General features: G+C 41.5%; 1 protein-coding gene across 5 annotated transcripts; it reads right to left on the bottom strand.

The window, feature by feature from the left end:
- Positions 1-9,711: 9,711 nt before the first annotated feature.
- Positions 9,712-50,008, bottom strand: LOC148013100 (Myb domain protein). Of its 5 annotated transcripts, none has more exons than XM_087667669.1 (5): positions 49,441-50,008; positions 27,069-27,176; positions 11,011-11,075; positions 10,742-10,909; positions 9,712-10,523 (listed from the first exon to the last, which is right to left on the bottom strand). In XM_087667669.1, exons 1-4 carry the CDS (start codon positions 49,555-49,557, stop codon positions 10,762-10,764), a joined length of 438 nt encoding a protein of 145 aa, XP_087523795.1. In that variant the 5' UTR covers positions 49,558-50,008; the 3' UTR covers positions 9,712-10,523; positions 10,742-10,761. The 5 variants fall into 5 exon arrangements, with proteins under 5 accessions (XP_087523795.1, XP_087523794.1, XP_087523793.1 ...); XM_087667668.1 differs by having other exon boundaries at positions 9,712-10,533; XM_087667667.1 differs by having other exon boundaries at positions 9,712-10,558.
- Positions 50,009-72,089: the final 22,081 nt, after the last annotated feature.

Consider the following 72,089-nt stretch of genomic DNA (forward strand, 5'->3'; position numbering starts at 1 on the left):
TTTTTCTAATGTGGTATGGTGTTGAAGAGATGGGACCTGGCTAGTTAGCGCTTTTACTCCTTTAAATATTTGATGAAACCCCAAATGCCTTACTATAATGCACAAGCATTTGGTTCTTCACTGAAAATATGTAGAATTTCATTATTCATTTTATGTATGTGTCTTATATCGATCGATTTTTATATTTTATGTCGTTTTTCATACAAACTATCCTTATCTAGACACTTTCACACAAGAGCAAGTTATACCCCTTGCCCTAATGCTCACTACACATTCATCGACATTCTCTTAATTTTTTCTATTTTTAAAGGTCAAAATCTTTTTTTTTCTATTTTTCTCAATTATTTTTTTCATAATTATTGATAATTCTGTAATTTTTTATCATGAAATAGAGAAACATAGTCATGGCAACCAACATGCAGCATTTTGTCCCATATGCATTGTTACTTATACCAATTTTATCAATCACCATCATATTTCTCAATTTTACATGTTTTGCATAGATGAGATAATTAGTTTATGTATTATGACAACCACAAATTCTAAAATTTTAGGCTTGCAACCCTTAAACACAACATATATCTCTTTCATATCAAATTTCAGCCCATGTGCATCTCAATTTCATATAAGAAAAACAATAATAGAATCGAATTTCCTTTGAAACTGAGACTTACCGCAAGATATTCCATAAAACTGCTTAATTCTTTATGATTTTGGAGTCACTTAGGCAGCCCGTCGATACCCTGCATAGTTGCTAATAGCCACATTCATACTTCTTTACTCCATTTCTTGCATTATACCACATTCCGGTACCCATTCCCCCTCATCCTCTCACTCCACATGAACATCAATTATGGCAAGAGAGAAAGAGGATAGAGAAAGACTAAAAACTGAACTTTCAATAGAATGCATCAATTTGCACGATTTCTGTGGCAATTTGGAGTGAAAAAAGTCAACATCTCATGGCGAAGGCTACTCCTTACATCTCTGCCAATTGAAAAATCACATTTCATGGGGATTAAAGGGTGTGTTAAAAAATGCATCCCCCCCCCCCCCCCCCCCCCCCCCCCCCCCTCATGAAGATTTAATGGGTTTTTTAACCCCCTTAATCTTAATTACTCAAAAAATTAGTTCAACCCCTTATATTCACACTTTTGATAAGTAGTACGGCAAAAATCGAAGGTCCAAACGAACTCGGATTCGAGATTTGAAAACAAGGCCGCATTCCTGGTATCATTTTCTACTAACTTGGCCTCATGGATGCTATTTTTGGCTTCTGGATCAGGTAGCTGCTTTGTAACATGAAAGTTGTGCCTCTTTAAATGGGCTATCTAACAAACTCTGATTGACAAAGGGACACTTCCAATGCATTTTGGGCCATTGCTTTTGCTTAGAAAACTCCATTTTTACTACAAATGCTTCATTTTTTGCACCTACTCATACTAACGCTAAAGTTTCACCTCTTTAAATGGGCCATCTAATGAACTCCAATTGATGAACATACGTTTTCAACGTGTTTCCAACCACCTCCTTTGCTTACAAAACTCTAGCATCTCTTGATTTTAACTATAAATGCTCCACTTTTCGCTTTAGTTTTGGCACCTAAATACACCTCTCATTGGCGGCCACGGGATAGGGCGACTTAGCTCATGGAACCCACGAATGGATCTGCACACAAATAAAACATAGAGAGCATTATGCTGTTTCGAATAAAATACACAACATAACACACAAAACAGCTCTCACCCTACCACCTATTCCACGACAAATAGACTAAGCATAATCTGATAAAGAGATCAAAAGCTAGTTGCTGACCAATTGCTCCAACACACAAACCAACTATAAGATTTATAAAAGAGGTCATCCTAAGCCGTGGTTTGCTGACTCACCTACCTAATCTAGGACAACTATACCAAGAACTTCTACTAGGCAAGGATTCCTACAACTTGGTCCAATTTGAATTCATATACTTTTCTCATTTTCTATGCTTCATTACTTGATACTTGGACGTGTGAAAAGGAGAGAGTTGAGCATATTGTGACTGGAGAACAAGGCATCGGCCTCAAGTCTAGTCTCGATACCCAAGAACCTACCAAGCTCTTACAAGGTGATATTAAATCCTATTTTCTTGTCACTTTATTTTCACTCCAACCATCCTTATTTTCTATTGACTAGATGCTACCCCCCAAGAAGGCAAGGCATCATCTAACATCCTTGGGAACCTGCCAATCTTTCACAAGGCGATAAACATATGCTCTTTTAATTTTTTCTCTTTATGTCCTTATTTCAGGGGTTAGAACCCCTCTTTATACATCTCTATATAGTATGGATTTCAAACATATTTATCGCTTTCTTCCTTTATTCAATAGGCTTCCCTAACTGCCTCACAACTAATAGGAATTCCTAAAACAAGCTTCCTAGTAGGCTAGGAGGAAAAGTTCACTAGGGCTTCCTTTAAGATATATCTTTGCATGCTCAACAATGTCTTCACACAAGAGGTGGAAAACTGCTCAAACCCTCCCAGACATACCTCTAGTAGTGCAATAATACATACGAAGGATAGGATTGCGTACTACTATGTACATCCCATTTAGTTTATTCAATATCAACTGGGAGTCCCCCATTACTATTATTGATGATGGCAATGGATAATAATCCTTAACTGTTTCTTTGTTGAGCTCTCTAAAATCAACACAAAGCCATATTTGATTATTATTCTTCTTCCTAATAACCATCAATGAACACCACTATGTGTGTTGCACGGGAAATATCAGGCAAGTCTTACGTAATTCTTGTATTTCTTGTATTTCTTCTAATAGCATGTCCCTTAACTCAAAAGGCATGCACCTCACTTTCTATTGGACAAGTCGACTTGCCTCTTTCAAGGGAATAGTATGCATTGCTAAACTAGGGGGAATACCCCTCAATTCATCATAACTCCAGGTGAATATATCGTGAAATTCCTAGATTAAGGACTCATAATCCTTTCTTTTTTCCATGCTAAGTATAGACCCTAATTTGATTAGTTGCAAATCATTCAATAACCAAGATCTATCTCTATCACATTTGCATCTTTGATTCTATCCTAAGCTTCTATAGACTCATTTAGAGTTACCTGGTAAGCATCTTCCATAGTAGACTCCTCTCTGGATTCATCACTCAACGAATTCTCACTACCAAAAGGCCCCTCTAGTGCATCCAATTCCATTGAGGATATGGTGCTCTATCGCTTTGAGGTGATTCTGGGTAAGCATCAATTATAACTCATTTGGCACCCCTACCAAAGATCAAACAACCAACCAGTATGTCAACTTGATAGTCGGATTTCAAGATTGGTAGTTTTGCTAGCCTGCAAACCTAATGACCCTAAAGTCCAGGATACAGTCAACATTAGCAATGGTTACATGGACTTTGGTAATACAATCTTTTGGTTGTCTCAAACTATCATCAATCTCCTTAGAATTGTGGAGGCATATTTTTGTATCTCTAGTCCTAGCCTCTCCATCAATTCCGGACTCATAATATTGACGGAGGATCTTGTATCCTCAATGGCATGGTCCACCAATATACCATCAACTTAAGTTGGCACCCTTGGGCAATGTTTTTTGGCATGCTCACACCAATCATCATTAACATAGGCTACACCCAAGGAGAATATCTAGTGCGAAGGATCTTCTTAAACTCCTCACACACTCTTGATGATAATTTAATTAGTTGCAAGAGGTTAACATAAGGCGTGACCTCACAAAGAAAACTTGCTAGACCAAATTCATGAAAGCTTGCAATAGCTCTCTTCTTCTGCCAAACCATTTGCTCTCTTGGTTGCTTTATAGGCTTAGGCGCCTCTTTCTTGGCCTTCACTTTCTTTCTTGTCGGTCCTTATTTAGGTCTACTTTGCAATCAATAACCTTCAAAGGACCACCTTGTATGTCCGGCGGGCTAAGATTTTACTTGCCCTTATCATATTGTTTAGGGGTTTTCTCAACAGGTTTTGCATTGTCTTTATCTCCCTCTTTGTCCTTCTAACCTCTCATAATCATTCGTAAATTAGAAACATCAGTGTCATTAACACGCACCGCTTCAATCAAACTTATGCCATTGCCATTAGACAGTTCTTCCACAACAACCTTTCCTCTCTCCAAAATCTGCTTCAATTCCTCATCTTGTTGAAGGTTATTTCCTTGTCCTCAATGATTAATAGGACGTGATTATGTGCTTTCTTGCTAAAGGGAACTAATCTTGCTCCAATAGGTGTTGGCTAAGTAATTGTACTTCCTGCATATGTCACATTTAACATTGGGAAAATTTCGAGGAAAATGTTGACCACCACACCATTTAAAACTAACCCTTGATAGACCACCTTCTTCAAGGCATCAACTTCCTATTAGCTTCTTCAAGAAGTTTATGTCTATGGCTATTTTCCTATATTGTTCAGTTATCATATCAATATAATGCTTCATCATGTCCTTAAATTCCCCAAGAATATTTGGCACACTAGACTCATAATCATAATCATCCGCGCTTGGTGTCTTGATGGCCTAACTACCTAGTTAGGTATTGATTGCTAATTAGTTGGCATTACATTGGGATTCATCATTTTGGCTTCCACTATTTAATGAAGCTATTTGGCTAGCCATTTGCATAGCATCATTAAGAGGAGTTGGCAACATAGGCACATTTTAGATCATACCTCTTATATTAGGATTGGTCATGGGTGTACTTACCGCACCTTAACCTCCACGTGGCTGTAGTTTAATGCCAAATTATTACTAGGACCTAGTTGAATAGAGGTTTGTCGTAGATGCATAGGCCACTTATAATCACAACTCTATCTTCTCTCCTCATGTAATGGCAGTATCTATATCAGTGAGAGTAACACTACTCAACTGCACTTGGATGTTAAAATCTAATGTAGCTCTTCCTTTCAAAGTCATATTAAATAACATCATAAGATGTTCTTCATCCTAAATTTGGCAATTAAGCATTAGTTTTTGGAACTCACTAATATAGAGCTCTCTATCCTCTTTTGCTAAACCCTTCCCATATGTAGATGACTACTTCACATTGATTCATACATACGAAAGGCACTCCTAGTTGATTACTATGGCCCCTACGGTTCTCCTACACCCCAAGGATTGGCCCTAGGATGCGCTATCTTAGATATATAACACATTGAAACAAAGTCCTCTTTTAGTCGTTTTCGTTCTAGGAGTTTTTACTTTTTGTCCTCACACAATCCTTCCCCAAGGAACCCACTAACCTATGACTAGGGATTCTATTTCTCCTCTCAGCGCCGTGGGTCAATGGTTTTGCAAAAAAGGGCTATGTGTCCAGGAGGTATACCATGCTTTTATGCATATGCAACGTGTCATGCCACATGGTGCTCAAACAATTCTAACTCATAAAAAAAACCACATGACGTGTAAAACCATTCTTTGTATGATTTGTTTTCTGATGTGGTATGATGTTGAAGAGATGTAATTGGGCTAGCTTGTGCTTCCACTACTTTAAATATTTGATACAACCCTAAATACCTTACCATGATGCACAAACATTTGATTCTTCATTGAAAAGATGTAGAATTTCAGTATTCATTTTATGTTTGTGTCTTATTTGTATCGATTTTTACCTTTTATATCATTTTTCATTAAAACTACCCTTATCTAGCCACTTTAATATAAAAGTGAGTGTAGGCTGAGGCTAAACCCCATGCCCTAATGCTCACTACACATTCATTGATGTTTTCCTAAATTTTTCTATTTTTCTAGGATTTAAATCTTTTTTTAAATCAAATTTGTCTTATTTATCTCAATTATTTTGTCATAATTGATTATAATTGTGTCATTTTTTATCATGAAATAGAGGAACATAGTCATGGCAACCAACATGCATCATTTTGTCCCATATGCACCATCACTTTCACCAATTTTAGAAATGGCCATCATATTTCTCAATTTTTACATGCTTTGCATGGATAATATAATTAATTTCTACATTATGATAACCAAAATTTTTGAAATTTTGGACTTGCATCGCTTAAACACAACAAATATCTCTTTCATATCGAAAACTTGTTCCCCTACATTTGTCCCTGTTATTATCTCAGCATCTATCACATTTTTATTGAATGGACATATCAATCGTATACCATTACACAGACCTTTTGCTGGATTTAAGTTACTAAGCAGAATAATAGGTGCATCTATTATAAGATCCGAGATAACACGCTTGACCTTCTTATATACTTAAAAGATATATGGTGAATATTATGTTGGCGCAGAGAGAGAATGGATGAGAGAAAAGAAAGATGTAGAGTAATAATAGAATCAAATTTCCTTCAAAACCAAAACTTACTGCAAGATATTCCATAAAGCTACTTAATTCTTTAAGATTTTGGAGCTTAGGCAGCCCATTGACACCCCACACAACCACTAAGAGCCACCTTTATGCTCCTTCACTTCATTTCTCACATTGTACCACATTTCAGGACCCATTCCCCCTCATCCTCTCAGCCCACATGAACAACAATTATGGCGCGAGAGAGAAAGAGGAGAGAGAAAGAATAAAAATTAAATTTTCAATAGAATGCATCATTTTGCAAAGTTTCTGCAGTGATTTGGAGCGAAAAAATTTAGCATCTCATGGCCAAGGCTGCTCCTTACATCTTTGCTGGTTGAGAAATCACATTTCATGGGGATTGAAGGGTGTGCCAAAAAGTGCCCCCCCCCCCCCCCCCTCCCCCCCCTCTGGATGAAGATTTTATAGGTTTTTAATCCACTTAAGCTTAATTACTAAAAAAATTGGTTCAGTCCTTTGTGTTCACACTACTAGTAATAAGTGGTTTGACTAAAATCAGAAATCCAAACAAACTCAAATTTGAGATCTGAAAACACAACCGCATTTCTGATGTCGTTTTCTACAGACTTAGTCTCCTAGACGTTATTTTCAATTTTTGGATCAGATAGCTACTTTGTAACACAAAGTTGCACCTCTTTAAATGGGTCGTTTGACGAACTTAGACTAACAAACAAACGCTTCCAACGTGTTTCAAACCACCCACTTTTGCTTAGAAAACTCCAATGCCTTTATTTTTATTGCAAATGCTTAACACTAAAGTTGTGCCTCTTTAAATGGGCCATCTAATGGACTTTGATTGAAAAATGGATGCTTCCAACACATTCTAGGCCACCCGCCTTTGCTTAGAAAACTCAATGCCTCTTGATTTTTACTATAAATGCTCCACTTCTGCTTCAATGTTGGCACCTAAACACACATCTCAGGCTTCATGAGTGTGTTTTACAATGCTCTAATGTGCTACCCTACTAGTGCTTAAGCTTATGTCTATTTCTAAACTCGAACATGTGCGTGCACATACTCCTATGTCTAATGTATGAGAGTGTATATCCGATCTCACACCTAGTACCTAAGTGTATATGGTACTTGAGTGACGTAGATGGTTTTATGTGCATACCAACAGGGTGCTAACGTATTCGAATCTTGTGACTAGGTGGGTATGTGTGCTTTTATCCTAGCTATCAAGTGTATTGTATTCTTGTATATAGTGTGAGTGTTGTGTCTTATGTGACTACACAAGTGGCCAAGTGCTCTATGCCTCATGTAGTAAAGCTAAGTGTGTAGTGCAATGTATTGTGCTTGTAAGATGGGCATGCAATGTGTGCAATGCCCTATGTGTGTATCGTGTGATGCATTTGCTGTGTGCAATGGCTATTGTCATGTGTTACTAGGATAGTGTGGTGTGTGTGTGTGTGTGTGTTGTGAGCGCAAGCATAGTGTATGGGTGGTGTGTCAAGGAATACCTAATGTGACTAAGCATGTGGTGTATGTGGTGAAGGGTAATGCCCTACGTACCTAGGGAGTGTACATTTTAAGTGCACTTATAGCAAGGTGATGAGTGTACATATCACATGTGTTAGTGTCTAACATAGTGAGATAGTGAGCATGTGATGGCACGGTGTGTGTGTGTGGGCGCGCGCACGGTTGGGTAAAAATCATGTATATGACTCATCTCAATCAATTATGATTTTGATAGATTTCATTATTTGTACAAATGTTGGAATACCAACTTTCTTTCCTTTTCTTTTTTTTTCAATCCAAAAGAGATTGGTCGTTTAGATTAAAACTCAAGACTTGGCGTTGATTCATTCTCCCTCTAAATTCTATTTTTTACCTTCAAAATAGAATTTTATCATATATTTTACTAATGACTTTCTACGAACCTACAAAGTTGCTCGATGTATTATCTTTGTCTAAATTCATTGGATTGTTATTTTATCAAAGGAAACAAAAAAAAAAGTTTAAAAAATACAAATCTTTGAATTGTCACATGATTAGTACTTCTACCCATGTTCAAAATAATGGGATAAGAAAAGTCAAAGAAGAGGTTTAGACGTAGAAGAGGCAAAACGAGAAACACAAGCAAGCTATGAAGTGTGTATTGTGTTGTGTTGCATAAATAACAAGTGTGTGCATTATGTGACTAGTGTAACTAATTGATGTGTGTATAACTTGTGTTATGTGACCCATCTATGATACAAGGCATAAGTCATGACTAATGTGCGACTTGTGCTATGTGACCCAACTATGAAACATGGCATGAGTTACAACTAATGTGTGACTTGCATCTCGATTGTGGCTTAGTGGAGCAATTATGGCCAAATGCAACCACCTAAAGTTCGACCGCATGTGGTTTATTAGGACCATGAGGCCAAGTGCCTCCACGCGATAAGTGATGGCAGTTGCCAACTCTGCAACAATAATAGCTTGGTAGCATGATGTGACAAAAAAGCAAAGCTATATATGTGCTCAACAAGAGGCCATGGTGCGTCATGCTCGATCTGATCATGAGCACAATTGACCATAAAAAGCAACAAGAAAGTAACAATACTTATAAAATATGTGCTCGAATGCATGATTCACCAACTTAAGCAAGTACTCAATTGAAGAAACAATGCACAAAACAAATATGCTAACTATGCTTGTGATGAAAATTTAATACTAATTCACGCATGGAATGGATATCATCTGCCTTAATATCGAGAAAAGGGCCATCTCGACATGTTAATTTTGTTCATGATATTAATTATGCTTGTGATGATAAAACCTATGTGTGATGTGTGCTTGACTTGAAACGTGATGACACACACATGTTGACAACCATGCATGTGATAAGTCATGTGCTCAATTGATTAGGAGTACACTTGTGTCCTCTAGATACATGCACACATGCACACACACATGTATATTTGGCATATATGGTTGTAGGAACAATTAGCGAAATGCCCCAAGTTAAAGAAATTCTAAAAATGACCCTCAAATGTCACTTATATATTTTTTCAAAATCCTCGGTACCTAGTCCCTTATTTTGTGTACCAAGGATTTATCTGTTAGTGTGTTAAACCATAATCACCATCAAATGAACACACTAATTGTTTCAACTTGTTTGTGTAGAAAGCCACAAAAAAACGGCACTCTATAATTTAGTATTCAAACCGCAATCATCCTCATAAAAAACTCAAAACATATTTAGTGTCAAACACTACCTAAAATCATGATAGCTTTTTTGCAAATTGTAGTAAAATTTGGGGGGCATCTTGAAAACTTAAATCAAATTGAAGAGTACATAAAAAATGTTGATTGACTAAATACAAGGGATGTTTGATGATTCTGAAACTTGAGAGGTATTTTATCAAATTTGTCAAAAAGTGAGGCATTTTGGTAAATTTCCCTCAACGCCAAGCGGGCATGCGCATGGACATACTACATACACACATGCATGCACACTCAAACATGTATCTGTCCACACATCTCCATGCAGATGCACATTCAAACACACTACATATGCACTCTAAAATATCTTGGGCCAACCATAACATGTACCTATTCAAAACAGACGAAAATAGTTACATCCAATCTCATATATCCGACCTTCACACCTGTGACACCTTGAGATTGGCAAGTTTGAAAACTGATTCATCTTCAAGATCTTAAATATACAATGTCAATTGGTTGTTTGGAACTTCTGGTATTGTCCTCACACAGGGAGGGGACTTCATTTTTCAAGAATCTCCATGCAGGAAGCTCTAGTTCTTTGGTAGAAACTTCTCCCAACATTTCCTAACGTCATAATCATGTTCCCAAGCATACATCCCCATTTCTCTGTCATTTCATCACAGTGGTCCTCACATGCATTTTGTCTCCAAATAATATGAAAACCCAGTCCCAGAAGCCTGGATGTGATTAGCAATGCTTGGCTTCTATGTAACAATGACGTGCTCATCTGAAATCACAGCTTTTCCCCATCTTCTCTGAGCATCTTGCAAATGGTTCTTATCTAAATGGGATATTTCCTGCCTTCAATAAGGTAAGGCACCTCCTCTCTTTTCTTGCATCGCATTGAATCACATTGAACCATCTTTCTTTAGGGAGTGTCCAGACACTCATCCAATTTATATCTGACATGAGAGTTCCGTGCTCATAATCGCTGCAACATATCCACTTTCCACCTGTTTGGCACTGTTTCTTGGGTTATTGATTATTCCTTTCAACACGAAATCAACAGTGTCATGTGCCCTTTTTCAGCTCATAGCAAATGCAACACATCAATTAAGAGCTTCTTTAGATTTCTTTGGATGGAACCCCAACTTCAACTGTTGGATATCAGAAGTCCTTGCTTTATATATTATTGCTTTACAGGGCGTCAAAAGAGAATATATGACCATACCAGTGGCTGAGTCTGCCAGATCACTTTTTGCCTGGAGGTGAGCGGCTCAAGTTGTGTTTCTTCAGGGTGTTCAGATACTCTCTCATTAGGGTGAATTTTTTCTCTCCCAAGAAGTATAAATAATCCCAAGAGTAGATGCCTGTATTGTGTAAGTCGTCGAAAGAAATCCTGTAAAACCCCACCAAAATAGCACAAGAAGACCTTCAGCACGTGAAGTTCTTATAATGAGCATGACGTAAAAACTCCCAATCCAATTTGATTTGAAGTACCTCAACCCATAGTTACCCACTTTCTCCACAGACATGATGCCCACATTTCTTCTTCCAGCAATCACCTGGATGGCATAGATTTCGTAAACTGTGTGAAAGGGAAAATTTAAAAGTTCCATACCTCACCTCAAATGACATCCCTGAGCATGCCATAAATTATCTCAGTAATGAATGCAAGCGTGCAGGAATAATGCAAGATGAATCTGCCATAAAATACCCAACCAAGGTAGAGAGGCAACCAGTATCCAGTTTGAAAGGGCTGATGTGGCATCGATTACCAGCTCTAATGTGGAGAATAGATGTATGTGTTGATTCCAAACTTTGATCTTACAAAACTTCAAAAGTGAGTGCATTGCATCTCATTCTTTGAGGACATATTAACTATTGACACCCGCCAAGACAGGAATATTCATCTGTAAAAGAGATGCAAACAGAACCTTACCTAGGAGGGGTGCAGCAAATGTGGAAGCGTATGACCAAAACTGAAAGAAAATGAACATGAGAGAAATGGAAGAGAGAGAAGAGACAGTAGAACACAGAAATCTGCAGTAGATGAATTGTATGTATCTCCACAAGCTGATCTCTCTCTCCACCTAAAATGACATGTGAAGAATGATGTCAAGAGGATGTGAAATTTCATTGCTTAGCTAAGCATTTGATTAAAAGCTGTTGGGTGTAAAGCCCCTTTGGTGTAAACTCCCATTCATCCCATGTGCATAAACTTACAAGTGTGAACACACCCTTTGCTTGTACCCTAACATATAAATACATTTTTATTATTTGTGTACCGTGCAACACACTGGTACACTCACATTTGATTCCCTCAAATCTTCAGCTCAATCCCTGCTCATTCCAATCTCACATCACATAGCACTCTCGCTCAACAAACTGGTATCAGAGCATTGGTTACAGTGTTCATGCTTCCCAAGAGTGTGCCAGGTCGCGGGACAGGTAGAAGTCGACAAGTGTGTCAGGTCGCAAGACAGGTAGAAGTCGACAAGTGTGTCAAGTCGCAAGACTGACAGCAGTCAACAGGCAGCATTCGACATGGAGGACGGGGCAGGTCAAGGTTGTGTGCAGCGTGACCAAAAACCAGTAGGCAACTACTCTTTATGACTGTTGCAGGTCGTGGGTAACAACGGGCGACCAGGTTCTGACAGGAATAAGGTCAAACGGGAGCTGACCAACACAGCGGCCAAGTAGGCTTTGCGAGACAGGTCGACAAGGCAAATCAGAGGCAGACGGCAGTATCATCCGCGATCTGACGAACATCATGTGCCATGTCAATGGTGACAGGACTGACTGGCAGACACCATACGTTAGCAACTGTGAGCAGACAGCGGGCAACCAGTCTTTTCTTTCTTTTCTGAAGTGGCTTATTTTTTAAGCCTTGGTTCACGTGTGCAATGACGGTCTTTAGACTAGTGCATTATTATGCCCGAAAATTTGGGGGTTTTCCCAAATCTGATGCTGGTCATACATAAACAGGACAATTTGACCAGGAATTTTTTCTCATATCAGTGAAATTTTGCTTAGCTGAGTCGAACTTGTTGACATTAGTGCAAATTTTGACCTGAGCATTTTGGGGCTTTTGCAAGATTTTAGCAAATTTTGCCCGTTTTATGGTCTCAGGTTCATATATTAATGCAATCGGTGCAGATTAGTCAATAAAATTTTGGGGTTTCGCTGAAATTTGAGAATTTTGGCAAAAATGATGTCTGAAATGTACATTGGGAACATTGTTGGTGCAATCTTGGTGTTGTAAGTAGTGAGATTTATATCCACTTGTGAGATTTTGAAGAAATTACAAAGAATCTTGCTTTCTTTTGTGTATTAGAAGTACTTGGTCACACATGTATGCAGTACATGTGTTGGGCAGCTCCCATTGAGTTGATGTATTGCTAAATAGTCATGTTGCAACAGTCTTAGTAACCACTTGCAGATCTGGGATTTTTGCAAATGTACTTTTGGTGATACTGCTTTGAGTATTTCTGGGATTGTACTCACCTGGCAGTGATGTATGCTTTGAGTATATGCTGAAATTTCAGTTATACTGCTGAAAGTCATCCATTCTACTGGTGTACATGTACTTGGACTGAACCTTGCTCTCATTGACTGAAAATTTGGGCTGATAGTAGCCGAATATTCAGCTCATTGTTTGCTGTCATAAATTGCAATATTGATCTTTGAGTGGGTGCATTGCTGAAAAATGACTGCAAATGCTTCAAGCAGCAATGACACTAAATCCCTTCTTGAAATCAAGAGGTTTGATGGCACTGGTTTCAACTTGCGGAAGGACAAGATGCAAGGCATTTTGTTTCTCAAGGATTGTGATGATGCTCTTTTGGAAGTCAAGCCTACAGCTATGACAAATGAGGATTGGGCTAGACTCAACAAGAAAACCATTGCATACATTGAAATGGCTATATCTGAAAATGTACTTACAGACAATAAGCATCTTGATACAGCTTATTCCATATGGAAAAAGTTGATGGACACTTATGAAAATCCAACTCTTGTAAATCAAGTGCACCTCATGCGCAAACTTGTAAATATGGAGTTGGATGAGTCTAAGCCAACATCGGAGCATTTGAGTGCTTTTACAGGGACTTTGAGCTAGTTGCAAGACTTTGGTTTGCAACCCTTCAATGATAAATTGAAGGCCATTTTCTTGTTGATGACTTTGCCTGATAGTTGGGAGTTTTTGGTTGTTTCATTGAGCACCAACCCTACTAAGGTGTTAGGGGCTCTATTCTCAATGAGGAGATTAGAAGAAAGTCTAGTGGAGAAAGCAATGGTTCAACCTATCATCTTAGAGACAGGTTAGAAAAAGGGGTAATGCGAAACAAAGCCAAAAGCAAGAGTGACAGCAGAATGTCACTTACTATCAATGTGGATGTAAAGGACATAAAAAGCCCAATTGTCACTACTACAAGAAAGAGCAAGAAAGAAAGAAATTGCAAGGAAAGAAAAAGAAGAATGACAAGAAAGATGATGAAAGCTCTCCCTCAAAAAAAGTTGCGAAGGCAAATGTTACATCTAGTGTGGTCATTGAAGAGATCTTTGACATTCGAGAGATACTTGTTGCAGCCTTATGTAATGATGTAGAGGTTATAGCAACAACAAGTGATATGCACATCACTAAAAAGGAAGTGATTGATGCCTTACTTTCAGCTCATGATGGGCTGTCTCAATCATGGATAGTGGACAATGGTACCTCTTTTCATGTTACTCCCTCTTTGGAGTCATTTTTTGAATACACTGCAGATTACCTAGGTACGGTTTACTTGGGTAACAATTATGCTTGTGAAATAGAGGGTGTAGGTACCATTCATTTGGTCCTTGAAAATGGCCAAGAGTTGATTTTGCATAATGTCAGATATGTACCTGGCATAAAGAAGAGTCTACTATCAATTGGGCAACTTAATGCAAGAGGGTATTTTGCTACTTTTGGTGGTGGATCATGGAAGGTCCACAAAGGATCTATGCCGATTGTTAAAGGCAACAAAAAGGAGACTTTGTATTATTTGCATTGTAAAGCATTAACTAGCAAGTTTTTGGTTGTGGCTGAAGTTCGTTCACAGATGGAACTTTGGCACAAAAGACTTGGCCATATAAGCTAGAAAGGCCTTCAGGTTCTCTCCTCTTTAGCAAGATTTAATGTAAAAGGCTGTGGTCTCAACTTTTATAATGATTGTATATATGAAAAACATGTGAAGTCTCCTTATTACTCCAGTGTCGTTAAGAAGTTCAATCCTCTTGACTTAGTACATTCTAATGTGTGCACTATGCCTATTAATTCACATGGAAATGCACGATACTTTGTCACTTTTATTGATGATTTCAATAGAAAATCATGTGTGTATGTATTAAAGAGCAAAAAGAAAGTATTAGATGCTTTTAAAAAGTTTTATGCTTTTGTTACCACACAGAAAGGGCTTAAGTTAAAAGCTATAAGAATGGATAATGGGGGTGAGTATGTTTCTAATGAGTTCAAAAAGTTTTGTGAGATGCATGGCATTAAGAGGGAGTTGACAACCCCTTACAATCTTACATTTTGTGTGGCTGAAAGATACAATCGCACACTTTGTGGGAGAGCCAGATGCATGCTGTCCACAGTTGATCTCCCACAGCAATTTTGGGGAGAGGTTCTTAAAATTGCAGTTCATGTGTGCAATTGCTCTCCCAATCGTGCATTGAAAAATGGCATTCTTGAAGAGGTTTGGTCGAGCAAACCTACTTCATATAACCATTTGCGTATCTTTGGTTGTGATGCTTTTCTGCATATTTCTATAAATCAAAGGACTAAACTAGACATGAAATCCATCAAGGGCATCTTCATGGGATATGGAGATGAGGAAGAGATGGGATATAGAGTTTGGCTTCATGAGGATAGGAAGATAGTACGCAGCCAAGACATAGTATTTAATGAGGTAAAGTTGCTGAAAAATGCTACACATGGTGACCTTGACAAGAAGAAGGTCAAATTTCAGCATGAACAGCCAGCCATTCAACAACCATTAGCTGAAGATCATGTCCCTTTTGATCCTGAAAATGAGCAACAACCTATTGTGCTACAACCAGAAGATAATGGGCAGCAAATTGATGCACATGATAGAATAGGACAGCAAGAAGAACATGCTGAAAACAGGTTACAGCAACAAGAAAATGCTGAAAATCAGCCACCAAGTGATGGTGTGCACATACCTAAGGATGTAGGCCCATTGCCTATCAATACAGATCATTGGGTAAGAAGGTCTACACATGTCAGAAGGCAGCCACAAAGGTTTCAGCCATCTTTGGATTGCATTTTATTGACTAATAAAGGTGAGCCTTTGACATTTAAAGAGGCACAATCATGTGAAAAGTAGAGAAACTGGGAGCTTGCTATGCATGAAGAGATGAAGTCTTTGTATGCGAATAACACATGGGAGCTTGTACCTTTGCCCAAGGATAGGAAAACTATTCCTAATAAATGGGTTTATAAGGTGAAAGCACGTTTGGTTGCTAAGGGCTATACACAGAAGGAAGGCATAGACTTCCAAGAGGGTTTTTCATTGGTGGTGAAGACGACTACGCTCCGTGTTTTGTTTGCTCTCACTACATCCTTGGATTTAGAGTTGGATCAGATGGATGTGAAGACCGTTTTTCTTCATGGTGACCTAGATGAAGAGTTGTACATGAAACAGCCCAAAGGTTTTGCTATTCCATGGAAATAGGATTTTGTTTGTAAGCTAAAACGCAGCTTATATGAGCTGAGACAAGCCCCTAGACAGTGGTATAAAAAGTTTGATACTTTTATGCTCAGCCATGGATTCAACCATGCATATCACTTCCTATACACTAAAAAGGCTGATGATGGAAGTCTTATAATGCTGGTTTTATATGTGGATAACATTCTGATTGCAAGAAAGCATAAGAGTACCTTACATACTCTTAAAAGGCAGCTGAGTTCAGCCTTCTCAATGAAAGATCTGGGAGCAACTAAACACATTTTGGGCATGCACATTAAAGGAGATAGAGGGAAGCACTCGTTGTTCCTCTCACAAGACAAGTACATCAACAAAGTACTTGACAAATTTAATATGGCTGATGCTAAGCCTCTTGGTGTGCCTTTACCACCATATACAAAGCTTAGCAAAGTTGATTGCCCAAAAGATGATGCAACTGCTACTGCTATGAAGAGCATACCTTATGCATCAGCTTGTGGTTCTTTGATGTATGCCATGGTTGCAACTCGTCCAGACATTGCTCATGCAGTGGGAGTTATTAGTAGATTCATGTCTAACCTTGGCAAACCACATTGGGAAGCAATGAAATGTATCTTTAGATACTTAAAAGATACACAAGACAAGTGTATACGCTATGGAAAGGGTAAACTAGAGTTGCAAGGATTTTGTGATTCGGACATGGTAGGAGATCTTGACACTAAAAAAACTACTAGTGGGTATGTCTTAACTTTGGCTGGTGGGGCTATTTCTTGGTGTTCAAGGTTGCAAAATATTGTAGCACTAAGTACTACAAAGGCTAAATATATATCAACCCACAAAAGCTTCTAAGGAAGTTATTTGGCTTGGCCATTTAGTCAAGGATTTTGATCTTTCTTCACGTACTCCAATGCTTGGTTGTGATAGCCAGAGTGCAGTATATCTAGCTAAAAATGCCATGTTTCATGCACATATCAAACACATAGATGTTCGATATCACTTCATTCGATAGGTCTTGGATGATGGCCTTATCACACTGACTAAGGTCAAAACCCAAGATAACCCTACAAATGTTCTCACTAAAAGCCTTGCAAAGGCTCAATATGAACATTGCATTCGACTAGTGGGAGTTGGATAGTTTAACGGCACCACTTCAAGTCTTTAAGTGAAAGATTAGCACTAGGTGTAATGCCCCTTTGGTATAAACTCCCATTCATCTTGTATGCATAAACTTACGAGTGTGAACACACCCTTTACTTGTACCCTAACATATAAATACATTTTTATTCTTTGTGTACAGTGCAGCACACCGGTACACTCACATTTGATTCCCTTAGATCTTCACCTCAATTTCTACTCATTCCAATCTCACATAGCATAGCACTCTCACTCAACAAAAGTTAATCAAATGTGCTAATGTGACTTGCAAATGTGAGGTGCAAGTTAATTATTTCACAGTGTGGGATCCAAGACCTTGAAAAATCAATTGATAAGGCAAAAGTTATAATAAGTTATGTCTAGCAGGTACTAGGTGGTACCCGGTGTCAAATTTTGGCCTAGACCCCTAGACCAATTTATTCGCCACTAATGTTAGTGGTAACATTAGAGACTAGGCATAAATTAATTAATTGATGGTGCTAGTCTAAGGGTCAATAGCTGCTCAAGGACACTTGGAAGAGAAATTGACTTAGCAAATTTAATTATTGGTTGGTGGAAAAAAAATTGGACACTATAATAAATTTTAAACTAATTTTTAAAATTAATATTCTGAAAATAAACTTAATAAACTAGATAACACTGAAAGCCATCAAGGTTGTATTCTCAACCACCTCCAAATGGAGGAAAGCAACTGATGAGGAAGCAACCACTGTTCCGAAATCCTTTGAGGATTTCTTCTTCTTCTCCTTCTCCTTCTCCTTCTTCTCCTTGTCAGGGCAATCCTTTTTCCAGTGACCAGTTTTGCCACAGATGTGACAAGTAGACTCCTTTTCTTTGTCCTTAGATTCGTCCTCCTTTTGGTTCTCCCCTTCTTCTGAGAGGACTGACCAACCAAGGCCTTAAATTTAGATGCATTGGTCCCTTTCAATTGCTCCTCTTGGTCCAAGACCATAGGAACCAACTCTTTCCATCGAAGAGTCTCAGACCGCCCTGAATCAATCAAGGCGAAATAGAAACCACTGAAGCGAGGCGGTAACTGTGAAAAAAGAGTTATCGTCATGTCTTCAAAAGTGATTACCTTCCCTGTGTTTTGAACTTGTATCTGAAGCTACCTCAGCTTATTGATATACTCCCGTATAGAATATGACTTGTTGACACTCATGGTCCGCATCTACACTTCCAAAGAAACTCGCTTCATAATGGTCATTCGATTATACATCTAATCAAGCTCCAACCATATCTCCCAAGTCACCGTCAAATGCTCGATATAAGAGATAACAGCTGCAATACATGAGAGAAATAAAAACAAGCAAATGCGAGTATTAAGCTTATCCCAATGTGCATAATCCTTTTGCCAACTCCACCTTATCACTGGAAGGAGTCTGGACTCATCTCGCGAAGAAAAACGATGAATAACCTCTGTAACAAGCTTCGCTAAATCATACGACTCCAGAATGGCAAGCATCATGACTCGCCAGATATAATAATTCTTGCCATGTGAAGATCACTCGTGTGCCAAGCCTCATAAGGCCATAAACTGAGAGGAGGGGAAGGCCCAAATCCGGAAGATGTAGGGCCTGGGAAAAGGAGCTCGAAGGTCGGTCGGCAAACAAAGGCAATGTGCCAACACCACTAATAGGCACCGATAAAATGCCACCAACAGTGATTGAACCCTCTGATGGACGGAGATCCTGTAACAAATCACCTCGGGGAGTCATATGACTCGAAGCACCACTATCCACTAACCAAGGCTGCGCAGAAGACACTGCAGCCACGGAAGAAGGATCCTCCTCCAAAGCATGGATATAAAGGAATACTGACTCATGGGTAACAACTGGTGTAGAGGTAGAAGAAGGCTCCGATGTAGATCCACCCGTCGCTCCCGGACGAAGGTGAGGGTACTTCTTCCAGCATTTCTCCTTGGGATGTGTCCCTTTCCCACAGTGTGGGCACTTCGGTCGCTCTGAATCTGAGTCAGAGCCTGAAGAACTGTCCTTCTTCGTAGCCTTTGACTTCTTCTTCTTCTGTCCTCTCGAACCTGCAACAAAGGCTCTAGTGGAGTCGGATCCACTAGCACTGACCTCTCTGAGTCGCTCGTCATGCTCCAAGACAAGCGGGAATAGCTCCTCCCATAGAAGCTTCTCACGGGTCCTCGATGTAAGAAGGCTGGTGTAGAAGACATCAAACCGAGGCGATGGCAGCTGAGTCAAAAGAATCATAGCCATGTCTTCAGAAGATATCGTCCGACCGAGGGATGCAAGCTCATCCCTCATATCCTGTAATCTGTTGATGTGGTCCGTTATGGAAGGACTATCATCAATAGCGAGCATCCGCAACTTCTTTTCAAGAGATATCCGGTGGGCAAACGTCTTCTATTGATAGAGAGACGCGAGCTTTCTCCACACGTCCGCTGCAGTCTTCAACCTGTGAACATGAACAAGGACAAAATCCTGCAAACTCAGAAAGAGGAAAGATCGGGCTCTAGAATTGAGCCGATCCCATAAGGCTGCACGATCCATAGATGTCCCATCTGCGGGATCCACCTGAGACCGGGGAATAGGAACAGAAACAAGCTCCCAAAGATCGAAGGAGTCCAAGATACACTCCACCTTGCAGGACCATAGAGAAAAGTTGGAGCCATCCAACCGGTCCTCTTTGGGCAGCTGAGGAAGTACGGGTACCTGTACAGGGGGTACCAAAGGCTGCATCTTCGGCCCACTGGAAGGGGCTCGCCGAGATACATGAATAGAAGGGGGACGGGAAAGAGGAATAGACTGCGGACGACGGTCCTCGTGATAGAAATCACGCCTCCGTTCAGATGAGTGTCGAGACAAAAGCTCGTCATCTGAGTCATCAAAGCCCGTAAATTGATGAGAAGACATCTTCGATATCTGCAAACACCAAAACACAAGGGAAGGTTGCCGGTGCCGAAACACAAACACCAGAAGCTCCTGAGCTGGCCGCCTTGCACAGAATGCAAGGATGATGTCAAACGCAAATGCTAACGATGCAATCACCACAGAAAAACAGTCTCCTGCCTCAAAACGCCAGGTAAGGAAGATGTCGCCCAGCTGTTGGGAAGGCTGCCTGGCTGAAAATGCAAGCAGGAAGGAGGTCGCCAGCTTGGAGGAGTGCCGCCAGAGGTTGAACGCAGCCACAAAAGCTGAAAACGCAGCTTGATGGAGTGTCGCCCAGCTAGAGGAGGACCGCCCAGGCTGAAAACGCAGATTTGGGGATGACGCTAGCAGCAAACGCAAATAGGTTGACACCAAAACAGGCCGCCTTAATCAAGGAGATGGTGCAGAAGGTGACGCCTCAGCTGTTGGAGACGTCTTGACCAGCAAACGCAAGGTTGTGGGTGTTCTCCCGCGTAAAACTCAGCTCCGTGTACTCTCCTTCGGCTCTGATACCATGTGAGAGTGCGCTGCGGAAGAGGAAATACGAACACGGAGGAAGAGAGAGAGAGAAAGCAGAAAATAAGGAAGAGAAATCTGCACTGACTGAAATGAATGCTGAATACACTAAAATGGACTGATCAGTCCCTGCATGCAGCCCGAAGCGTCAGTGAGGGCACCAGATCAGGCTGATGATGATGGCAGCACCACCACGGGGGAGAAGGAGTGTCGGAATCTGCAAGAAGACAAGTGATCAAGTGGGGAGGGGGGCTGCCTATAAATAGGCAAAGGACAAACCCTAACCCTAACCCTAAAATGGGCGCCCCACAACAGTGACCAAAAAGTGGCCGGGCAGCCAGTGGCTGCCCACTAAAAGAGGCCAAAAAGAAATACATATCCTAAGACAGCTAGTCGAGAGTGACTAGCCTCCCCCATCATAACACATGACAAACATGTCAGAGCTCCTAATGTCCTCATCTGACTCAGACTAAGGCTCACAGGCAGGAGATGACAAGGCATGACAAACATGACTGCTAACAAATCTCCCTCAGCCTTGAGAGTAATCTCCATGGTCTGTAGCCTAAAATCTATGAAAACCAACTAAAGAAGATTGCTAAAATCATGGCCTATAAATAGGCCAAGAAAAACATGGAAAATAATGCGGGTTGGCTGCACTAAATGCAGCTGATTGCGGTCTGACTATTGTCTGACTAACTACGCCACGTCAGCTACCACATGGCACTCCTACACCTGTCACCTGCTGCACCAGCTACTCCTGTTGCTCCAACATGTCCAAGAAATGTCCAACTCTAACACCAATCCCACTGATGTTTTGGGCTTCTTTCCCTTGGAATCTCCCTAATTTTTTGATTTTCCAACTTGCTGCCTATGGGAACAATCCCTTGCAACGTGACCCTCTTATTCACAAATAGAGAATTTATTAGCAGCCATCAATTCCCTATGTTGTGTCGATGTTTTCAAGCCCTTTCTCTATCGTTTTAGCCTGTTTTCAGGCTGATTTTCAGATCTTCCCCTTTTCTTAGCCTTAAGCAACTTTCTATTCGGCTTCTCCCCACTCTCTAAGAAGCCCAAATCCTTCCCATGCAACAAAGCATCAGCTATAGCAGCAGTCCCTATGGGCTAAGATATACTAGACACAATGGATTTTATGCAAAAATCCCTAATTCCTTTAGGCAACCCACAAACATATTTTTACACTTGCTCATAAAGGAGTACTGGACGATAAGAAGTAACGAGTAGCAATGCATCCCAGAACTTCTTATTATATTGCTCTAAATTCTTGCATTCCTTAGCATCCAACTTGTTCCAAGCTATCATGATGTCCACCTCAAATGTACTTGTCAACCAATTCGATGCAAACATTTGCTTGAATTGTACCCATGTTCATGGTGCTCTACCTTACATCAAAAGCATGGACCACCATTGCAATGCATGTCCCTTCAAGACAATGGCTTCCTTTTTAATCTGAGGATTCAGTGAAGTTTTCCCATGAATAGGCTACATCAAACTACTAAATGAAAGTTAGCTTTCAACCTATCTTGTGCATCATTGAAGGACTCAAACTTCATTGCTTTTCCACCCTCATCATAGTCTTTTGCTTCCCCTTTAGCTATCAAGTTGCCATACACTAGCTGCTACAAAAAGGGTGCATTTGTTGAATTTACATCAAAACCAATACCAAATGAAGCATTTCCATGACCTACACTCATTCCTTAAGCCCCATAAACATTCAGAGGTACAAATGCATTATCAAATATGCTACTTAATGCCCCAAGCATCAAGTCAATGCTACCATACATAGGGTTTTACACATTTTCAGCCATACGTGCATACATAGAGCCTTGCATGCCATGCATTGGCTGCTACATACCATAAGGATTTGTGCCATACATTCTTATATGAGGTCCCTAACCATCCATAGCACGAAACATTGTGCTACAACCAAAATATCCTAGTTGCTCCATCATAGCATGCATGCCCAACTGTCCAAAATCCATTGGATTGGCCCTTCCATGTTGGCCTCGCATTTGCATTTCTTGCCCCATAGATACCAACTGTTTTGCTTCATTGGCCTCTTTAGGAGCTTCAAGTGAACGCTTTGGCATTACCTTTGGTGCATCTTGCTATCTCAAAGGTATAGAAGACGACTTCTTCTTCTTGCCCTTGCTGCCCTTCTTCTAAACATTCAAAAATCAGAGAAACTCACGATGTTTTGCCAATTCGACAAAGAGATTTACTGTTGTCCTCATTCGATTCTTAAACTAATCGTCAAATTCCTCTTCACTTTGCTAGTCATCAGCTTCATTATGCCTTAAAGACCCTGCATCTTGCCCAACAACAACATTTTCAGCTTGCTGTCCATGGTCTGAACCTTGTCCAAGATCAAGCATTGCATTTCCTTCTTCCCCATGTGAATGTCCCGTATTGACAAGCATCATCACTACTTGATTCCATCTCACTGTATAAAGATCTTGCTGTAATTTCTCAGCTGAGCACAAAAATCAGTACTAACACAAAGATGTGGTTTGCAATCACGAGCCACAGGCCCACCAAATCAAAATGGAACCATGAAACCAGCCTTTGTTCTTGGATAGGGTGGTAATTTCCTGATCAAGCACCTGATTACAGCAATCAACATACAAATTGGGCCAATTGCCCCTTGAATTTCACCTAGGAGTTTGCTCTAATTGGACCCCAACTCGCCGAATGCTACCCCAAATTTACAATGAGTGGGTTGGCATCTGAATTCGGTGACAATTCCACAAATTTCAAGTGTTGAATTCAGTGTACAATGCCTTCTAATGTCGACGTGAGTCTCGAGGTGGCTGCAAAACTCTAATTCCTATAGAAATTTAGGGTTTACATTGGAATTCCCTTTGTTGTCCACCAAATTTAGATGAGATCTGCTCCACATGGCTGAGATAAGCTGAGATCTTCTGAGAATAGGTTGGAATAGGAGAGAGAAAATTCAAAGATTTCTCATAGGAAATGGCTGAATTCTACCTACAACCTATCAAATCTAACCCTGTAGTTGCTGCCTATTGCCAAAGAGGCCCAAAACTGTTGTCAACAACCTCAAGATGTTGTCGCTTGATCTTGATGATCCTTCTCCTACTGACGCCTAACGTCACATGGTTAAGTAAACGTTACACACATGAGATGTAACTCGGATTAGAGTAAATTTACGAGCCTGAGACCCGAGGAAATCACTGGATGTCAAAGGAAAAAGTTGCTATAAGTTATGTCACGCAAGTACTTAGTGGTATTTGGTGTCAATTGTTGGTCTAGGTCATTCATTTGGCCATAAGTGTCAATTGGTGACACTAGAGAAGTGGCATTTAATAGTACCTAACGCCAATTTGATAGTCAAAGATGGCACAAAGACATTCGGGAATGAAAGTTGCCTAGCTAATTTAATTTATTAGCCAGTCAAGTCATTTTTCAGGGCATCGAAAAAATTATTAGATTAATTTTCAGTATTTAAAAATTGAAATTTTAATATTTAATTATGGATAATGCTTGAAAAACCATTTGAGAAGGTTGCCACTTATCAAAAATGCCCATGCAAGTCTAAAAAATGTCTTTAGAGGCTAGAGAGAGGCATTTTAGTGGATTCAGCCTCCACAAGAGACGGGGAGGAGATGCTACTGATCTGATTTGCAACCATTGGAGAACCTCTTGAGGCAGCCAAGGGCAGGAGAAGACCAATCAACAACAAGTGACAACATCTATAGGCTGTTGAGATAGGGCAGTAACAATAAATAACTAATTTTCTTTGGTTCTTTGCATCTACAAGCTGTTAAGACAGGGCAGCAACAGTAAATGACAGATTTTCTTCAGTTCTCTATCGCAAAAAAAGTCTGAATTTTCTCTCCCCTCAGCATTCACTCTCATCTCCCAGCCTTTCTAAAGTCTTGCTTTGAAGATTATAGCATTGAAATCACCAGAGGCTAGGAGATTTCAGATTTCTCTACTGTAAACCCTAATCTCTAGAGCAAAAATTAGGGTTTAGCAATAGCCTTGGAAAGCATGCCAAAAAATGGAAGCTCCAAGACTTGGATTCAACTGCCCGAAACAAGATGGGTGAAGGCCAATTGACTATTCGAATCGAGGGGCAAATCAGATTGAAGACTTACTGGTCATTTTGGACAATAAGGGGAGTTAGAATACTGAAAGGGATTGGGAGAATCCAATTGTACATCAACTTCTTCTTCAATTAAGTTAAATAAATACCGGAAGGGGCGCCAACAGGGTGCCCAATGTCCAAGATTACATGGTAAAGTGTGCATTTCAATTTTGTGAATTTGTTGATTATTGTAAATAGTGCTTAATCAAGTTATTTACCATCCTACTCAAGAAATAAGGCTGGTTTCACCTCTTACTGTCATACATGACTAGCAAGCCTTCAAACCAATTTGCCCCTTAATTTGCTTGAGGATTGGCCTTCAATTGTGCTCCTTAGGTGAGAAATTAAACCCCATATATTTCTTAGCTAGATGGTCACTTGAATCTCTTGAAATTGCCACGGTTTCAGTGACTAAAATTCAAGTCTCTAGACTTTCAATTTCTAAGCATGCTTCCCAAGCTGGCTATCAAATCCTAAATTCCACTGTAAATGAAAGTTTACAGCTGAGATTCATCAAAATCTCCACCTCCAATGGCTAAATCTACTGGAATTACTGAGGAAGGAGAATAGCACATAGGATGAGAGAGAATGCTAAGGAAGGAGAATAGCACATAGGATGAGAGAGAATGCTAAGGGGAGGAAATTCAGACTTCCATCGCAAGACAATGAAAGAAGTCAATTGCTCCTCTGTTTAGACAACCATGAAAGCTATCTCCACTAATGGAATACACCAAAAATGCTGTTGCTTAGCCATAGCGGCCCTCAAATTGTTGTCTCTTGTCTCTTCTACGCAAGTTGCCAGCTCTTGGTGCATCGCCTGCTAGCTGGAAATGGCCTATCAACAGTTTTAACAGCAATGGGACAACCTCCTCTTTCACTCTCTTGGCTTGCACAAGGCTAGAATGACCCTCTCTCATCCTCCAACAACCTTTTCTCCATTTGCATGGGCAAGTTTTACCAAGTTCCAAATCCAATTTCCTACATTATTAAATTAATTTTTATAACATTAATTTTAAAAATTGATTTAATAATTATTTATGGCTCAAAAAAATAATCTAACTGACCAACAATTAAATTGGCTAGGCCAATTTATCACCTTGTTAATCCTTAGTACTAATTAGCCTCAGAACTAGCACTAATTAGTACCAATTCCCTAGTGTCACCATTGACACTTATGGCTGATTAAATGTTCAAAGTCAAATTTTGACACCAAGTACCACCTAGTACCTATCGAGTATAACTTGTTACAACTTTTGCCTTTGGTAATCAAATGCTAAGCAAAGCATCAAAATTTCACATCCTCATGACAGGCTGAGACATCACGGGTCAGTGTGCAGCTGCTTTGCTAAACCTAGCACTCACTTTAAGTCACGTCTCTTTAGGCACCTAGCTCTAATATTGTGGGAGGAAATGCTAGGGTTTATAGAGACAACACAATCTGTATGACAGTCCTTCAGATAAGAGAGGCTGGAAACAGCACATGCAACAACTCGAGCAGCCCACAAACTGGAGGAAAAGGCTGGACTGCAAAATGAAGATGTCTGAGGGCTGATGGAGAGGGCATGTTGTACAAGGCAACTGCTGGACTACTGATACACAGTAGTATTGGCTGTCACAAAAGCAGCTGAACAGTGTCGACCTGCTACAATGAAATTCCAAGCAGCAACCAGCCATTGAACGACTGTAAATGATGGCAATGGCAGTGTCGGAAAGGTGCTGAGTGTGCAGAGGCAACAACAGCACTGCTGTAATGGCGATCTGAAGGTAACAAACCTGCTGCAACTGATGGCAAATCATTCTGGGGTGACCCTAGCAATGAGAGAGCCTCCTATTCTACCACAATCTATATAGAGCAGGAGTTGCAAACCTTGATGTAGCTATGAAGCCTTCATAACATCTGCTTACCATATTTAAAAGGCATGCACTCCCCCTACATAAATAAAGTATAACAAATTGAAAAGGAAGTGCTTTAAAGAGAGTCATAGCCTGCTTCAAAAACTAAAAAATTAGAAAAATCAAATGCATTCCTAAATACATAGGGCATGATTTAGACAATAGTTACTTAAGCAAGTGTCCATGCAACGATGATATATTCATGACAAATTCAGCCCTAAAGAGAGATGATGATAAACTAAAATCTTGAGCTTTTACCTTCTCTCCAGATACACTCCTACGCTTACTGTCGGCAGCAGGAGATTGTACCCTCAGAAACTCTGCAGATAGCTGGAAATTTTTTCCATTATCAAATTCCAACAATGCCTGTAGACAAACAGAAGGTACACATCAAAACTGATTTTCCAATTCAAAGGTGAGTATTAAACAGCACCTATGCCAACCTTTATGTTTGGGGGTAAAACCACCTAGCACAATAACAAATGATGACAAGAATGTCTAAAATGAGGAAGCCTGCATTGGCTATGTGTCATGGAGCATTTTCCACTCATCCCTTGAGCTATAGGGCTTCAAAGAGAATAGCTTTCTCTCCACTTTTACTTATGGGAAAATTATCAAAATACACCTACTTTTTGAAAGGTTCCCAAAATATCCCTCAACTTTCAACAATTACCAAAATATCCCTCATATTTGGCCAAGTTCCAAGCTACCCTCCAATTTGAAAAAATTCCCAAAATGCCCCTCAAATTTTGCCAAAATTCACAAGATTGCTATTATAATTTTAGGAAAGGTTTTAATACTTCATTTTGCAAGGTTTTATGAGGATAATTGTGTTTCATACATATAAAATGATAAAATGACAATGTTTTGTGCTTATGACAATTTTTTGTGGAAGTTTATTGAAACTGGCCTGTATATCTGATCTATAGAGCAATGAACATCAACTTACAGCACACACTATATGCAATTCAGCAAAGAAAATAAACGACGCAAAGAACCTGAGGGCTAGAGCACCTTTGCCCAATAGCCAACACCAAATTCACCCACAAGGTGAGTGCCCCTTTTGGTATTTCTTTAATATTGAATACGAACCTTTACACAAACCATTTGAGGCCCACCCATGCGATCAACACAGCTATCATAGACCAGCACCTTAGAAAGTGTCTGTCCAGTCCTCATTCTTCATCCATTTGCATGGTGGAATGCTATCTTGGCGATTCTTGACTTGCATTAGAGCCATCTCCTGAGGTTGAGATTTGGGCTTGCCTACACCACTTGGTCAACACATGAGCTCTCTCCCAAGATTGAGAACACGGATGTTCCGCATACAAGATGGCTGATTCTCCTTTGGCTATTCTGGCTAAGGCGTATCACATCTACCTTCATCATCAGCTTCATCCTTCATCATGGTTCTTGGCACCTAATGAAGATCAACATCAGGTTCCTCTTCCTCCTCTGACATCAATATCCATGGTTAAGGGGTTTCCTACCCTTTACTCGGTATCTACAAGTTTCAGCGTTTGTCTTCAACATCAGTCTCCCTTTCCTATTGTATGGTGTACCTGCCCTTTACGTTGCATGATGATCATCATCTTTGTAAAAGGGTGCTTGAGCAAGTGAACAGATTCCCCATGGGGGACACTGTTCAAGTGGCACCTTTTTGCATGTGCATTCTCATCATGTAGCATTCATCTATGAATCTCATTGTGCAAAGCACCCTTGAGCAAATCCTAAGTTGTTTCCAACAACGGCTCTCTCACCACTACACTTAATACTTCCTCGCCATTTTCTTCACCATTTCCTTCATAACTGGCACCCTAGATGGGTGGTTGGGATAGTCTTCTATTTTGTGATGTTGGATTTGGCCATCCTTTACTTCCCCCCATGGGCACAATTACTCAACCAATAAAAAATCAAAAATCAAAAATCAAAAAAATCTGAGTGGTTTAATCATTTTTGCAAGTCCTAGTAAGCCACTAGCCAAATGGCGAGTACCCTTTATCCGATGCCTTGGCCTCTCTAGGATGACCCTTTGGGCTCCCAAGGTAAGATAACTATCACCTCTATAGTCTTGGTAGGTCCTTGGGCAGCCAATGCACAACCTTGGCCTGATGCATTGGCTACTTTGGGATGAGACGTCTCAAGGTATTGTGGACTAAGCTACGCTTGCAATCCCTTTCTAGTTCCAATTTTGGGCCTGAGAAGGGATGTTAAGCGAAAAAAGATGCATTACAAATTCGATCTTCATTAGCTAATTAAAGCAATCCCAAAACTCAAATTTTACGGAAGTTTGTGTGTCCCGTAAGCAAACAGCCAAACCTTGGAAGGATGATGAATCCACATCTATAAATAGGAGGGTGTTACACCACTCTCCTTATCTAGGTTACCCCAATTCTTCCCAGCCTCCATTCATCAGGCACCTCATTCAACCTATTATCATGGTCATCTCCAAATATTGCCCTTTGGCCTAGCGACTCCTACACGTTGCATTTTGCCCTAGCTTGCTAAAGCCATCATCGTCTACAATAGGTCAATTTTGCATTTTTTGCACTTTTCTTCATCAGCCTCTACTCCCACTAGTGGCTAGAGCACTCCAGACTTATCTCCAGTGGACGACACACATTAACACCTTCCTCGGCCTACTTCCATAAGAGCCAATGACTATTAGGCAACTCTCCCTTTGAGAATCTCGTATGCTCTTTCCTTCTTTTACAACATTCATTTTTTTAATTCAAAGTTCCCTTTCTTCTCTATTTGTATTTTGTGTCTTGCATTTTGCATTTTGTGATTTTATGTTTGTGTTTGAGTTCTCTATGTTCCAGCTGCAATCACACACTCAATGTTTTCTTTTGCAAAATCTAGCATATCTCCATGGGATGAAGTGATATTGTATCTTGATGTGCTTCATCCTTGCATGAAAGACAAGATTCCATGCCAAGGCTATGCACTCTCGATGTCACATAGTAGTGTGGTGACTCTAGACTGATCACCAAGCTCACCTAACAATCTTTAACACCAAACAGTCTCATAAGCAGTAGAACAAGCCGCTTGCTACTCAACCTTTGTCAAAGAAAGGATAACCATACAATGCTTCTTGCTACTTCAAGAAACCACACATGTACCTAGAAGAAAACAATAGCCTATAATCGGTCACCTATGATCAACATCACAAGCCCAACTGTCCAACCTCGAAGCACCAAGATTGAATCACCTGCACCTTCTAGATAAAAAAGGCCAAGGTCGAGGGTCCTCCGCAAGAACTATAGAATTCTCAAGGCAGCTAATGAACCTTCTTGGGTTCACTAATGAAGCCTATGAAGCCTACAAGCAGACCAACTAGAAGACACAAATGTTAAGAAGCCAAATCATTGACCCAATCAGCTATCAATATCTAGAAGCATTTGTCGATGGTGAATCAACATGAGCCAAAGCCTTTCAATTTGAATCCATGAGAGTAGAAATAGTCCGATACTTCATCATCTCAAAAGTAGTCAAGGGTAGTCAAGAGCTCTCAGAAGAAATGAAAAAGCCGCATATTTGTCATCTCAAACTTCGCACAGTGTGCTTCCTTAGCCTACTTGGGCATGGTTACCCATCAAAATGAGATCATCCACATAGAGCACAAACATTGCATGCCCTCCAGCTAAAGTGTGGACACACAAATTCTTTTGTGTGTATTTCTTTTTCAGTGAGTTTTGGGTGTGTTCACATTACCAAAGGTCAATTTCTAGCCCTTTCTATTTCTCCTTCAATGGCTCAAGGACCTATTCACACCTAACATAGCAATCAGCTTATTAAGCTGCAATCAGCATTTTTGTGGCCACCAGTAGCATTTTATTGTTGGACTTCATGTCAACCAATATTGTCACTCCCTGTTTAACCAAGTCGGCCAATTTTATGCCCTTTCTGCTATTCATAACAAGGCGACTAATTGTTGCTATCATTCACACGTTGTTCTTCTACAAACTACTTCAGCACACTCCAACTTCCAACCTCTCCTCTATCTCAAGTGGTGTTGCTTGTCATCAATGTTATCCATAGTTTCCAGAAACAGCATTTTTGACTGAAATGGGACAGTTGAGCAAGCCAGATGACGAGCAAGATAACACCTCCTTTTTGACTGCACTTTTTTTGTTGCTTGCTCATGTTGCCTATTCTTTGCATGTTTTGGACTGCTACACCTGCTCAAATTACTGCACACCAGCCCATGGTCACCTCAACAATGTTGAAAGCTCTCTTCTTGAAAGGTAAGCTTCAGCTGTGAACATTCTATTAGAGATTTATTTATCCCCTGCACAAGCATTGTTAGGCTACTGTTGTATAGTTAATTCTCTTGGGCATAGTTGCACATTTCTTTATAATGTTGCAGAGTTCTATGCCGTATACATGCATGTATCAACTTGAGCAAGTAATCAAGCAGGCTCAACATGTTGCACAAGTTGCCACGTGGAAATTAGCACATTTGCACAGCATCTTTCTTATTATTTTATTCAGCAATCGTATTTTTGCAACAGTTGGCCAATTGAAAACTGGCCGACCTAATTATGTTATTGTTTTTCTTTATGCCTATTTATAGGCAACCTACATAGGTCACCACACTTATCTGTTTTTCAGGTGGAGAGAGAGATCGAATCATGGAGATACTTTGACAGCCCGTTTGAATATTTGCCGCCTTCATTTCAGCATTCATTTACTGCAGATTTCTGTGTTCTACTATCTCATTTCTCTCTCCCTCTTCTCTCATGTTCATTGTCTTTCAATCTTGTCCATACACTTCCGCATTCGCTGCACTCTGACATGGTATCAAAGCAGTGTTGAAGGGCTGATTAAACATGGGCAGACCTGAATAGGAGATTGCACTGCGACAAAAGTTTGCATTTTCAGCATTTAGAGGTCGAGTCAAACAAGTGAACCACAAAAAAGGAGTGCAAAGTTGTTGTTTTTGGCAAGTTTTTGTTGTTCGTGAAGGAGAAAAGGCTGTGTTTCCAGCCGTTTGGAGCAGATTTTTAGATTTCATCACCTCCTCCAATAGTTGAAACACATTTGGGATGTGCAAAGGAAGCCCTAGTAGGTACCAGTTGCGGAGACAAAGGGGACTGCCCTCGTTTTTGTGCAAGTTATTCAAGTGACAATGTCTTCTAAGACCGACACAAGTTCTCAAGCTATTATGGCTGTAAGGTCCCCATCTTACCAGCTCCCTTTAGATCAAAAGCTCAATGGGGAGAATTATCCCATTTGGTGGGTAATGATGCTTGCCATTCTGAAGGCGGAGCTTGTAACCAAGGCTACAGGCCATCCTACATCTCATGATGCCGCCAAGCTTTCTACTGATGATAAAGCTAAGTTGCTCAAGGTACAAGCACATTGGAATAAATTGAATGCCCACATCCACTCTTTCCTCTTTCTCTCTTGCACTCCATGACTGTAATCGATTCAACCTTCCTACCTAGCTATATACGTTTTGGAGTGAGCATGTCATGGACAGCCTCCTATTCCCCTATATGGTGAGAATGTGAGAACCTTAGCAATTGATTCCATCCTTTGACTTAGCAATAGAATCAAAATGTTGGGCTACATACATAATAGTTGGGACATCCGACAGACTCTTATTATTTCAAGAGCTTCAACTACATTAGTTAATTACCTCTCACCTAGCTGCCTCATGTTCCTCTCAAACCAATGATTCACTCACTCTTCCAACCTCAAAAGCAATTAATGTAAGATCAATATAGTGAACTTACTAACTCATATTTTTCATCGTAGTCCACAACTCAAATGCATGTTATTGCTCACACCGAGCACTTGACTGTGGCTTGGGAGATATGGTTGGAGCTAGATCAAATGTACAATCGCATGACCATTATGAAGCAAGTGTCCTAGAGATTCAAATGTGCACTTTGAGTCCCAACAAGTCTTCTTCTCTACAAGAGCATATCAATAAGCTACGGCAATTGCAAATGCAAGTCCAGTACACGCAAGGAAGGTGATTATCTCAAAGCACATGACGATAACTCTTTTACAGTTACCACCGCAATTGAATGCATTCTATTCTGCTTTGATTGCTTCAAGGCCAACAAATACCCTTAAGTTGAAGAAGTTGGTTCCAATGGTCTTGGATCAACAAGAATGACTCAAAGGTCGGAACACTCCCGAACTAGAGGCATTGACAGGTTGGTCTTCCCAACAAAAGGGAAAAAACAAGAAGAAAAAAAAGGACTAGAAGACCAAGCAAGATAAAGCCAAAGAGACTATTTGCCACATCTATGGCAAGACATGTCATTGGAAGAAGGATTGCCCCAACAAGGACAAGAAGGATACTAAGAAGGAGAAGATTACAAAGGACTTGGGAGCGGTGGTGTTGAGAAACCCTTCATCCGCAGTTTGCGATTTGCGTTTAGGGTTTGCAACCCCAAAAAGGGGCGCCACTCTCTCATTCATTCCTCACAGTTGATTCATTCAGTCCGTCACCTCTTCTCTCCAGCCTCTCCACTACCCTCACACCCCTTCAGGAGGACATTGTGGTTCATGGTTCGTGGTTGTCTTCATCATCTTCCTTGTGCTACGGCACCCTTGTTCCCTTGTATCACATTCACTCCATGATTCAGAACTTCATCCTTCCATTCATCAAAGTTTCTTCTCTCTTCTCTTCTCTTCTCCATGTTTGCTGAGTTCACTCCGTGTTCCTCCCTGCAAACCCTACTGTCTCGCTGGTACATCATCTTTTGACATGGCATCAGAGCTAGATCTGCTCACCTAGCAGCGAAGATCCTCCACTCCAGTGAAGGCAAAGATCGGCGGCGGGTTCAGCATCCACTTCTCTTCTTCTTCTGCTCCATCAAAAACTCGTTTTTGCAAATTTCAGGTGTTTCAGCTTGCTGCCCACACCCCATTCACAGAGGACATCTCAGCCGAAGCTGTTCATTGCTGTCTCCATCAGTTGGCGCCTGATTTCCAACCCTCTTCACGCAGTTTGGAGCTGATTCCAACTAGGCGACTATTGTTCCTGTGCAGACTTGCTGCCGTACAGCCTGCCACGTCATCACAGTCCTGCTGCCTATGTCTTTCTCTCTCCTGCAGGCTGTCCTGCCTGCGTTTTTAGTCTTTCTCTCCCCTGCTGCCTGCGTTTTTAGTCTTTCTCTCTCCTTACCTGCGTTTTTCTACTAGTTGCAACCTTTTACTGCTGGTCACGTCCTCCTCCCACTGGCATCTCACTTCTAGCCCTTCTACTACCCTCCCGCCCCTTGAGGTGGACATTGCGGTTAATGGTTCATGGTGGCTGACCTCTTCCTTCTTTAGCAAGGCACACTAATATCCATGGCTTCTTTACCAACAGATGTCCAGACTACTGGGTGCATCTACTATGGCATCACCAAACACACCACCGATGCTTGCCAACTTCGACCTTTGCTCCCCACCCCTCTGGAGTATATTCGTCTTCCACCAGGCACTCCTTGTGCCACCTCTCCTTTCTGGGCCACAGAGGTCGTTCTACATCAGCTATCAAAGTACTATGCTCAGGGCAATAAGACGCATCCAATGCGCACTAAGTCCTTTCGAGCACATGGAGGATCGATTGGTGCTACGACCTCTTGGAGATCGTCACAATGCCAGCAGCAATCTTCTCCCACTTATTTTTCGGTACAGTGGCTTCCACGACCTACGGATCTACAATCCGCTCCATCGAGAGACGGTGATTGTTTGATACCGTCTCCTCGTCAGTCTGCTCCTCCGAGAGACAGTGGTTGTTAGACTCCTTCCTCTTGTTCGGCTATCCAATCTGCTCCACTGAGAGACAGCGACTGTTACCCACCTCTTGCTCATTCTGAGCCCCACCCTTCCCCACCCTCGACTACTCAGGTTCCAAAGGCTACCTCTGGAAGCTCTTCGGCACCCCAGATACCTTCTTCGGCCCGCCGACCAACGGCACTTCCTTCGTCATCAGACATTTCAAAGTCCATGATCCATGAGTTTTTGAATTCCCTATCTACTTCAGAGGGGGATGTTATTTCTTTGCCCTCAAGAGGGGGCATCTACTTCTTCAACTTCAGTGGGGATCCCTCCACCTCCCACCTCAAAGGGGGAACCTACTCCACATGAAGTTCTTCACCCATCCTCTACTTTCTTGGGGTGGCTGTCTTCGACCAGTCATCTCTTCTACTGATACCCAGGATCTTCAGGTACCACCTAGATCGGGACCTCGGAGGTTCAGCCGCGACTTGGTGACGAGGCCTTCGTATTCCTTCCAGCATGGATACATGGAGCTAGCAACTTCTCTCCCGAGGTTGAGTTTCGGGTTCTCCAGTTCCCTGTCTACTGGTCTTTACTGCAGGTTCCCTTTCCGATGGAAATCTTAGATCTTCGAGATCCTCTACATCATCTTCCTCCTCTTCTCTTCTTGCCCTGGTTACTTGGTTAGCATGGAGCCACCTCCCAAGATCGAGTACGAGCATATCCTTATGGTTCTCGGCACCACACAAAGTGCAACATCCCTCCTATGCATTGCATGATTTCATCATCATGGTACTAGGGCGCTTGGGCAAGTGAACAATTTTCCCACAAGGGACACTGTCCAAGTGGCACCTACTGCATGAACATTCTTCAGCATGTACCATTGCATCTCCACCTCACTCTTCTCTTGTTCCCCTTTTTGGGACTGAGAGGGGGTATTGAGAAACCCTTCACCCGCAGTTTGCATTTTTGCGTTTATGCGTTTTGCGTTTAGGGTTTGCAGCCCCAAAAAGGGCCACCATCCTAGACTGACTGTGCCTATTTATAGGCCACTCTCTCATTCATTCCTTACGACTAATTCATTCAGTCCATCGCCTCTTCTCTCCAACCTCTCCACTACCCTCACACCCCTTCAGGAGGACATTGCGGTTCGTGGTTCGTGGTTGTCTTCATCATCTTCCTTGTGCTACGGTACCCTTGTTCCCTTGTATCACATTCACTCCATGATTCAGAACTTCATCCTTCCATTCATCAGAGTTTCTTCTCTCTTCTCTTCTCTTCTCCATGTTTGCCGAGTTCACTCCGTGTTCCTCCCTGCAAACCCTACTGTCTCGTTGATACGTCATCTTTTGACAGGTCGTTGCTCCTTCATCAACCGCCTTCCTCCATTTGAAGGTAATTGAGGATGCTCCTCCGAGATGCAACAATTTTGGCTCCCCAATCTCATGGATAATGGCACTTTTGCCACATGACTCCTCCTTTAGATGGTATTTTGCTCGTATACATCCAATACATGGGCAAAGTCCCGTAGATTAGAGCTCTTTGTTCACAATCAAAGGCAAAGGTGATATACAGTTGATTCTAGATAGGCAAGATGGTGCCCACAGATCAAAGGTTCTGTATGTGTCGAGTTTAGGATATCATCTACTTTCAATGAGCAAGATTTGTGCTTAATCCCAATTGTATGTCCACACCTCAACTGAAGGATATGCATTGTTCGTGCTTTATGTGGATAATCTCATCTTGACAACAAGTGACTATGCCCAAAAGGTCAAGCATACAAAGGAGGCACAATTAGCCTACTCTATTTCAGTGTCAGCCTGTCATCTCCTGGTTGTGAGCTCCTCTCAGAGTCTGGCAGGAGACAGAGGAGCTCTGTCAGTTTAGGTGTTGCTGTTTTTTTGTTGTGCATTCCCTTCTCGAGTGGCAGTCAGCCTTTAGTGGCTGTTTTTGGTGCAGTCAGCCAGTTTTGGCCAGGTCGGCCAGATTTGGGCCAGTCGGCCAGTTTAGTGGCTGGGGGGCTATTTATAGCAGCCCCCCCCCCCATCAGCCACATATACTGTTTTGCAGATTCAGCACAGACTCCCTCCTCTCCCACTCCAGCATTGGTTCTACCTTTGTTTCCAGCCTGATTTGGTGCCCTCACTGACGCTTCAGGCTGCGTGCAGGGACTGATCAGTCCATTTCAGTGTATTCAGCATTCATTTCAGTCAGTGCAGATTTTCTTCCTTCATTCTCTGCTTTCTCTCTCTCTCTCTCCTCTATGTTCGTGTTTCTTCTTCCGTTGCGCACTCTCACATTGTATCATCGCCTAACTGAGAGCACGGAGGATCTTCCCCGACAGAGAGACACCATCCTCTTCTTCTGTTGCTGCCGATTTCTCTCCAACAGCCAAGGCGGCTCATATTGGCGGCTCCAACCCTTGCGTTTGCTGCAGGCGGCAGTTTCTGAGGCTGCCACATCATCAACACTCCTCCCCTGGGTGAGTTTTCTACAAGGCGGCCATCCCTACAGTTGGGCAACACTCCTCTAGGCTGCGTTTTGCTGTTCTGGAGGTCGTTCCACCTTCTATTGGCCTTCTTCTTGCTGGCGACATCCTCCCAGGCTGCGTTTTGGTGCTCAGCGGCTTCTGTCTAGGTGATCTTCATCAGACATCATTGCGTTTTGCAGCTCCAGGTGTTTGTAGGCCTCCACAGCCTGCATTTTGGTGGTTGGTGACCCTTCTGGTGGTCATCCTTCGGCATCAGCCAAGTTTTCTATGGTGTGTTTGGTGTTTGCAAATTTGGAAGATGTCTTGCCAGTTTTCAGGCTTTGACGATTCAGAGGATGAGCTTCTTTCTCATCATTCCTCTGCGCGGAGACGGGATTATCAGGAGTTTCGTGATCGACGACGGGAGGAGTCTCCTCGCACCCGTCCTTTTGTCCATGCATCTCAGAGGGTTCCATCTACAGTGAAGGTTCCATCGGTGAAGACTGCTTCAGATGTCCGGATGCCTTCCTTGATTCCCTCGATACAGGTGCCCATACTCCCTTCCTTTCCGAAGGAAGACAAGTTGGATGGTTCCAACTACTCCCTCTGGTCGTGCAAGGTGGAGTGCATCCTCGATACATTCGACCTCTGGGAGCTTGTTTCTTCACCCATCGACCGTCCCCCCCATGGATTCGTCAAATGGAGCTTCTATGGACAGTGTAGCCTTGTGGGATAGGCTCAACTCTCGAGCCCGTTCCTTTCTCTTGATGAGTCTTCACGACTCGGTTCTTGTTCATGTTCACAGGTTAAAGACCGTAGCGGAAGTGTGGAAGAAGCTTGCGTCTTTGTACCAACATAAGACCTTCGCCCACAAGATTTCTTTGGAGAAGAAGTTGCGGATGCTCAGTCTTGATGATTCTTCTTCCATGAAGGAGCACATCACGAAGATGGAGGACATGCGAGGCGAGCTAGCCTCTCTTGGTCAAGTGATTTCGTGCGAGGATATGGCGATGATTCTCGACTCAGCTGCCATCACCCCGGTATGATGTCTTCTACACCAACCTCATCACCTCGAGGACCCGCGAGAAACTTCTATGGGAGGAACTTTCCCCGCTTGTCTTGGAGCATGACGAGCGTCTCAGAGAGATGGGTGCCAGTGGTTCCACCAAGGCTTTTACTGCAGGTACCGGTGGCAGCAAGAAGAAGAAGCAACAGAAGGAGAAGGCCAAGGACAAGAAGGAGGAGGACAAAAAGGATGCGAAGGAAAAGAAGCCTAAGTGCCCACACTGTGGGAAGGGCACTCATCCCGAGAAGAAGTGTTGGCAAAAGTACCCCCCATCTAAAGCCCAAGGAGAAGAACTCAAAGGCGGCCCCAGCCACGACAGAGTTTGCTTTTGTGCATGTCTTTGTTGAGGAGGATATAGCCCTAGCTTCTACCACTCAAGAGAAGCCTTGGCTCGTGGACAACGGAGCATCTTCTCATACGACCTTTAGACAAGATTGGCTTCAGGATCTTCGTTCGAGAGGGGGCACTGTCACCATTGGTGACAACTCTGCTGCTTTGGTATGCTCGTTAAGGGCATCTGAACCTTGATTCTATTCGAAGGGCTTCTCGGAGGAAGATGGTGGAGGGACTTCCAAATTTCCCTCCTCTACACACTTTATGCCCCAGCTGCTTGAGAGGCAAGCAGCATAGGCAGCCTCACCCACAGGTTGCTTCCAGGAGGGCTGCTTCTCCGCTTGAGTTGATTCACACTAACCTTTGCGGACCCATGGGCACGGCCTCCCTTGGGAAGGCCAAGTATTTGATGCTGATTGTGGACGACTTCAGTCGTTATGTGTGGCCTTATTTCTTGGAGTACAAGTGCAAGGCGTACTCCCATTTCTCCGAGTGGAAGGTGTTTGTGGAGACACAAACAAGTTCCAAAGTTCGTGGTGTACGAGCTGATCACGGTGGTGAGTTCACTTCCCACCTTTTCTCTTAGTTTTGCAGGGATCACGGCATTCAGGTGGAGTATTCCCATCCAAATACACCATCTGGGAATAGTGTTGTGGAGCGTGCGAATCGGACCATGGTGGAGATGGCCCGATCCATGCTGGAGCATAGGAGTCTTCCTCATTCCCTTTGGGGTGAGGCGGTGGCTACAGCGGTGCATATTCGCAACCGCTCTCCAACTTCAGCATTGCAGGACATGACTCCTTTTGAGGCTTTCTTTGGGAGGAAGCCTTCCGTATCCCACTTTCGCATCTTTGGATATGCTGCTTGTGTCCATGTGGACAAGAAGAAGTGGAAAACGAAGCTCGACTCTAAGTCAAGACAGCTTATCTTCGTGGGCTATAGCGCGACCGCGAAGGAATATCAGCTCTACAACCCGACTACACGGAAGATTGAGGTAAGTAGGGATGTGATCTTCGATGAGGCTTCGGCCTCCGAGGATCTGATTGATGGTTCTCTTACAGGTGCTTCTTTGACATCGACGGACCCTCCTCCACCTTCTCTCCCTTCACTTCCTTCCAGAATACCTCTTAGCACCCCTCCTTCTTTGGCTCCTCCCCCTCCTATTCCTCCTACTTCGGCTTCCCACCCCCTTTTGGTAGATGTGACTCCTTCTTCTTCGAGTACTTCCCCCCCTTCAGCCTCCTCTTTGGAGTCTTCTAGGGATCCACCGCCATCCGCTAGGGAGCCTTCTTCAGACAGGAGGATCTATCTTCCCTTGGTGAGGGGGAGTCCCTTTTTGAGACAGGTGCTTTACAGGTTCCGGAGGCTACTCGGTCTCCCTCGCAGCAGCAGGAGTCTCTTAGGATTCCTTTGTGGTATCGCCGGCTTATGCAGGATTCAGGTGTTACTCACTTTCCTGCTTCTTCTACAGGTCCACGTAGATCAGCCCGCTTACAGGCCCAGAGGGATAGTTCACTCTGTGTGAAATATGCTCTTATGTCGCAGATTCTTCAGGATTCTGAGCCTTCCACAGTGGAGGAGGCTCTTGCACAGGATATTTGGAGACAGGCTATGCACGCAGAGCTCGATTCCATCGAGCTTAACCATACATGGGAGCTTGTACTGCATCCCAAGAAACGGAAGGTGATAGGTGTGAAATGGGTCTTTAAGACCAAGTATCTTGTAGATGGCTCCTTGGACAAGTATAAAGCTAGGCTTGTTGCCAAGGGTTTTGCACAAAGAGCAGGTTTGGATTACTTTGAGACTTTTGCTCCTACAGCTCGGATGTCTACCATTCGAGTTATTTTGGCTCTTGCAGCTCACCACCGTTGGCATGTTTATCAGATGGACGTCAAGTCAGCCTTTCTGAATGGCGTCCTTGAGGAGGAGATCTATGTTTCACAGCCTCCCGGTTTTCTTGTGCAGGGGAAGGAGGATCATGTCTACAAGCTGCAGAAGGCCTTTTATGGCCTGAAGCAGGCTCCTCATGCTTGGTACCAGCAGATTGACTGCTTCTTTCTTCAGAGTGGTTTTCAACGCTCCGATCATGACCCCAACCTCTACTTTAGGGTTGCGGGTTCTCTTTGTGTTTTGCTTATCTTGTATGTCGATGATCTTATTATTACAGGGAGCGACACTCCGCAGGTGGAGCATACTCCATCTATTCTATGGCAGGAGTTCGACATGACGGACCTAGGGATCCTTCACTTCTTTCTAGGACTGGAGATCTATCAAATGGCACAGGGCATCTTTATCTCGCAGCACAGGTACATCTCCGAGCTTCTTTCGGAGTTTGGTATGGCCGAGTGTCGGCCTATTTCATGCCCCATGGACCCTGAGTCCAAGCTTTTGGCAAATGACGTTCCCCTTTTTATGCCACCCGTTACAGATGCCTTGTTGGTTCACTTATCTGGCTTCTTCACACTCGGCCGGATATCTCTTTTGTGGTGGCTTTGTTGTCTTCTTTTATGAAGACTCTTACACAGGACCACTGGAGGGCAGCCTTGCATGTTCTTCGGTATTTACAGGGGACTCGATCCTACGGGATCATGTATGAAGATGGGATCACTCTTTCTAGATGGAGTGATTCTAACTGGGCAGGTGATGTGGATTCGAGACGATCCACTACACGTTATGCTTTCACCCTTGGATCCGGTGCTGTCTCTTGGAGAAGCAAGAAGCAGCCTACTATGGCACTTTCTTCTACAGAGGCTGAGTATCGAGCCTTATGTTCGACCGCTATGGAGGCCGTTTGGCTCCGTCGCTTGATGGCGAAGATTGGCTTTTCCCAGACAGGACCTACGGAGCTGCGCGTGGACAACCAGAGTGCCCTTGCTCTGGCAAAGAACCCGGTGTTTCATGCTCGCAGGAAGCACATTGAGGTTCAGTACCACTATGTTCGAGAGTGGATCGTGGATTCGGAACTAGCGGTGGCCTATTGTCCCACGGCGGACAATGCGGCTGATCTCTTCACGAAGCCTTTGCCTCAGGCTTCTTTGCTTCATCACATGCGGTTGTTAGGTCTTCAGACCCTCCCAGGATCTGAGAGGGGGTGTTAGCCTGCTCTATTTCAGTGTCAGTCTGTCATCTCCTAGTTGTGAGCTCCTGTCAAAGTCTGGCAGGAGACAGAGGAGCTCTGTCAGTTTAGGTGTTGCTGTTTTTTTGTTGTGCATTCCCTTCTCGGGTGGCAGTCAGCCTTTAGTGGCTGTTTTTGGTGCAGTCGGCCAGATTTGGGCCAGTCGGCCAATTTAGTGGCTGGGGGGCTATTTAAAGCAGTCCCCCCCCCCATCAGCCACATATATTATTTTGCAGATTCAGCACAGACTCCCTTCTCTCTCACTCCGGCATTGGTTTTGCCTTTGTTTCCAGCCTGATCCGGTGCCCTCACTGATGCTTCGGGCTGCATGCAAGGACTGATCGGTCCATTTCAATGTATTCAGCATTCATTTCAGTCAGTGCAGATTTTCTTCTTCATTCTCTGCTTTCTCTCTCTCTCTCTCCTCTGTGTTCGTGTTTCTTCTTCCGTTGTGCACTCTCACAGGCACTACACGAGATATTCAAGATAACGGATATAGGCTTCTCCACTTCTTTCTAGGCGTTAGATTTGGCACGAACTGGAAGGTGTTGAGGTAAGAAATGCATTCCATGCTAATTGGCCACTTAAACAGCCCCAAAACAAGCTTAATTTAATGAAAACCCTAAAACAGAAAACGATTCGAGAGAGTTTAGTGAAACCCTGATTCGGAAGGATCCATCCTCATATATAAGTAGACACGCAGCCCCCATTTAGTCTAATCTCTTTTGTACAAGTTTCTCACCCTTGTATGAAAATCTTAGCCATCAATCTCCCACCACGTGGCGGTCCAACCTTCACAACTGCTGCCATTACCTCATTTGCTTCTCTACTGCTGCATTTTACTGTCGCATTTTACTGCGGCATTCTACTACTGCGTTCTACTACCGTGTTTTACTACGGCATTCTACTGCTACATTTTGCTATTTTGCCCACATCATCAAGCATCATCCTGAAACCAGCCTTCCTTCCGTGGATGGGTGGTAAATCCCTGATTACAACTTAATTACAACAGCAACAATTAATGCAAATCTAAAAATACAAATTTACCTACTGCTCTTGGACAATGCACACCCAATTGGCCCTAAAATTGGAGCCCCTTTCGGTATTTCTTTAGCTTTATTGAAGAAGAAGTTGATTTACTATGGGATTCTCCCAATCCCTTTCGGTATTTCAACTCCCCTTGCTGTCAAAAGTGACCAGCAAGTCTTCAATCTATTTTGACCCCTTGATTTGGGCACTTAATTGGCCTTCACACACTTTATGGACGATGGAAATCCCCCAAATTCAATGGCTGCTAGTCCTCCACCTAAATTTAGCTTAAATTCACATTCACCCCTATTGAATCCAAGTCTTGGAGCTTCCAATTTTTGGCACGCTTCCCGAGGCTGCTACTAAACCCGGGTTTACAACAGAGAAAATTGCAATTTCTCAACCTCCAAGAGTCCAAATGCTCAGATCTTCAGAGCAAGGCTGCAAAGTGGCTGGGAGATGAGAGAGAAAGCTGTAGAGAGAGAAAATTCAGAGTTTTGTCACGAAGAATGACTAAAAATCAGTCAAATGCAGCTGCTGCCCTACCACAACAGCTTGTAGATGCAAAGAACTGAAGAAAATCAATCAGTTACTGTTGCTGCCCCATCTCAACAGCCTGTAGATGCTGTCACTTGCTGTTGATTGGTCTTCTCTTTTCCTTTGTCTGCCTCAAAAGGTCCTCCAATGGCTGCAAATCAGACCAGCAGTCTTACCTCCCTCTCTCTTGCATGCTGAATTTATAAAAATGCCTCTCCAACCTCTAAAGACGTTTTTCAGTCTTGCATGGGCAATTTTGACAAGTGGTAGCCTTCCTAAATCGTTTTTCCGACATTTTTCATAATTAAATATTAATTTTCAGCCTTTAAATACTAAAAATTAATCTAATAATTATTTTGGTGCCTTGAAAAATAATCTGACTGGCCAATAATTAAATTGGTTAGGAAACTTCCATTTCCAAGTGTCTCTACGCCATCTTTGACCATGAGATTGGCGTTAGGTACCATTAAACGCCACTTCTCTAGAGTCACCAACTGACACTTATGGCCAAATAGATGTCCTAGGCCAACAATTGGCACCAAATACCACCAAGTACCTATGCGACATAACTTATAGCAACTTTTGCCTTTGACATCCTGTGATTTCTTCGGGTCCCGGACTTGTAAATTCACTTTAACCCCAATTGCACCTCACGTGCAACATTTACTTAATCATGTGATTAAAATTAATCCACATGTTAAGTAAGGTTTCAAAAATACATGTCCTCATGACACATCCTCTACAATCGTCTCAATCTTCTCACACTCTAGTGATCAGTGTTTGATGTTTCTCTCACTCCATCACTCCAACTGGTGGTCACATCACTTGGGATCCATCTCCGATGGACGTCACTCTTCAATACACTACTTTGATGTCCTTGGGCACACTATATACTCTTACATTCATTTACAACATTCATTCACTTCAAAGTTGTATTCTTTCTATCCCTTCTTCTTTTTGTTTTGTTTTGTGAGTCGGGTGTGCACCTTCATGCTATGCTCATCAAGTGAGTATAGTACGTTAGTGCACGCGCTATCACAGGGCCAAACCCTTTCACCTCCGGCTTCGGCGAACGCGTCCGCTTTCCTCCGCTCCCTTCGATTGATAGCTCCGGGGAGACTAGCCCCTTTGGCTAGTGAGGGTAGGCACCAAGACCCCCATGTGGGAGCCCAGGTAGTCCGGGACTTGAGGAAGGGTCGCCCTAACTCTCACCCGGAAAAACGCCCCATCCCGACGGGTTCCCGCAGAGGGAGTGCCATCCCCAGCTTGGACGTCGGCTCGTGGGAGGAGTCTGTTCCCGCAGGTTACCTTAAGACCCCATTGCTACAGGTAACCAGTTCTGGTGAAACCAACCGTTTGGAAATATCGCAAGAGTACAGCTCAGTGACACATGTGTTCCATGTCTTCGGGGTATCATCGTCATTTCCCAAGGGATCGGAATTTATGAGCTATGTAGTTCTCGCAAGTATCGCGGTATAGCTTCACCAAGGAATGCAACGACTGAAACATGTCCAGCCACTACACCCCTCGAGTGCGAGGTGGTCTGCCTTGCCGTGGCCACCCGGCTTACGGGCCTGATAAGCCCAAACTAAAGGACCATCGTATCGAGACACTCCGGAACAAGCGGGTTGGAATGATAATAAGCGACTCCATCCGGTCACTTTTGAGGCGTGCGAGGAAGCAGGTGGTGTCGTGTAGCCAAGGTCTCACGCCCTAGTGCGACTCGCGCGAGAGTTTACTCTCGCCGCACAAAAGTGAAAGGTGAGCCATGAAGTTTGATTTCCTTCTTAGTTTGGTCTCAACTCGTGATATCACGAGGTGGGTTCAAGATACGGCTAGACCATATAGCACCCCTTCAAGAAATTGAGTAGCGCGTGTGGTGACATATCTAATGCCCACACCTGCTCAATCGCAAGGAGTATACGGTGATGCGTCTGGTACCCGTGTGCACTTGCCGCAGAGGAGTGGAATGTGTGTTGCGTGCGTGTCTTACCCTCTATATGGCGTAATGCCAGCAGGACCGCCAAGGGGAATTACCCGAGACACTCCAAAAGGAGACAAGGAATAAGTTTGAAGAATCGAGTGCGACTCCATCCGGTCTCTTTTGAGGCGAGCGAGAAAGCAAGCGGTGTCGTGTAGCCTAGGTCTCACGCCCTAATGCCAATCGCGCGAGGGGAATCCCTTGCCGCGCAAAAGAGTCTGGTGAGCCATGAGCTCGTGCCTTCCTTTGAACTTGGTCTCAACTTGCGCTTCGCGCAAGGTGGGTTCGAATTATGACGAGTGGCAGACTCCGTCTTTTCAAGAAGTAAGGTAGTGCTGTGGTGACATGTTTGATGCCCACGCTTGCCTTATTGCAAGGAATATACACCGGGTCTTGTATGCCCTTGCTGCAGAGAGGTGGATTATGTTTTCTTGGAAGTATTCTACCCAAAAATTGGAAAATAAGCAGGGTTTTTTCCTTCTCCAAGGGAAACTTAGGCTAACTCCAAGTTTTCCAACAAGTCGAATAGACTGTCGGGAACTTAAGGAAGTTGAAGCCGGAGATATGGGGTGGAGCTTGCGCACTTACGCCAAAAGCACTTCAAGGATAGGCCATAGGGACTCGGGAAGTCCTCGCGGGGGCTTCTCGTCACAAAAGCCACGGATCCGAGAAGTGATGAGTTACGTCAGGTGAAGGAGTCGTGCAACCAACTTGGTAACACAAGAGTATGCAGGACCCTCACCCTCTCAATGACAAAGGCACTTACGTGGCAAAGGGACAGAATGCGAGATTCTGAGAGAAGCCGTGTCGCGGGGCACCTTCTCAAGGAAGAGTCACTTCATGCAACTTAGAAGGGTTGTGTCCCAAAAGATGAACCCTGAGGACAAGAGCACGCGCAATGCCCCTTCATGCCCGTTACAAAAAGTGCCCCCGCTCCCCCTGGAAAAGGGAGCAAAGTGCAGGAAGACCCGCAGGGAGGCCGCCTCCAAGCCCCCCCCCAAAATCCCCCCCTTAGTGGGACTGCAAACGACTTGGGACCCTTCTGCGGAAGCGTCTCATCGTGAGGAGTCAAAGGCCCTAAGGGGAGATGAGTGACGACAAGTGAAGGAGTCGTGCAGAAGACTTGGTACGCTAAGTGGTTGTAGGACCCTCACTCTCCCAATGAGACCAGCTCGCGACTGGGAACGAAGTGCGGCTTGTATCGATACGGAAGGAACGCAACATGTGGAGAGTTCGGGAAGGTCCTAGAAGGGACCACGCAGCGGATTTGGAAGGCCCGCGGGAATGTAGCAGGCAAGACCACTTCAGTCCTCACCTTGCACCCCTATGGGAGCCTAAGGGGAAAGATTGACCCCTTGAGGTGGCTAACCTCTTCGATGCCGTTGGGTCTCCTACAAAGAGACTACGTTACTCAAGTGAGTGGAACGCCACAAGAAGATGGAAGGCCAAAGGCAGGATAGCAGGACCCGCGTAGCACCATTTGTCTTCGACGAGTAGGGGCAAAACTGGGAGGATGAAGCGTTGGCGCTCCCACCAGGCCCTGATCTCCCAAGAGATGGACGTTGAGCATGCACCTCAACTTGATCCTTCAGTATGTCAAGGTCACCGGCCGTAAGAGACTCCCCGTCCGGATAAACGACCAAGATCTGGGTGGTCTCATTTTTTCTTACAAAAAATGGATTGTTCACATAATGATATACGCTCTTCATGGGGCCTTCCTCTGGGTGGCCTCGGGAGCTCCGCGACGCTAGGGGCCACCCCCAGTGCTGTTATTCCGGTACCGTGGCAGCGTCTGGGTAACAAAAACGGGCCGGTCGTCAGACCCTTTGGTGATGCACGGGGACCTGAGGAACTAGTGAGTGTATCATCGGGCTTAAGCCGGGGCCCGAGGGGAGTTACTAGTGCTCCTATCCTCCCACGGCCTCATGGGGGGATAGTATCTCTTTTAGTGGGGCAATGCTCGACCAGTGCCGGGAACGGAGACACACATTACTCATCAAGGGTGGTATCACCAAGGCAGGAGAGTGGGATCCACCCCATTGAGGTCGCACGCCCTCCTTTTGAGTTTTGCGTTTCATGTTTGAGTTTTGCTTTCTATGTCCGTGTTTGTCTCGTTGTGCTTCTATCATGGTCGTGCACTCTATGTTTCCTCAGTGCAAACCCTAGCAATGCCTCCACACTCTTTTCCACAGAAGGCTGCCGCCCATACAGATTCACCAATAGCAAATGCTACCCGCTACTACATGCAATTGATTGGGTCATTAGTATGGCTCCTTAATACTTGGATTGATTTGTACTTTCTTGTAGGTTTGCTTGCAAGGTTCATGAGTGAACCCAAGTTGGTTCATTGGAAGGCTACTGTGTTAATTTTGCATGTCCTAAGGAGGACCCCCAACCTACATATTTATTATCCAACAAGTGCAAGCAATTCGGCCTTGGTTCTACAGGGCTGGACAGTCGGATTCAAATTGAAATGGAGATGTTGACCACAAGAGATAAACAACTCAATATTCTTCACTTTGCGTACAGCTGTTGTCCCATGGAGTAACAAAAAGCAGGCCACTGATGCCCTATCATCTATACAGGTGGAGTATCGAGTAGCATCTTCTACCACATGTGAGACAGCGTGACTTCGATGATTATTAGGAGAGCTTGGTTATTCTCAGATAGGTCCTACTATACTGCATTCCAACAATAAGAGTTACATTGCTTTGGAACAAAATCCTGTATTCCATGCTAGGTTGAAGCACATTGAGATACAATACTATTTCATTTGGAGAAGATTTTGGATGAAGATGATTGATGTGGTTAACTACAAAACGGAGCACAACTTGGTAGATTTATTTACAAAGGCTCTTCCTCAGACTAGTCTTGGACAACACTCCAAATCCCTAAACCTTAGGCCTCGTCCAGGATCAAAGGGGGGTATTAGAGACTTATTCATCCCTTGGACAAGCATTGTCAGGCTACTATTATACAATTATTTCTCTCGGGCATAGTTATGCAATTTTTTTATATCACCTGAACAATTCTACACAGTCTACAAGCATTTATCAGCTTCACCAAGCAGTCGAGCAAGCTCAACATGTTGCGAGGATGCCACATGGCAACTGACAGATTTGCCCAAGATTTTTCTTGTTATTTTATTCAATGATTGCAGTTTTGCAACAGTCACCCAATTTAAAAACTAGCAAAGCTGATTATTTTATTGTATTCCTTTGTGCCTACTTATTGACAGCTACATAGATCACCACAATTGTTAGTTTTTCAGGTGGAGAGAGAGATTGGCTTCCAAAAAAACTTCGATAGCCTGTTTGTATATCTGCCTTCTTCATTTAAGTTGGTCATTATCACTTCCTGCCTTCTCACTTCTGGCACCCTCACTGCAGCTACACAATGTAGCACATGAAGGGTCTAATCATTGTATTCAACTTTCATCCAGTATTCAGCCGAGTTCTCTCTTCAGTTCCATATTATTTCTTCTTGCTCAAGTGTTCCCTCTCTGCTGTCATCCCTCACAGATGTATGCCACATTCTGTAATGCAGCCACTGGCTGGAAATGCCACAAACAGTATGAACAGGGCTGAAACTAATGCAATCAGGCTGAGAACTCATGCAAACAGGCTGGAAAACTGGAATGCAATGCACAGAAAATTAGAACTCCTCCATCTCTGCACCAAACTCTAATGAAGCTCACAACAAAGAATAACATGCATGAATACATGGAATGCTAACAATCTCTCCTTGGTCAAATTTGCCTCTCCTACCTTTACATGTTCAACTCCCTCACCGATGTGGTCATTCCCACATGCAAGGGTTGTCATATTTTTGTTCATAATAGATCAATCTATCGTTTTCTTCTATCTCAATTGTGTTTTCCTTCTCACTCTGTATTCCTTTCTGGCTTCCGTACTACGCACTCACAGGTCCTCAAGTCACAGAGGTTTGAGGCCCCTTTTTATCATTTTCAACCTTCATCCGAGATCTGCATACACCTTCATGTTCATTTGGGCATTCGTCAAACTGTATTATTTGTGTGTCATATTGTTTGCCTTCCTTTGTGTTTGTCCTAGCATTTCTCTACACGTATTATTTTCTCCCTTTGTATTGCGCATGGACTTAGAAACATATGGAAGCACATTGATGATCTCCCTTATGCCTCCTCTTGCATTGGACGTTTTACGATATCCTTGTCAAACATCAGCAAACATTTGACTTTAGAGGAGATTCGTTACAGGTGAAGAGGAAGTTAGTCAGTTGAAGGCCATACCAGACAGCCCATTTTTATTCTCACCTCCTATTTGTACGGTTTGTCACACACCTCTTTGGTATTTCTGCACAGCATGAAGAACCGGAGCAAAGGGAATTTACCAAGCGGGGAGAGAAGAGAGAAAACTTGGTGAGGGATGGAGCTTTGGCGGTGAAGCCAGAAGAGGAAGACGATGCGAACCACCGCCAGTTGCATCTTCTCAGCAGGAGGGTCCCCATTCCTTCCTTCGTCCGTCCGTAAAGACAGCTGTCTGCTTGAGAGTTTTTTAGAGTTGATCTTCGTAGGTCAGTGGTTCGTGTGTACAACGGACTTTCATTCCTTTCTGCATTTTGCAATACACAGTGCAGTCATTCTGTGTGCTTGCAGGCGGTGGTCGAGGAATCGAGGCATCGAAGTTCATGCTACAGCCATGGGACCTCTTGTCTCAGGATTGTACAACAGCTAACTAGGATAAGGGGCCTGGTACACAAGCGCGCGGTGGTCGAGGCATTGAGGCATCGAAGCATCGGAGTTCATGCTACAGCCATGGGGCCTCTTGTCCCAGAATTGTACAACAGCTAACTAGGGTAAGGGACCTGGTACAGTGGCACGCAACCATCACCATGCCACATGACTAAGGAGGGGGATACAGACTTTCACTGGGCTTCAAGTCATAACTTCTCGTGAAGCACAAAATGACACAGCAAAAACGCACACGAGATATATCAATAAAAAGCCTTTGTATTCATACAACATTGAGGCACATCTCAGGATTACATTCTCGTGAGGTCGCACGTGTAAGGGTTCACCACTGAATATAGGAAATCACATGTAGAGTGAAAACCAAGCATAGCTCTAAGTCATTGCTATTCCCTAATAGGTGTTTCTGGCTCCAAAACCACTTTGTATTCATGATATCGAAAGATACAACATTGAGGCACATCTCATGACTAGATCCTCGTGACGCCACGCATGTGAGACATTGAATATAAGGAATCACATGTAGAGTGAGAACCAAGCGGCGCTCAGAGTCACTACTACTCCCTATATAGGTGTTTGCTCCAACGCCATGGTATAGCTACAAAGCCCATACCCTTACACTCACCCCCGCTTAATGGATCGCTGACCTAAACAATCTAAGGGTGTTTTTCTTAACTCATTCCGAGGTCTTAACACAGCTCATGCTATCAAGCCAGTCAATGTTTGCCGACTTGACTCATTAGCGGGGTCTTAACACAAATTTTTCTATCAAGCTAGTTAGAGTTTACCCCACTACAACTTGGGGGTCTTAACACAGCTTATTCTATCAAGTTGGCCAAGATCTACCTATCTAGACTTAGTTCTTTTCATTCTTTTGCATTCCGATCCACCCTCGACTCAATTACATTTGAGAAGTGGAGACTTCATAGTTCTAACTTTATGTGGCTCGACACTTATGCCTTTGCATACCAAGCTTTGTAGACACGATCCCAAGTTGTTGTGGTATTGGGTTGAGGCGTGGTGGAGCGATTGTAGCCATGTTGTGCCACGCCTTAAGGGAGGCAATCCATTGAGTTGTTGCTTGTGCTTTTCCTCCTTTTCTTCGTGATATCACCTTGGCTCTTAGGGACTTGGGTCTCTTAATTCGTTTACCAAGACACTTTGCCCTCATCGCCAAGTTAAAAAAACTTGGGCTATTTTCCTTGGCCTCTTTGTCGAATCTTTCTTGCTTGCCTTGAACTTAGACAAAGTGGTTGGTTTAGGTTGCCTTTTCTTCACACAGAAGATGTGGTCTTGGTGCATGGCACCTCTTTGGCTCTTTGTAGCCTCATTTGGAGTTAAAGTTCTTAGGAGGGGAATGGACTAAGTCATTACACTTAAACCAGAATTTGGATTGCAAAAGGAGAGGTATCATTAAAGTTCTCAGGATAACGCCCATATTTGGAGTGCTTGGTCTGTTACAAATCCATAGGATCGGAATGACACCTCCTTGCTGTGCTTGCAACTTGAATGTTGAGATCTCAATCTTTACCATTATTGAGTATGGTCCCAATGGGTTCCATAATCCAAAGACATTCACCTTAAGAGTGAGTTGGAGAGTTCTCCAAGACTCAACTAACAAGGTTCCCTTCCATGGCACTAAGCTACCTTGATTGGACCATATTTCAAGCACTCCCTCATGCTCTCCCTTCTTTGAGGCTTTGTCGTCTGACTCGTTTTGTCCAAGCTTATAAGGGTTTGCCTCTTCAGGTTCAAAGGCATAGCCAATGACTCCATTACTAAAGTGCACTTAGTTCTTACTTTGATCCAAGTTGGCTAGGATAGAATGTGGCCTTAGATTGAAATCTTGGTTTGCTTTATCCTTAGCCATGAGTTTAGCTCGGGGATTTTAGAGGCATCTTCATTCTCATCTATCATCTTGGCTCTAGTAGCCTCCCTCCATTTCTTGGCATTTGGTTTCGCCACCTTCTTCTTCTCATTCTCATTCTCTTCATTTTCTATCTTTCCTTCTTCTTTTCGACCTACTTTGCCTGGGTCTATCTTTTGTTCCTTTTCTTCCTTTGTGTTAAGTCATCTTCTATCTCTTTTTCCTTCGGCTTTCTAGCTTTCCATACTCGTTCTTCTACTTGGCTCCTCTACCTTTTTCTACTTGCTCAATCTTTTTCCTAACTTTCGTTTCTTGTTTTCTTCTACTTACTTTTGCACATCTTGCTCTAACTTCTCTTTCTCTTCTAGCTTCTTCTTAGCTAAATCTACTTGTTCTGCTATCGCTTTTCTTCTCTCGCTTTTCTTCTCTTTTCTTATTTCATCTTTTCCCTGATCTTCTCTATGTCTCCATCTAATAAGTCTTTTTCTTCTTTTTTCCTATCATCTTCCTCTATCTCATCCCATATCTTCATGATTCTCTCCTTCAACTCTCTTCCTAGCCTATCATCATTGAACTTTGTAGGTTTGGTTGGTTGTTGGGATCAAGGTGCTCCAAGATCTAGGCTAAGTTCATCCTCACCCTTCTCTTCTCCTTAGACATGTTGGGGTAGAGGTGTTCCAAGATCTAGGCTGAGCTCCTCCTCTTTCTTTTCTTCTTCTTTATCTTTTTCTTCCCCTTCACCTATATTATCCTCTAGAGTAGAAGTGTTGGCTCCATATAATGAATGCCCTACCGAATTTGCCCTTCCATTCTCATCTTCCAAGTCTATTTCCTCGTCTACTTCTTCATCATCCTCTTCATCAAAGGTATTGTGTGCCTCATAAGAGGGTGCCAACCTGGCCTCACCCTCAATCTCAATGGGTGGAGGTGTTCCAAGATCAAGATCAAGCTCATCCTTCCCCTTCTCAAACTCCATTTTTTCTAACACGTTATTTTTTCAACTAGGCTGCAACCTATGGATACAAGGGTTCATCCTTCTGACATGTCCACCTATCTTCATATTCTTTATTGTATCCTAACTCCATTATAATATTTTCTACCTTTGAATGCACATCCATTCTCCATCCTTCTCCCTTCACATAATACTCTATCATTTCTTTCAAGATATTCACTTTTGGGTGGTAGTCGATGGGAAAAGCTTCGGAGTATTAGTATCCATCTTCTTCAAGAGGGTATTCATTGTAGGAATATTGGTCTTTAGGGTAGCCCTCTAGATACTAGTCTTCAAAATAGGAAACGAGGTAGTGGCAATTGGCTCCTTCTTGTTGGGGATGAGGTGCTTCAAGGTCTAGGGGCTGAGCTCATCCTCTCCCTTGTCTTCATCTTCATCTTTATCTGACCATGACTCTTCTTCTTCTTTCACATGTTCCTTCTTTTCTTGGCTCCTTGGTTCTTCTTTGGTTGGCTTCACTCCATTCTTCAGCTCTTAGACTCTTTTGACTCTCATTTGCTTTGAGTATGGTTCAGCCCACTCTTTGGCTTCTTCAGATCTAGATGTAGTCTCCTAGTTCTACCTCATCATGATTTCTTTTTGCAGCTCCATGTCAAGGTCTCAAGCCATCTTCACTTGCCACATCTTGGCTCTCTCTCGCACCATGATCAATTGGTAGTCAACCTCTTTTAGGTCTTCATCCAGCTCTTTAGCCTTCTCTTCGAGATTGCATAGCACTTTGGTCCCTTTGTGGGTCTTCGCTAGTGCTTTGATGGTCTCCTTTGTCTACTTGATCAGTTTGAGTGTTGGGGTAAAAGGCCCTTGGGCTTGCCTATGAATAGTGATCGCCCATATTCTTTATTCATATATATGAGATAGTGCAATAAGGTTGATATATCATTCTTGATAGCACCTACATTATATGTGATCTTCTCTCCCGCATCTTCCTCTTCTCCTTCTCCAGTGCCATTGCATCCCCTTCAACTGGTATCAGAGCTTGGTCCTCTGAAGTGCGATCGGGCAGTGCACACAAGGTATAAGATTCTATTCTCAGGTATTCTCAGTCCATTCACAGGTTTACAGTAGGGTTTCGAGAAGAGGCAACCATAGCTTCACTTGTTGGAGCTTGTTTCTACTTTCCCTTGGCTTGAGCCTTTATAGGCTTGTTTGGGGCTAGTGTATGCCATCATTAGCACTTGGCTCAAGGCCTCCCCACCCTATTTTGCATAGCCACATGCTAGCAACATGATTTGCGCGAGGTTCACAACTTGAATGGGCAGCAGCTCTTTCCCAAGATGACAATCATGCTTGATGTCTAAAGCACCTTGGACCACTTGGCAATGATCTATGACACTTTTTGAATCTTGCACATGACTTGGGGCTTTGATCTTGAGCTCCTCTTGGCTGTATAAATAGCAGCAACTTGATTTCAGCATGTCTTAAACATTTGTAGCAACCGCCAGCTCATTTACTTTATATGGCACTTGGTTATGGCTTGTTGAAGCCTCCCGACACTTGGCTTTGGGTTTGGGCACTGATATTTATGGTTGGCATTGAGCTTGGAGTTGATTTAGCTAAGCCATGGACTGTTTGAACAATCCCAAGACTATCATAAATAGGGCAGCACCCTGTCATTGTTCTTTATAGGTACATGTGATGGTCATTTGATGCCCGATTATCCACGAATGATGCCTATATGTCAAGGAATGTATGCCTATTGCCTATCAATTTGAGCTTGGTTTGAGCATTGATTTGCTCATTTTACAGAGGTTATTTGCTGCTGGAATATTTAGGGCTGAAGCTATTTATGCTACAGTTGGGTTATGCGTATGGTCTACGAGGTACTCTGTGCTACTCATAATTATGTCTTGATATATTTGGATGATGCCACATTGATGTTTACACTCACGAAATCATTTTGAACCAATTTTAGAGCTCAATTTATGGTTTCGCTATCATTTTTTATTTACAGTTGGCATGCTACTTGAGACAGTTCATATTACATATCACTTGGGTGATTCTTGTATCACCCCTTTGGGATTGATGTCTGAGGTGGATGCTTTTGGTCTCGGCTGTAGGATGGCAGATGTTTGGGCTTCGTCTTAACTTTCATTGTAGTATTCCTTTGAGCAGTTTGACATTTTGTTGGTTTATCCCTTATGCAGCTTCAATGCTATTTGGCCTTTTGATGCTCCGATGATTTTCTTGGATCTTGGATGTTTGATAGATGCACATACATGTATGAGCAATGATTGCTCTACTCTTTAGCAGTTGGTTGATTGAACTTTGATTGCTCAATGATTCTTGGATCTTTGCAGGTTCTTTTTGGTTGATTAGTGGACTTCCTAGTGCTTGGGCTGCAGTTTCGACTTTCTTGCTCCTCTATTGTCTAGCTTCTATGCTAGTTGGGCTATTGTTGCCCGTCCATGTTAGAGAGCAGATGCTATATATGCTTACCCGTCTATGCACATGGCCTACTGTCGTATACCTTACAGAGCCACTTGTATGGATGATGTTGTACAGGTATTTGGGCTTCTCTTGGAGCTTGACATTGCAGGATCTTATGCCACTTACTAGTCTTGCATTGACTTGGATGCTACTATGTGGTCTAATGTATTGTAGAGTCATGTTTGCCATTATGGTTATGGGCTAATTTCATGGCTGAATACTGTATGCTCTTATGGTAGATCGTACTGTGGTTGGTTATGTCATGTAGTTGGCTAATACTCTTCTTCGTGGGAGCTTTTGCATCCTTGGTTGATGCCTTTATGTCCTCTTGTCCGTTGAGGTTTCACGAGCCTTTGTAGCATGCTTCTACCACTGATGTACTTGCAAATGATTGTCTTTATGAGCAAGTTCCCTCTGTTGGGACAGCCCTCAACTTCTTGAGTTCCATGGATGCTATGGATAGCCCTATTCATGATGACTTGGATTCCTTTTCGTCTTCTACAGATATGCTTCCATTGTGGAAAGCTTGGGCATGTTAAAAGAAAATGTTTTAGACGAATTGGAGAGTAGCAAAGATAGAGATGGACTTGACGTGAGCAGAGAGTCAACGATGTAGCAAGTGTTACCATTCTTTCTAGTGGTGAGGTACATGTAGTTACCCATGATGATGCAGTTGAGCATGTCATCCTGTCATCTAGTTTCCCTATAGCTTACTTGCTCAATGATCAAGCCTATGTCTTTGATTGGCTATTGGATTCTTTAGCCTCTTGTCATGTTATCCCTCATAGAGCATGGTTCTCTTCTTACAGGGATGTTAACTAATGTATCGATTTGGGCCTTGAGAAGACTTATGCTATTGTTGGTACAAGGGACATACAACTAGCTTTGCTTGATGCTACTTCTCTTGTGCTCCATGATCTATTAAATGTTCCTATGCTTAGTAAGAGCTTGATGTCTATCCATCAGTTGCATGATGCATATTACTCTATTTCTCTTCAGGATAGGTCAATGGAAGATCTATCATGGTTGCTTAGTTTTGGCCAAAGGTTCTAGAGTTGGCTCTCATTACCCAACGCATGTCTCTCATGTGGGAGATTCTATGGTTACAGTTATCCGGATACCACATGCATTGTTATGGCATTATCGCCTAGGCCATATGCACCACAGAGAGATGGAGATCTTGTCTCATTCAGACTGATTGCTGCCTCCTATGTCACGTGCAGTTCTTGATGCTTGCCCTGATTGTTCTTATGGTCCTTGTAAAGCCCCTTTGGCTCATGGTGATCGTAAGAGGCATGATCCTCTAAATCTTGTCCATTGTGCAGTTTATGGATATATGCCTACCCAGTCACTTGGTGGAGCTTCCCATTTTGTGACCTTCGTGGATCATGCTACCCACCATGTTTGGGCTTTTCCCTTGGTACGGATTGAGGATGTCTTAGTTATGCTTAACAAGTTTATGGATTTTGTTGGTTGCAGGCCTAAATGCTTGCAGATGGATTATGAGAATCATGCTATCTCTCCTAGCTTTTAGTCCTATTATCAACAATCTGGCATTGATTTCCTATGCCCACGGTATTACGGGATTGCTTATGGCATGTGCCTAACTCTACAAGCAAAGGTTGCTTCTATGCTTACCACAGTTGGGTTATCTTATGGCTTCTAGACTAAGGCCCTTATGATGAAAGTCTATTTGCTTAATGGGACGCCGTGTCTGACTTTGGATGGTATTACACCACACGAGGCATGGAGTGGCATGAGACCCTCCTATGATTACTTGAGGATGTTTGGTTGCCAAGCATTTGTATGTATGCAAGATATGCTTATGTCACATAGATGTATCCTCCTTGGTTATGGAGATGGTGACTTTCAGGCTTACAGATTAAATGATTTGGATGCCCAACAGGTTATACACAGCTGTCATGCTATCTTTTATGAGACGCAGACATCTCTCAAGACTCTTGATGCACGTTCGGTGTACTTTATGGTTGATGCTACAGCCGTATGTCAGTCTTCCACTTTGCTAAGGTTGCATACTATCTTGAGACCCCATCTATGTCTGAGATGTTGGCTCTTCTTCTATGATTGACTTTGGAGAGTCTATGCACTCTCAGTTATCTCCTATGCACCACACTGATGCTATGTGCTACTCTGATGCTTATGCATTACAGCCTTGCACTCATGAGTTGTACTTGCATCATAAGAAGCATTCTTGGATTGCTCCACTGTATGGAGTTGTGGGATCGCTTGTCTCTTGGATGTCATGGACTCGGGGATGCTTCACTCTTCTATAGAGGTTCCCGATGCTTATTGCACAATTCACTTTTCGATTGGGCATTGGGTGAGATGTCATGGTTCCTCACCTTCTCTCCTTTCCTTTTTCTTTGTTTTTTCACTCCCTAGCCATCGGCCTTTTAGTGGGAGGTTGTTGGGGTAGAAGGCCCTTGGGCCTGCCTGTGTTGTATAGTGACCGCCCATATTCTTTATTCATATAATTTTGAGCCAGTGACATAGCTCATCCTCCTCTTCAAAGAAAGTGTCATTCCACAACTTCAGCTCTCTCCAAGACATTCTGAATGGTATGCCATGAATCCCTATCACACCACGACTCCCTCTCAACTTTGTTGGCACAATAGGTTCTCTCTCAATTTCCAACACAAGTAACATTCCTAGAGGGCATCACACTGTGTTGTGCCACATCGTGTCATGTTGTGTCGCGTAGCACCATGTCGTGTTGTGTTGGGGTTATCATGTCATGTTGCACGATGTGTTATGGGAGGATCTCCTTTGCATCTATAAGTCTGTTCCCCTCTCGAGCTAGTATGCTCCGCGTTAGAGTTGCTCTAATACCAAGTGTAATCTACCTCTAGGACTTCAAGTCATTGGCCATGGCTTCTTATTCTTGGTATTTGACATCTCCCTTTCATTTTGATAGATTTTGTGACTTGAGATTTGCCTTCCAATCTTGGCCCTCTTGTTGGCCTCTCTACTATCTCAACTTTCATATGCCTATGCATGCCTCGTCCTACCATAGCAACATCTAAGATAAATCTCTCTCTTAAGGTCTTTATAATTCATTGATTGTAGTTGATGTAGATATACATATTTCAAAGAATGAACTTGTATATTGTCTTCACCACTTGTTGATAGATGAAATGTTGGTTGGCCACATGTGCTCTACTTCTAAATACTAAAGATATCAAGGCCATCCTAATGAGGAGGACGAGAAGGGGACACTAAAGCTTGGAAATCAAAAGATGGATTGGTCACAATCGTCATCATGTCCTCCTTCTTCTTCATGTCATTCATATGTTCATCATGGCAATGCTACCTTAACTAAGCAGAATGTTGATGAGGATGAGTTCAAGCTCTAGTCCACAATGTATGATACTTTGAAATGTGTGGATGAAGTATATGGGGTGTGATTTGAGACTAATGGCGGATTGAGATGGAGAAATAGTTGTGGTAATTTGGTCATGTAGACTATAAAATGCTTGATAGTTTCTCCAAAACTTATGCGGCCTAAATGATATACGCATCAAAGCTAAATCTATAGTGCACACACACACACACACACACACACACACACACACACACACACACACACACACACACACACACACACACACACACACACACACACACACACACACACACACACACACACACACACACACACACACACACACACACACACACACACACACACACACACACACACACACACACACACACACACACACACACACACACACACACACACACACACACACACAGAGAGAGAGAGAGAGAGAGAGAGAGAGAGAGAGAGAGAGAGAGAGAGAGAGAGAGAGGAGCTGTAACTAGTAGTGAGTGAAAATGCAACTGGCACCGAGAACTGTCAAAGAATCAATGTGTCGGATTTAGATACATCCCATAGGCATAACCATTATGCGTAGAGTAGGTCTCACATGTAGCAGAAGAGACTAACCAAAGGCACAATTGAGTGAGCAATGTAACAGAAGCTCAATACATAGCCAACCAGAAGCATACATAATTGACAACAGTGTGACAAAGATAGGTGCCAACCCAAAAGCAATGTCAGATTAGCCCGTTAAGAATCAATTGTGTACATAAAGCATGATAAGAGCATGTGCATGTTACCAAGTCCCATGGTCTCACTATAAGACCTCAAGCTCAACTGCATAACCAAATGCTCAATGTAATGTCCAAGTGTCAATTGTGTCAATACATAAAGTCTAGTAGCTCCCATTGCAACAAAAGCCAAACAAAGCTCAAACCATGTGGAAGGCATCCATACATCCAAAATCCAAGTAGCATATATCCAGGAGCATCCAACCCAAGTAACTTGCAAAGCTCTTACTGTAGCATCTAATGAGCATACATAACAGTGAACAATAGTCAATGTCAAAAGTCAAAGCTCCAATCTTAGCTCAAGTGCATGTAAAGAGCATAACCAAGCACAGAAGATCATTGATATACATCAGCATAACATCCAAAAATGCATAGGAAGTGTCCAAGATTAATGAACTTGTGCTTTTTCAAATCAAGTAATAATCACTCTTGCTTATTACAACAGCAATATCTCTAATGAAATTGAGTAAATGAAGCCTCAAATTAGGTCCAAAATCATCTTAGACTAAAGGCATAGCATCCTCAAATGTAATAGCATCAAATAGGCATGAACAATCATCAATTGAGCATAGCCACCGAGCAAGAAGCATCCAAGACAGGGGTCTGCCCTATATTAACCAATGAATTGCATGTTTATTCCAACCAAGTATTGAGTATATGTTGCTCAAATCCAAGGTACAATGTCAAATAGCAATCCTAAGACTCAATCCTTGGTAATCAAGAGTGTTTCCAAGTGCTCAATGAGCTACCACTATTGATGAATAGACCCTAAAGAAGACTGCCATGCTGCCCCAGCGTGAAAACATGTGCAAATTTTGTGATGTTGCTACTGGTCCTAAGGTTTCCACATGTGGCCGCTATGATGATTAGGGAGGGTAGGGGGGCACTAGGAGTACCCAAGGAAGCCTTTAGACAAGCTCAAGCAATATTTGAAGCAAGACAGACTTCAATATGAAGCTATAGTTATGATTGATCCTGAAAATGAATTGTTGAGCTAAAAGAACTCACTGAAATGAGCTCAACACATGCTTATGAATACCCTGAACAAGACCCAATAGGGCCTGATGAATGCCCAAGCAAGAAGCGATCGATATGAACCTCAAGAAGTGGAGTTATGGCTGCCAATGGTGAAACCCTATTGTAGGTAGCTCGAATGGAAGTTGTTGGGTTAAACTTGAGCTCTTAGGGAAGATGGATCTGATATTAGTTGAAGGGAGTGAACCCTGAAGTGGAAGCATAGAGTGAAAGCAAGAGCTATGGTGGAAGGAGCAAGAGCAAGAGAGAGAGACACACACACAAGATGTGGGAACTCCAACAGTCACAACGTGTGATCGGCCTTCCCTTTATTCAAATGTCACTTAAAGAATGAAGAGTGAAGTGACATTGATGGGCACCCACCACCTGCAAGGTACAAGTGTGTGGGTAACTAATATACAGTGCGAGTACTGTTAGTGTAACTAATACATGGGTAGTTAGGCACAAGTGCCTTTACCTCCCCAACACTTTCCATTTTCACATTTTCTTAAACTTGAAGGAAATTTCCAATTGTGCCACGAACAACCCTAGCAACCCCATCTTCCAAGAACTCACAAACAATAAACAACATATTATTCATTGCATCCCCACTCCCAAATTATGGGCCTTTATCAATGGCTTATCATGCACCCTATCAAGGAGACAATCGTTGCTACAAATAGACTACAAATAGAGTAGTTCAATGACTTATATGCTTTCTACTTTAAACTCAATATAGAATTAACAATAGATTTTTGTTATCTTCAACCAATCTAAGCAAGCCACTCATACCATTCTCCTCCATCAAATGACCTCCATGAGAAAAATGTAGATATCAATTTCATATCTAGTCAATTGTTATGAGTTTATATGTAAAACCTAGAGCCAAATTGAACATATCTTATTTTATGCTCTAGCTATCACATGCCCTACAACTTTGATCAACATTAATAAACATGGAGAAAAGCTTAATCCATAGAAGGAGAGAGGTCTTTACTTAGACCACCAAAGAGAACATGAATTCATGATTGCATTCAATACATCTCTCCCTAGAGGGGAAACATGCACATTCCTATCATGTTATTTTTAAAATTGTCATATTACCTGTCCATGATAGGCTTTCTCTTTGAAAGCCTTGTAATTTTCAATTCTTGCTAGCGATTTTTGTCTAATTACATACATACTTCAATTAGAAATTACATATGCTTTGACAAATATTATCATTAAGATATTGAACCCATGATGGCAATTGATAGTTTTCTCTCTCTTTTAGATCTGTTTCATCGAATGCAATGCTAAACTATTAAAGCATTTTTATGAACTTGAAAGTTGGAGCACTTTCTTTGTAATCATCTTTGGCATGCTTGTAATTGCAGGTATTTGTTTGATGTGTTTTATTTGCAATCCTATTTATAATATGTTTCGCTTGTGATGGACTTAACAACATAAACAATCTACAAAAATAAGATATTATTATTTTCATGCTTAGTTCAAATGCATTGACAAAAAATCTTGCAAATTATCAAGAGAGTTAAATGTACAAACTATTTCTTCAAAGAAAGTACCAACAATGTAAATAGAGCATTTTACTCTTGTTGCTACTTTTCTATACAAACAACAAACCTTCTCAACTTCACAATATAGCTATAAATCTACTTTACCACAAAATAATGCTAGATAGCCTATTTATTTTCAACTATATATTCATGAGTTGTCTCTCTTAGATGGTTGATGCCAATTGTTTTCTATCAATAAGGCCTTTGTAGCAACATGACTTTTATCATAGTGTGCAAGACAATGATTCTTGAAACCAAATATAGCATCAAACGTTTTCCCATAGACAACAGTAAGCACAACATTACCTTTGCAACTAAGTATTTGGACTTGCATTGTAGCACACAAAAGAAAAGAAAATTGTTGGTTATAATAGAAGCAATATGATGGATTGGTAAGACAATTTATATGACTATTATTGCAATTGAACAATTTTGAGTGGCAAATCATCATAAATTGTAAAACGGCTTATTGCTGGACCTTGAACAGGAAAATTATAGTGAGAAAGATGTAAAACAAGCACAACATTTGGTATAGGTAGAACATATTAAAACTTAAGAAGTAAAATGGCTCTTTTTTTCTCACATTTCTATGTTTTGCGATATATCAACCAACACAGAAATATGAAAATTTGCTACATGTAACTTTCTTTAGGGGAAAAACATTTACACTCCTACACATTTTTCCAAATACAAATGATCACAAAGGAAATGGCAATAAAATAGGCTACAAACCATCACAACATGTACCTATGTATAGTTTCAAACCACATATTTATTTTCACCCACATAGGATTGTACGAGCCACTGTTGCCAAAATGGACACCTAGAACATTGCAGATTGTGGACTACTTGAAAACTATCATCACGTGGTCTACAACATGGATCACTACATAATTTAGAAATGACATAGTTATAGGTAGCTGGCTATTAAAAATAATGTCATTGAATATAGTGAAGAACTCATAATTATCAAATTGTTGCTCCTGTTGGTTTAGGCTAAGAATCTCAACATCGAGTCAATGCATCCTAATCAGTCCGTTTTCTCATCTAACTCTATTTGTTTTCCCTCTTATTATATCAGTATGACAATGTTAAGAGCTATTAGGTAGATGTATGCATTGATCTATTCAGTGCCTCCTTTATCTCATGTTAGCAAACATAAATAATCAACTCATTGTATTGTAATTAAAACATCAATCACAATTGTCTTGAGATATATTTTTATATTGCTTAAAGTCCACGAGAGAGAGAGAGAGAGAGAGAGAGAGAGAGAGAGAGAGAGAGAGAGAGAGAGAGAGAGAGAGAGAGAGAGAGAGAGAGAGAGAGAGAGAGAGGATTCCTTGGTAAACACGTAATGAGTGTTTAGGGTTTGAACCAATTGTGTTTACAATGTTTTTGTTAACCCTCAGATGAACAAGGTGGAAAATGTGGAAAATCTAAAGTAAAAGACAAAGACCAAGGCAAAAGTGAAACGGAAGACAAAGGCGTGCCAAGGAAAATATGGAAACACAAGCAGTGCAGAAAAATCCTAAATAAAGGAAAAAGGCACACAAGAAAAAGCGCAAGTCAATACTTTTGTAAAAAAGCGCAAGGCACACCATGATTTATTTTAAGAGTGACGGGCTCTCACTCATGCAATTTGTAAATGTAGACGGGTAGTGGAAAGGAAGCTAGGAAGATAGGAGGACAATGGGAAAAAGGGCCTAGGCCATGGCCCGCCATGTAAAAAAGGGGATAAGGGGATGACCGCCCAAAGGGATTTAGGGTTTTGTATATAAAGTTGAAAAGTGAATGAGAAGCTCATTCTTGTGCGTGGCAAAAAGTGGCTCTCCTCTTCTTCTTCTTCTCCTTCTTCTTGCTCGCTTGAGCTTGTGCTTGAGAGAGGGAGTGTGAGAGTGTGACGGAGTGAGTGTGTGAGGGTGAGGGACCACGGAGGAGAAGCTCTCCATCTTTTCCTGTCTTCTTCTCTTCTCTTGTCTTACTCGCAGCAATGGAGCTTGGAGCGTGGAGCTTGCTTGAAGCTTGCACTTGGATCGTGGAGCTACCGGAGTGCACGGGAGAGGAGGTAACTCGATCGGCATGGAGGTAAGCTCACTACACCCGTAGATATGGATGGTGCGTCGGCTATGTGAGAGGTAGCCATTAGTGCTCGGCTTGGAAGGCTTGAAGCAATAAGCGGTCCGTGGGTCTTGGCAGTTGAGCGAAAGCTCCCACATTTTGGTTCCGTTGTCGAAACTAACTGATTCAAGTCTTGAGCGCTTACGTGCTTCGAATCGAGCATCGAAGTAGGGTTTTCTAAGGATCTATCTTGATCACAACATTGTCTCTGTGGGGACCAATGGATTACATAACCTTCTCAATAGCCCTCATAGCATCATCCTTGGCCTTTTAGGGTTGCAATTTCCATGCAAATTCAATGTAGATATTTACAATTTTCTCTATTATTCTACACAACACATTTAATGTGCACATGTGGATATTTGTTAAAGGGATATGTAGAATGGCTTTAAACTTTGGATCTTTGGCATGTCTATCATGCACCTTATTCCAACTAGCAATAGTATGCTCCTTAGCCATGGTGATACAATAAATGTAAGGACTCTTAGAAGTAGCATCTCTTGATATGTTATACATGCACTTCAATATCTTTAAATTTGTGGCCATGTGCTACTCCACTTTATATTGTCCAAACCTTGCAAAACTTAGTTCCTCCCCTTCTTTATTGAGCACTTATCACCTTAGGTATAGATGTTTGTTGAAACACACAATGCAACATGTCAAAATCTTCTAGTCAACCTAAATTGCTCCCAACTACAAATTACTATGATTGCACGCTGAAGTGCACTGAGCGCTCCATGCCTTCATCGTCCTCACTACCTAGCTAAAGATCCCTATTCATCATGATGATAAAGACTCTCTCCATATTCTTGCCATTTACAATCTTAGTTTCATCTAGCTTGATAACAAAAACAAAAACCCCATTTTCTACTATATGCTCTAGCCTATAAAACCTAATCATAGCTCTTTGCAAATTCCTGAGGTCAAAGAATATGTTGTTACAATTTTCATACCTTAGTGCTCTCTTTTTCCCAAGATAGGTATCTATGATGTGAAATGGCTCACCAAGGACTTTCAAGACTCTCTAGTTGATATTGCATCTTGTTTGTTGAACTAAGGATGGCTTTGGAAGCAAAGACCCCTTGATGCTTTTCTTCTTCAATGTCTCTTACATAACTTTGAAGAGCTAACTGTAGATTTCTCTACTAATCCCCACTTTGTCAAGGGTTTTGTAGGAAATTTTCAATGCATTGCCTTCCTAAACCTCCTCTCAGCCAACATATTCCACATAGATGTGAGAGGAATGATGTTGATGTAGGCTTGTGATGCTCTCTCCACATTTCTCATTGCTTTGTCTAGTTGGAGAATGGCCCTTTTGGTTTACAACAAAAACAATGACACACATATGAGCATGGATTTGTAATGCATTCACAAAAAGAGAACTTGATTTGGACTTGATGCTCTTAGACACAATAGAAGAATACACCTAGTTTAGGGTGAGTGATCAATTATGACCCTACTTTTGTTATTCTTCTCTTGAAACTTCCACTTCCAAGATTGAGTGTCTCAATATTCTTTAGAGTCTTCTACCTTTCACGTAATCTAAGTGTCATTTCCTTTTGTCTGGCTGCATGTAGTGGGGTTTCGAGACTCCCCATTTTTCCTTGGCTCTCCTCTAATTGTTTCCTTATTGTATCTTTTTCCTAGTGTAACCATTGATTCTCCACCTTCAAAATGTTTTAATGGCCTACTAGATTCTAACTACAAGCTAGAAGCCCTTGACAACCATCTCCAACAAACCTTAGCAAAATGAGGAACATGAAGAGAATAGAGGGGTGCTTCTTATGGTAGGATCCACATGATACAACTTGCCATTAGTCCATAAATCAATATTCTTTTTTTTCTCTCATCTCATTGCTTCCAATGCACTCAATGTGTTACTAGACACCTTATTTCTTTTGTGAATAGGTACATACTCATCATCGAGATCAATATATGAGGGTGGTATGGACATTTACGGTTATCCATGCTTGCAATCGAGGTACCAAGAAGTGATTCAAGCTTGCAATTGTATGTGGCTTATAGTCCCCTAAAATGAAATTTTGAAAATGAAGAGAGAATATTTTGGGAGAATCATTGAAGCTTGAAGAGAAGTTTCTAAGCAACAATGAGGCATTGAAGGTGACAATGCATATGACTCCTTCGAGGTGCATCATCAATGAATGATAGACAACAAAAGTACTAAGGTAAAAAAGGGCAAACATTTCTCAATATTGTAAAAAAAATTCCAATAATATTTTTTATAAATTACAACACACTTTTTCTGTCCTCAATTTCTTACGAGCCAAAAATGATAGCCTCCAATTTATACACCAAAAAGGCTAAAAGAATGTTGTTCTTCACCAATAAAATATTTTTTTAAATCCAAAATTTATGGCATACACATTTTTGTAGAATGCTTAACAACATGTTTTGTAAGTGGTGGCATATTTTAGCGGGTCCGCAAGTTGTAAATGCCATTCACAATTTAAACATCCTTTTGCAAGTTAAAGAGAAGTAGGACTTTCTTTTCTTTTGTAGGCATTAAAATAAAGGTCTCTTGAGCCTTACAAATGAAGCAATGTATGAACCTTAGTTTGTAAATAAATTGAAGTGGTTGATTTTGGAGGTTCATAGGAAAAAGTGGTTGTAGGAAGTGCACAACTCTTCTCTCTTTTGGAGGGAGTTGTGTGTCTTCTTGCAACTTGTCTTCTTCCTCTTCTTGGAGCAAAGCACTTCTCTTTTCACTCTATCTCTGTGTCTTCTTGCAACAATTTTCCATGGCTTTTGCACTTCTTATGTGTCATCCCTTGGGTGCTTTTGGGTGCGTTGTGCTTGTTTTTTAGTGTCCTCTAGCAGTAGGCTGCAAAAAAGTGACCTCAAATCTCCCCTAGTGCAACACTACTTCATGGATAGCACGAAGTTGCTACAAAGTGGTCAAAATATATAAAAGTAAATGCACATAACTTCTTTATCAATCATAATGTTATATATTGACTTGTGAGGTGAAAATGGTTATTGCGCATAATCCATTGTATTACACAAATAAAAGACAAGAAAGTAGACTCATATCTATACAAGGGCTCTTGATTGTCTTGTAATCTAAAATATATAGCATAAGGCTACTATGAAGGAAGGTAAGAACACGCACACACACACACATATTAGGTGACTAGTCCTTTTCACTATACACACAAATACACAAAAACAAAAATTATCCATTTTTTTCTCTACACACTTACACTCATATAGTGACACGCTACACATATACACATTATCGAAACATTGCTCTCTACAAATGTACACCCCCACCCCCCCCCCCCCCCCCCCCCCCCCCCCCCCCCCCCTTGTAATGTCTTTATGATTAATAGATTGAGATAATAAATAGCTATCCATAGGTTATATATTATTACATGCTAATACTTACTTAACACCCTTATACACTCACATACACACATTTTATTGCTTGACCTTATGAGATGTTTTCACATAAGAGATGGATTGAGAGATACAAACACGTACATACACTCATACAGAAGACATTGTTAGTTATGACATGCATATACATGCTTTTTGCTACTTGACCTTGTGAGGTGTTGTTGCATATGAGATAGCCTGAGGCACACTCACAAATACACACACATACACACACACAATTTGTGGTTAATAAATGCCAATCTTGTTAACTAGTCTCAATGTGATGAGCTTCCTAATAAGACAAACACGCATATGCACACATCCTTTAGTTTGGCTTATAGATAGGGATACTTAAGACTTATTTTTTATGGGAAATTGATTATCAAAATGCCTACACACACATAAACACACACATGCCCAGACACACACACACATATACATACACAAAATACTAAAGTATTCCTTTACTAGGAAGGGCATGTGCATGTACACAAATACACACACACAAACACATGGGGGTCATTGACAAATTGGTACTTCAACATTTTTTCTCTCAATGTTATACATGTATATAATAGGACTTGCTCACAAAACATGTATGCGTGTTTGCCTATACGAATGTTTCATTCACACATGTACACATATACGGGCTACCATACGCACATACACATTATAATAACATAACAAAAGGATTCATATGTGTATTTGGACTCCCATATACACACATACACATTATCACGACATGGCTCCCTACACATATACACATACACCTTGTGATATCTTTATGATGAATACATTGAGTTTTTAGTATGCTAATGTGCTTATCTACCAATACTTACTTGACACCCTTATTTACTCTCACATATTTTCTATTGTCCTTGAGGCACAAACTCAGTCGTCACTAGGAGGTCTTTCAACTATAGTTATGTGGTACAAAACCACTTTAAAAATGGTTAAATTACCATGGATACTTACACCTTTTATAATAGGTGTTATTCACATGGTGATTGACTATACATGGGAAGCTTCATCCTATCCACTTGTGAAGATGTATTATATTGCTTTGTAATATTGCAAGTGGAAGACCACCAAACCCATAGTAATTAGCATGCTCTTGATAAGCTTGCAATCACATGCAATTTGGTTGAGGTGTGTGGGACTAATATAGCTATTGATTTAGTATAAGCAAAAACACCTATTATCTGGCATTGATATCAGATATTCTAGGCACCACTTAGTAAACTACCTATCATAAGGTAAGGTTTACTCACTGAGGGTAGATTGGGCTACATTGGATTTTTCTAATGTATTCTTGAGGTGCAAAATGTTTTGGGTCAATCTACATTGAGGAGATAATAATCAATAATCTCATTGCATAGTGGCTATGTGTTCTATTATAGTAGTTGGACCTTCCATTGCGCTCTCTAGGTAGCATCGTATATTGCTCTTTGATAATCAAATGAATGCTCTATATTGTGTCAATGATTCTCAAGCATTGTAATGTGGTTCTTTATTTGTTGGCAAGCCAATAGTATGCAATGATACATGTCCAATGTAAGATCAATTATTCTTGACCTTTTCCACCTCACATTTATTGTATCCTTGCTTGTTAGTTTATGCTCGACTGCAATGTTTGGCTCCTACTCATCATTAGAGTCATATCATCAATCAACCATCTATCAATCCACCATCCCCAATAACTATTATTTGTGAGCATTGCCACTTTACACTTATTTTTTTGATTTGCAGTCTATTGTTTTGCAAACTTGACCTTCACATATCCTTCATAATGCATTGATGGTTGCCATTCTAGTAGATTCGAGTTACAAGAGGATAAGGTGGTTTCCTCTATCATGGAATACAAAGCATGAAATGGCTAAAATGCTAGCCAAGTTCACTGCTATTATTCCCCACATAGTTGCCCTATTTACTAACTGATCAAGATTTTGGTTTGGATAAGCATACCAACACAGTCTTTAGAAATACTCGCTCTACCATGATAAATGCTTTAGGGCGAGTATGGATCGTCATTAGTACCATGGAGCCCCATAATAGTATGTAGCATTAGTGATGGAGGTCAGTCTCTAGTTCCCAAATAATAGTATGGAGAAATGTTGTTGAATATCATTTGAATATATAGTGATCCTTTATGGAGCAATGTGCTTGATCCTTTATGAAGCCCATGCTTTATGCTTTATGAAATAGTGATGGTCGGTATTAAGGCTTATGCTTGATAAAGATTCATAAGGATTATGCCATCAATTATTGCATTAAAATTTGAAAAAGGTGTATAGAGCTTGATGCTCCTTAAAAGTAGTTTGGATTAAAGGTATTTTAATTGTAAAGGTTTATTTTGTCTAATGTTTCTTAGTCTATATTTACTAAGGTTTTTAACAAATATTGTAGAATAAACATATGTGTATCAAGCTAGGTTTACATATTGATCCTCTTGGTCTTGCATCTATTGGTTTAGAATGTATTTTGTTACATCTACATGTTATGATTACTTAACTAGACCTATCTATACTTAAAGTAGTCATAATTATACTTACATTGTATACTTGTATTCATACCTAGATATATAAGTTTTACTAGCTTGCTCAATGATCTCAATGATTAATGGTGTTTTTATGGTTCACACTCTTTATGGATATATAGAGAAGGTTCTTTCTATGCCTTCCAACTCTATTTGTATTGATGTGTGCCTAAATCATAGTGAACCTTTTTCAACAGAATCTAAGATTACTTGTTGGTATGACAAACTCATTGTTAATATATTTATAGTACTAATGATCTTCTTTACAAAAAGAACTATAAGATGGTAAAATAGTGTGAATAATCTACTTCAGTGTCTAGATATTACTTGCTCTTAGCAATGATTATTATTAGCCTTACTAATTTTTTTATGTTTTGACTATGCAATGCTTTTCTATTTCGTGAAAAATTTGATATAAGTCTTTAGGGTTTAGTGTTTCTAGCATCTTTGTGGGTGTGATCAAGATGACAATTGGGTCTTCTCACAACACCTACAATACACATCAGAAGGTAAGGTTTCTTACCTTATTCTTTTGTGGATGCAAATAATAGCTGCACCCTTCTCCTACTTAGGCCTCAAAAAGACTTATCAAAGGGACTATGATAGATAGAACTCAACAAATTTTATATTTTCTAAGTTCAGTGACTTTCTATACAAATACTTTCTCAAAGTACACCCAAAGATCTTTAGTGGAATAAATTTTTCTTACTCATATTGAGATAAAAGGGTCTAGTTTGATTTGAATTTCTATATTTTAAATTTTTAATATCTATAATTCTTTATATTGGTTGCCATTTTCGAATTAGTTTTATCGATTCTTTAATAGCTTATTAAGTTTTCAATTATCCTATATGATTCATTTTTTAAAGGGAATTTTACATTAAACACACATATGTATATATGTGTGTATCCTAGTATAAGACAAATATAAAATATCTCCAAGTTTAAAAATTGTATGTACAAGATATCTAGATACAATAGCTCCTCTCTAAATCTCAAGGTTAGCACATGCTCCCAACTACCACTCTGCTAAGATGTCAAGGGGTGAATCTCATGCCCCTTGCAATGATAGTGTTGATCGAACTATGGCATGGGCCCCTCAATCATGGACCAGGTGGTGGTCAAGGTCGTCATTCTCAATAAAGTGCAATGACAATGTCTAGTGTGACTTTGTGTAATTGAACTAGTGATGCTTATAGAATGTGGTTTGTGGAAGAAATCAATTTTCTCTCTACCTAGTCTCTCACGGTGAGCTAATCTCTTGTCTCATAGTGTTGCATGGCATCTCTAGGAGGAAAAGTGCTAGACATCTCTAGTTTTCATACTCCATGACATGGTGGAGAGATCCAAAGCCCTCACATAAGAGGAAATAATACCTCCCCCATATGTCATAACACATTGTACATATATATATATATATATGTATATACATACATATATATATATATATATATGTGTGTGTGTATATACATATATATATACATATACATATATATATATATATATATACATACATATATATATATATACATATACATATATATATATATATATATATATATATATATATATATATATATATATATATATATATATGTATATATATGTGTGTATATACATATATATATACATATACATATATATATATATATATATATATACATATATATATATATATACATACATACATATATATAATATATATATATATATGTATGTATGTATTATATATATGTATACATACATACATACATACATACATACATACATACATACATACATACATACATACATACATACATACATACATACATACATACATACATACATACATACATACATACATACATACATACATACATACATACATACATACATATATATATATATATATATATATATATATATATATATATATATATATATATATATATATATATATATATATATATAATGCTCCTCCATCTCATGCTCTTGGCCATATAGCTGACATATTGATTCATTTGCTCAAAGATTTTTCCATTGTCATATCTATATCCTGAACTAATGGGAGGAGGTGCACATGTGTCCAATAGTAGCCTATATATTATGGGAGAGGTACCTATCTGTACAGTATGGCCATGCAATAAATCCATCTTCAAAGAGATGTAGGAAATGGATCCAATAAAACTCCAAATCCTAGAGGAAGAGGTGGTTCACAATCCAAGTCCTCCCTATCTTAACTCTTAGGA

This window comes from Lygodium microphyllum, chromosome 26, assembly GCF_053477565.2.
Source record: "Lygodium microphyllum isolate KBCC chromosome 26, Lygodium_microphyllum_v1.1.10, whole genome shotgun sequence".
In the NCBI taxonomy this organism is placed as follows: Eukaryota; Viridiplantae; Streptophyta; class Polypodiopsida; order Schizaeales; family Lygodiaceae; genus Lygodium; species Lygodium microphyllum.

What these genes read in the sequence shown, in the direction of transcription:
- LOC148013100 (XM_087667669.1), bottom strand. Translation starts at nt 49,557, where the DNA reads ATGGGGACCCTCCTGCTGAGAAGATGCAACTGGCGGTGGTTCGCATCG. An exon ending in CTCTCTTCTCTCCCCGCTTG is followed by an intron (nt 27,177 to 49,440) that starts GTAAATTCCCTT and finishes GTTTGTCTACAG; the next exon opens with GCATTGTTGGAATTTGATAA. An exon ending in GGAGTGTATCTGGAGAGAAG is followed by an intron (nt 11,076 to 27,068) that starts GTAAAAGCTCAA and finishes TATGCCATCCAG; the next exon opens with GTGATTGCTGGAAGAAGAAA.